The 72,089-nt window shown below is 44.3% G+C and overlaps 1 protein-coding gene and 2 long non-coding RNA genes across 39 annotated transcripts; 1 reads left to right on the top strand and 2 right to left on the bottom strand.

Annotated features, from left to right (window-relative positions):
- Positions 1-7,142: 7,142 nt before the first annotated feature.
- On the bottom strand, positions 7,143-23,731 carry LOC123092139 (uncharacterized). Of its 9 annotated transcripts, XR_006444305.1 has the most exons (5): positions 23,337-23,731; positions 22,373-23,253; positions 21,576-21,656; positions 21,321-21,476; positions 20,822-21,193 (listed from the first exon to the last, which is right to left on the bottom strand). It is a non-coding gene; the product is annotated as an uncharacterized lncRNA (long non-coding RNA). The 9 variants fall into 9 exon arrangements; XR_006444302.1 differs by having other exon boundaries at positions 20,816-21,193; positions 21,576-23,253; XR_006444303.1 differs by having other exon boundaries at positions 20,818-21,476.
- A 400-nt stretch (positions 23,732-24,131) lies between these two features.
- LOC123092142 (uncharacterized) lies at positions 24,132-39,788 on the top strand. Of its 21 annotated transcripts, none has more exons than XR_006444310.1 (10): positions 24,132-24,779; positions 25,350-27,037; positions 27,224-27,404; positions 27,471-28,594; positions 29,054-29,241; positions 29,964-31,218; positions 31,330-31,576; positions 38,065-38,329; positions 38,448-39,344; positions 39,615-39,788. It is a non-coding gene; the product is annotated as an uncharacterized lncRNA (long non-coding RNA). The 21 variants fall into 21 exon arrangements; XR_006444320.1 differs by having other exon boundaries at positions 27,471-27,886; positions 28,517-28,594; positions 38,448-39,788; XR_006444324.1 differs by having other exon boundaries at positions 27,471-27,635; positions 27,740-28,594; positions 38,448-39,788.
- LOC123092141 (uncharacterized) lies at positions 32,060-37,540 on the bottom strand. 9 transcript variants are annotated; one of them, XM_044513837.1, is made up of 13 exons: positions 37,327-37,540; positions 35,274-35,408; positions 35,110-35,169; positions 34,967-35,017; positions 33,950-34,603; positions 33,690-33,863; positions 33,479-33,589; positions 33,197-33,386; positions 32,875-33,077; positions 32,700-32,781; positions 32,527-32,589; positions 32,319-32,432; positions 32,060-32,180 (listed from the first exon to the last, which is right to left on the bottom strand). In XM_044513837.1, exons 2-13 carry the CDS (start codon positions 35,400-35,402, stop codon positions 32,146-32,148), a joined length of 1,866 nt encoding a protein of 621 aa, XP_044369772.1. In that variant the 5' UTR covers positions 35,403-35,408; positions 37,327-37,540; the 3' UTR covers positions 32,060-32,145. The 9 variants fall into 9 exon arrangements, with proteins under 9 accessions (XP_044369772.1, XP_044369773.1, XP_044369766.1 ...); XM_044513838.1 differs by lacking the exon at positions 32,527-32,589; XM_044513831.1 differs by having other exon boundaries at positions 32,060-32,432; positions 33,479-33,586; positions 37,327-37,538.
- Positions 39,789-72,089: the final 32,301 nt, after the last annotated feature.

A 72,089-nucleotide genomic window follows, 5' to 3' on the forward strand; every position in this document is an offset into this window, starting at 1 on the left:
TATTTCGGCTGGTTTGTTGGAGAGCGAGAAGGAGAGAATCACGTGCCAATCTTTTTCATTGCCACCTTGTAATATTTCTCTTCCCGTAAATCTTTGGGCGATGCTAGGCGCCGATGCGCCGGCCGAACAGTTTCGGCCGGTCCAGCCCTAGCCGTTGGATGCGCGCGCTTAGGAGCCGTCCGATTCCCCCGCGTTGACATCCCCTCTCTTTCTTCCTCTCCTCTCCCAGCCGCCGGCCGTCACCCCGTCACCTGGACCTTTCTCTCCGCCGCCCCCGCTACTGGATGCCGCGCTCGCCACCTGTCGCCGCGCTCGCCGCCGGTCGCCGCGCTCGCCGCCGGTCGCCGCGCTCGCCGCCGGTCTCCGCCATCTTCTCTCATGTTTCTCGCCGGGATCTACATGCAGCAAAAACTTCGCCCGTGGGTTGCAGCTCCCCTCGCTGGTGATGGTCGCGGCTCCGGCAACACCAGTCGCCGGTTGCAGCTCCGGCAGCTTGCAGTCGCGCGCCCCGCCGCTCGCAGTCCAGCGCCCCCGCCGGACCCCCTGATTAAAGGTTGTAGCAAAATTCAACAACGGTGGCAGCAAAAAACACCGCCAGTTGAAGCTTTTTTTCCAACTGTTGATTCCGGTTGTAGCAAAACTTGACGCCAATGGTAGCACGGCAAAATGCAGGTTGTAGCAAAACTGGACGCCGGTTGCAGCTCCTGGTCGTAGGTTGCAGCTATCTGCTGTCGCCGGCCACAAGTTTGCCGTCGTTGGTTGCAACACGTCAGTCCAATAGTTGTAGCTTTTTTGTTGCCGGTCGTAGCTTTTCGCAGCGTGGGTTGCAACTTTCCTCATCTCCGGGTTGCAGCTGTTTGTTGTCATGGGCCACAAAACTACACGCCGAAGATTGTAGCAAATAGCGACACCGGTTGTAGCAAAAAAATGATCTAGTTGTAGCAAAAATCAGCTGTGTTTCCAACTCGCTTATTGGTTGCAGCAAAAAACAACAGTGGTTCCAACTCTAGATTTGGCCGGTTGAAGCAAAACAAAATGCTAGTTCCAGCATCGTTGTCGCTCGCTGGCATCGCAATCTTCACCAATGGTCATCCATGGAGACTCGTCGGCACGGCTTGGCACGGCGCCCCTGGCACGGTCCCAGCATCTCCGTCGCGGCGCCTCCGACATGGTCCAAGCACCTTCGTTGCGGGAGAGTTTGTGCATCGTGGTGAGGAGATTGAAAAAAAATCACGCGGTGGAGCCACTTGCAGGAGCGCTTCTGGAGGTAGGAGACGATGCACTGTAGCAAATGAGTGGACCACGTTTGTTTTCGGAGGAGATAAGATAGGAGGGGTGGTGGGCCTAAAAAATCCCCAAATCGCGTCTCCCTGGTCGTTCGATCCAGCTGGATCGCGTGGCCCGCGCGCGACCGGCGGAAGACTCGGCCGGTGCGCCGGGTGTAAACACTTCCCTAAATCTTTTCCTAATAATAAAGCACAGATTGACTTCTTGGATCATAGTATTAAACTCGCGGTTTCACGTACTGAAAGTTTTGTCGGTCGGGCCGTCCATGCACAGTTGGGGTGCACACAGCTCATGAAGAGCAGCAAAAAATAATTTGATTAAAGCGGTTCCACGACTTTTTTGAGACATTTTGCTAAAAATCCTTAGAAGCACCTTCTTGAGAGTCTTTTTCAAAAAGTCCTAGGGACTAGAAAAAGTCCTAGGGACTAGAAAAAGTCCTAAGACTAGAAAACCAAACACCATCTTAGGTAAGAAAAAAAAACAATGTTTCTTGTAATATTTCTCTTTCCCTAATCTTTTCCTAATAATAAAGCACGGATTGACTCCTTGGGTCATAGTATCGAACTCGCGGTTTCACGTACTGAAAGTTTTGTCGGTCGGGACGTCCATGCACAGTTGGGGTGCACACAACTCATGAAGAGAAGCAAAAAATAATTTGATTAAAGCAAGGTTCAAACTCACGACCTACACAATCTTTCCCTACTAATAAACCAGCGATCGCTTCTGGTCGTACGTCGCTGGTCGTTTTGCAAAAAAGTCCCCCTGTTTCTTAGAAATTAACCCGCGCTCCTACTTAAATTTGGATAACGTTTCGTCTTTTTGCATAAAACACCCTGCCTCCACTGAATCGTCGTGCACGCCCCGCCGCTCGCTGCCGGCGCTGACTCCGCAGAGGCCAAGGCAGGGGATGCGTCGCGGCGGGCGTATGCGCCGCCCGGGCCGAGGAATGGGGCGCTGCCGGCGCTGACTCCGCAGAGGCCAAGGCAGGAGAATAGGGTTTCTGGTTGTCCGTCGTAGGGAGGCGGATCCGGAGGCGGGGTCGCCGGTGACGACGGGCAAGGCCGGAGCACGGCTTGTCGGGCAGTCGCGGCTCATGGGCAGAAAGAAGGCAAGGAGGTGAGGGAGAAAACAAGGGAGAAAGGAGGGGCGGGGCCGGCGACAGGAGGTCGAACGAGGCGGCGGCTTGCTGTAGCAGACAGCAGCGCGGTGCAGAGTGCATCCGCGTCGGTTGTGGCCACGAGCGTCATGGGGACGGAGGCGAGCGGCTCGGCCATGGACTTCTATACATTGGAGGCCTCGCTGCATCAAGTCAACATGCAAAGGATGGGACAGAACAAAGAAATTAATCCTGCAAGTGAAAAGAGGGATTCAAGGAACAAATAAATCCAATAATAGGAGATTACAATCCGAATCATCAGATGCTTGCATGAAAAATCCCAATTTACAATTGAGTCAGGTGGCAAAACTTGCGAATACAAAATAAAGGGGAGGACGGGCGCCAGCGGCCGACGAACTCGGAGGCGGCGGTGACGCGAGGACGCCCGGCTGTGGTAGCGGCCGCCAGGCTCCCTGCGTGCTCCCTGCCAAGGAAAAGAAAGAACTGAGAGGAAGAAGGAGAGAGCAGGGCAACGTGCGCGAGGACGAGGAAGGGGTGGATCGGGCGCTGAGAGCGCGCGTGGAGGACGGAGGAGGGGAGGCGGCTCGGTGGTGGCCTCGATCCCGATCTGGATCGAGCTGCGGGGGGCCTTAGAAACAGCGGCAGATGTTGAGGGAGTGTGCTGCGTGGGAGTAGTTCTCTGCTTGACAGAGAGATGGGGGAGAAAAAGATAGGAAGATATGGGGTGAGCGACTGAGACGAGGAGGAGGATGAGAAAACAGGAGGAGGATGAGAACAGCGGTGCGTGGGGCCAGATGACAGAGGCCGCCCGCTCGAGACGGCTGGTTTGTCTACAGCTGGATATGGTTTGCCTTACGAGGGACACCCAAGCGGGCTGCAGTAGACACAAGACACTGGTAGGATCCGATATTTGGTATTTAATATAAATAACTCAAGAGGATACGCTCCTTTGTCATCAAATCGTTTGATTCTTGCCGTGCATGCATTTGATTGTTTCTCTGTATCTACATACACATGCCGGGTTTGCTTTTAATTTTTCTTCTTCTTGAAGGAAGATTTGCATCTGTTTGTGGGTTTGACTCACTAAATACGTCAGGACACACGCGGCGAAAACACATATGCATGGACGCCCAATGAAGTAAATACATAAATTATCTTTGGGCGCTGCTGATTTCAGTTTAGCGCAAAACGTATGCATTTACATGTCATGGCCACAAAGTCTTTAATTGTTGTTAATAAAGTTGTTCTTTCAGATCAAGAAGAACATGTCATGCTTGATATTCGTGGAGAAGTTGTTTTCTTGAGAGAAGTCCCTGAAGATGATTATGTTGAAGATGGTACGAAGGAACGAGACAACCACTTATTTTGCCCAAACATTGATGCTATGAAGAAACAAGAGCAATTGCATCCAGAGAAAATTACTTTGGAAGTGTTGCATATACGACAATTTTTTATTTTGTGAAGTCAGTGCAATGGTTAATCTATCCGTGTGGTATGCTTTGTCAATAGGTATCGACAGAATGATCTACAATGTCATATTGAAGTCGGACGAAAAACATGGTGAATCAATGCTCTTACTTTAATATTATTTTTCTGCTTTCTAAATTGCTTCAAGGAAAAACATGATACTCTAGCATGCAAACAACACATATATTCTCATGCTTATGTCCAGGTGTAATTAGATTTATTTATATGTAGCTACATATGCTCTATTTATGATGCAAATTTTATATTCGTTATTTAATCAACAACAACTTCATATAGTATACAAAACTCTCATGTACTCAAGCAATTTGGATGGCAATCTCGAGTCATGGATGCCAAGGAACAAAGAGGGGGGAAAAGACAGGGATCCGTATTTATGAATGACCAGTGAAGAACAACGGAAAAAACTGATTCTAAATGACCAGTGAAGAACAATAGAAAAAACTGATGCTAAATGACCAGTGAAGAACAACAGAAAAAACTGAAAAAGCATCATGAAGCCTATCAACCAACAAAAGAATAAAAGATTCAGCCCAAGAAGAAGGGAAGAAGAAATATGCAAACATGGAGCCGACACGGAAGATAAAAAAAGTGCGCATGAGAAAGGCATAAATACACAAATATGCAATCACAACAAAAGAAAGCTAGAATAGAGCAGCTTACAAATATCCGTGAGCTGGGGCACAACACATTAAACAAAGATTCAATTACGGTGAAGAATCCTCACCAAAAGGACTTGATGGTAGCACACACACAACATTCTTAGACGCTAGGCGAAGTATACGGCATTTTTTATGTGATATTAGTAACTCAACATGATTTTTTATATATGGACAGTCTAATGTACAATATGGTATCGAAATCAGACAAAAAACATCATGTGCACTCTTACTTTAAAAATTCTTTGAATTAATAACTGAACTCTTGGAGAATTTGCTTCAAAGTTGAGGAAAAAAATGCACTCGACCAAAGTCCTCCATGCACCCCTCTCTCTCCAACCATCGCCCCTTTACCCCGTAGCAACGCACGGGCACGTTCCCTAGTTGTTTCTAAAGGCACAACCGACTCACTTAGCTTCTCCTTTTATTAGATTCCTGAGCGCTATGTGTGGTATGTCACGAAGTCTCATTGGGCCTCGACTGGGCTCACTTAGCTTCTCCTTTTATTAGATTCCTGAGCGCTATGTGTATGTCACGAAGTCTCATTGGGCCTTGGCTGGGCTTGCTCATGAAGAGAAGCAAAAAATAATTTGATTAAAGCGAGGTTCAAACTCACGACCTACACAATTGTTTCTAAAGGCACAACCGACTCACTTAGCTTCTCCTTTTATTAGATTCCTGAGCGCTATGTGTGGTATGTCACGAAGTCTCATTGGGCCTCGACTGGGCTCACTTAGCTTCTCCTTTTATTAGATTCCTGAGCGCTATGTGTATGTCACGAAGTCTCATTGAGCCTTGGCTGGGCTTGCTACACATCTAAAAATAAAATTTCCTTTCTGTTAATTGCTAACAGGAGGGTTCGCTCCTGATTGTGTGTAAAACGAGGATTCGCTTTGTTATTAAATAGTACCAGATCGCTCCTTTACAACCTACTAGTTGATTGCCCGTGCGTTGCCACGGGATATCGAATTTACATATAAATATTAATTAAAGCATCGTTACAATTAATACACCATTGTAATCCTAAAAACATAAAGGCATGGACCAAAAGTTTGACACCTCAATTAGAGAAACTACGTCAGTGTTTAACATTGTCACCAGATCATTCTTATCCTGATGTCAGCTTCGTTATGGCTCACCCTTTGATGGGACTGGCAGTCAGCCTGTAGGTTTGAACTCGGTCTTGTCACTCAGGTATCTCACGGTTCCACCCCAAAAACGTAACAACCGTTGCAGCATAACTCCAAAAATGTAGTGATCTTGATTCTGCATCATGCCCTAGAGCTTTATTCATAAAAAGCGTTCGGTGGGCAATCGGCCAACAGGCTGCTGACAAGAAAACTTGGGAGTCTCGGTAAACCAGCTCTCGATGACGGTCACAGTGCAAGCACGCTTAGCACACAAGTGAGCTGGATCGGTTGCTGACCCTATTATATAGGGATTACAGAATATCTAAAGGTTTGAGTTAGCTCTTCAATTTCAAATAAAATAGGTGCCACAATGGAGCGACCATTGCGGTGAGTACTCCAGAGATTCACAATCTCCAGACAGTCAGTCTCCAACACCACTTCAGGGAAGCCACGAAGATTTGCAAAGCTGGCTCCATCACGTAGGGCTAGAGCTTCAACGCTCATTGGATAGGTGACCGCCAGACAGGGTTTGCACCACACACCCAATAAAGAAGAACGAGAGCGGGGCACTTCATTGGCTACGCTTCTTTGCTGAGAATCAAGTATATTTTCATACTCAGGTGGCTTTCATATGTATAATAAGAAACCATAACATATATCCTAATCTCAATTTCCTCCCAATACTGGCATTTCATCATCATTCCGATATGAGAAATACTTTGCCTTTTGACAAAGAAGCAAAAAATTACAAAATTCTTGCAATGTTCTTTGCTTTAAAAAGAAGAATAAAAATGTAAGACATACGGTGCACCGGTGTCCATGCTAAAATTCACAGCATGGTACCAATGACAGGAAAATATGGGAAGCCAAAATAAAACAACCGGCCATCAAATGCCTGAGGATCTGCTAAAATTCATAAAAATCGGGGAAGTGCAAAAAAAGAACGAGATGGACATGAGTACATGTCACCCATTCCAGAATTTTACCATTAATGCTGACACGGGGATTCCTCAATTTAGTATGTGCTGTAGTGGTATTCCTCAATCAGCGGAGAGCAATGAACCATCTGATGATCGTCCAAACAGAACTTACAAGAAAAATATCCAACATGATCAAAAACATATTTTATTTTTTATCAGACAACATCCAATACAGAATCATTGGTTGTTTCCTCAACTAAAAAAAATGTGTTGCATGCATAAGTCAGTCGGGTGCCATTCATCTCTGACATAAAATTCAGAGTGCAGAGCCAGTAAGTAATCACCGTTATGGACAACCACACTCCAAATTAGAAAAAAGAGAGGGAAATGTAGCATCAATGTTAGTTAACGGAGTAGACCCACAAATCAAAATTGGAGAGAAGTGATGCAAATTTTCCTCAAACACAGTATTACATCACCCATGCAGTGGTGAAAAAAGAGAGTATAAATCACATGAGAAAAAACACAACCATACATCGTCTACGGGAACCATCTCTAGCCTTAACTCTTAATCAGACTAACCCAGCAGGAGCATACCTGCAACCAAAGGGGAAGGTCGGAAGAATAGCATTCCCCAGGCTTATTCATCGCCCCAGCCCAGGTGCAGCCTCGACCTCGTCGTTAGTAGCAGGACGGAGGCACAGGTCCATCCAGCATGGTCATCTCCTCCATACAACATACTGGATGACTCCGTCCAGCTGAAGTCGATGCCTCACCAATTAACCGCGATCTCCATGTGGCTCCTTCTCATTGTACTTGGCCCTAGTTCATCATGGACTAACACACATTATAGAATTCATAACAAATTCTAACCGAAATTCACATCTGGTGCATAGTATCTAATTCCTTACTCATATAAATAATTGAAAATGTCATTCGTCATGAATCAACATCGTTTGCCGAAAAAGGGTTTCCCCCCGCTTTATAAATAAAGCACCAACACTTACATCCAAGTAACCGATACAAACGCACGCCACACAACCCAAGGCAAGAAACAAGAATGCCAGGTACCGACACACAACTTCAACGACTACCACAAGATGAGAGATCGTCCGGGAAGAAGTGCAACGGACCACGCCGGACCGAGGGTTCCAAGACGATGCCTCCAAGAAGGGCACGACCACGGACCGTCGCCATCGTCCGATCCAAAGATCAGGTTTTCACCCGGAACACGACGGGAGGAGTGAGAGCACCACGACGGAGCCTACAGGGAGGAACACGACATCCGCGGACGCCGCCACTGTCGACCCGTGTACGGACAGGTAAGTGATGAACCCCGGTGCTCCACCCTACCGCTGCATCCCCGGTCGGCCAACCACCTGCAACCATGCCACCCAAGCGGCCGTGGTTGCACGCCCGCATCCGAGTCGCGCAGTCCGCCTACAACCGACGCGACTCCCACCGCCAGGGCCGCCGCCCCGCCACCGGACCACCCCGAGAAGCCCCAAAGGTCACGTCTTGGACAAGATCCATGAGCCCAACCACCTCAGAACCGCCGGCGACCACAGCCTCAAGGGGAACCGAGCCCAGATGGCCGGGGGAAGGGGGAGGAGGAGGAGGAGCCCCCGAGGCCGAATGCCCAGATCCGCAAGAGAGCGCCGGCCACCGCCCGCTGCCGAGGAGGAGGGCGCACGGAACCGCCGAGCTGCATCCATGAGAGGCCACCGGGGAGGCCTTCCCGCGCCGAGCGCCGCCGTCCAGCCGCAGGGGCCCGGCTGGACAAGGGCCGCCTGTGACGCCCGGGTAATTAAGCTACAGTGCTCCTCTGCTAATGATGCCACGTCACCTCAATTATAGTTGCTAATCTCGAGTTAGTTCGAAACCGATTCAAATTCAAGTTCAAAATCAGGCAAACAATAAAAGTCTTCAAATTTTAAAACTAAAATGTTCGGAGTGAACAAAATAATGCACAGGTAATTATTGTGGGGAAACCACAATTTTATAATATGTTAAAGGCTCTAGAGTAATTAAAACAGCAGCTGTGACAATTAATTAAATGCCTTTTATAATTAATAATAATGCAAACTATTTTTATTAGGTGTCAAACTTTTTGGGGCAGTAGAATAAATTATAACATTAATTTAGGAGTTGTATTTATATTTTATAAAACAGAAGTTAAAAGAATAAAATAGAAAAGAAAATAGATAAAGAAAAGAAAACAGAAAACAAAGCAAAAAAAAACATAAAAATAGAAACACCCCCCCCCCCACGCTGGGCCGAGCGGCCCAGCTGGCCTCCGCACCGGCCGGCCCACCAGGCCCAGCCGGCCCTCCTCTCTGGCCTACAAGGCCACCTCCCCGAACCCTATCCCCCACCCAAACCCTATCCACTCGCCCCAGCACCCCTCACGTCGTCCCCCCCCCTCCCGATCCGATCCAGATCGGGGCGAGACCCCCGTCGCCCCCCCCACCTCGCCGACGGCCCCCGCCGCCCCACTGCCGCCCGGACCCCCCCCCTCATCCTCCTCTCCACCGTCCGGGGTCCCCTCCTCCCCTCCGTCGCCCCCAAGCACGAGCAACCGCCGCTGCGGGTCGATCCCGACCCCCTCCGCCTCCCCGACGCCGGCGAGCTCGCCCCCGCCCGCCTCCTCGCCGGTCGTCACCGCCCATGCCGAGCGCCGCCCCGCCGCACCTCACCGGCGCCCCGATGCCCGCTGTCGTCGCCGGACCTCCTGCGCCTCTCCCTCACGGGATCGACCGCGCCGCTTGAGCCCCCCTGCGAACCATCGCCGGACGCCATCGCCGCAGTCCTCTCCGTCACCGGCGCTCCCCATCCCCCTCGCCGATGCCGCCTCGTCGGACCTCCCCGACTCTTCCTCGCGCCCGCTGTCATTGCCCTACGGCCCCAGTGAGCCCCGCCTCTCTTTCCCCTGCTCACCGCGCACTTACATCGCTCGCGCCCGTGGTCACTGCGTCCGCGGCTGTGCTCCGGCCGACGCCCGCTGCTGCGGACTCGCTGGGCCGCACGCTCGCCGCCGCCCCCGTTGCTCCCGTTGTCGACCCGCGCGCCTCGGCGCTCACTCGCCAGCGCCTCTGGCCGCGCCCGGCTACGCCCGCCGCGGCTCCCGCCCCGCTCCGGCCGGCCGGCCTAGCCACTGGCGGACCACCCATGTTGCTGCGCCGGGTCATGGGTTCCGCCCTCTAACGGGCGCCCCGCAGCCCCGCAGCCCCCGCGCGCCCATGCGCCCGCTAACCCGCATCAGCCCCTCTGGGCCAATGACAAACGGGGCCCGCGCCCCAGAACAAAAAAAAGGATAATAATAAATATAATTAAATACTAAATAATCAATTAATTAAGTAAATAACTAACTTAATTAATTCTGTTAAACTAATTAATTAAATTAGTTAACCTAATTAAATGTAGTTAATAAACCTAATCATTTTAGTTAGACTAACTAACCTGATTAGTTAGTCTTTGACAATGTCAACCGGGACCCGCTGGTCAGGTTGACCAGTCAACCATTGTTGACTGCTAATGTCAGCATGACATCATGCTGACGTCGTAAATCTATTTTCGAATTAAATTAAATAATTAATTAAATTCCAGAAATTAATAAAATCTTTAAAAAATCATATCTTTTAATCAGTAACTCGGATTAAAATATTTTCAACATGAAAGTTGCTCAGAACGACGAGACGAATCCGGATACGCGGTCCGTTCGTCCGCCACACACCCCTAACCTATCGAACCCGCAACTTACCCCTCCGGCTCCTCTGCCCGAAAACACGAAACACCGGGAATACTTTTCCGGATGTTTTCCCCCCTTCACCGGTATCACCTACTACCGCGTTAGGGCACACCGAACATCGCGTATTGCCTTGTTATATTTTGTGATGCTTTGTTTGCTCTGTATTCATTATTTCTTCCCCCTCTTCTCTTCGGTAGACTACGAGACCGACGCTGCTGTTGACCAGTTCGACTACGGAGTTGACGACTCCTCTCTCTTGCCAGAGCAACCAGGCAAGCCCCCCCCCCTTGATCACCAGATATCGCCTACTCTTCTCTATACTGCTTGCATTAGAGTAGTGTAGCATGTTACTGCTTTCCGTTAATCCTATTCTGATGCATAGCCTGTCATTGTTGCTACAGTCATTGATACCTTACCCGCAATCCTAAATGCTTAGTATAGGATGCTAGTTCATCATCAGTGACCCTACACTCTTGTCCGTCTGCTATGCTATACTACTGGGTTGTGATCACTTCGGGAGGTGATCACGGGCATATACTTTATACTTTACACTGTTACATTACTGGTGATACTGTTTGGAGATGGGGGCTGAAGGGGCAGGTGGCTCCATCCAGGTAGTGGTGGGCCTGAGTTCCCGACGGCCCCCGACGGTTACTTTGTGGCGGAGCGACAGGGCAGGTTGAGACCACCTAGGAGACAGGTGGGCCTGGCCCTGTTCGGCGTTCGCGGATACTTAACACGCTTAACGAGATCTTGGTATTTGATCTGAGTCGGCTACGAGCCTATACGCACTAACCATCTACGCGGGAGTAGTTATGGGTATCCCGACGTCGTGGTATCAGCCGAAGCACTTCAGACGTCAGCGACGGAGCGGCGCGCGCCGGATTGGACTGGAACGCCTACTAGGCTAGGTCTGCTTCCGGCCGCCCTCGCAACGTGCAGGTGTGCTCAGGGCGATGGGCCCAGACCCCTGCGCGCTTAGGTTTAGACCGGCGTGCTGGCCTCTCTGTTGTGCCTAGGTGGGGCTGCGACGTGTTGATCTTCCGAGGCCGGGCATGACCCAGGAAAGTGTGTCCGGCCAAATGGGATCGAGCGTGTTGGGCTATGTGGTGCACCCCTGCAGGGAAGTTAATCTATTCGAATAGCCGTGATCTTCGGTAATAGGACGACTTGGAGTTGTACCTTGACCTTATGACAACTAGAACCGGATACTTAATAAAACACACCCTTCCAAGTTCCACAGATAACCCGGTGATCGCTTTTCCGCAGGGCGACGAGGAGAGGATCGCCGGGTAGGATTATGCTATGCGATGCTACTTGGAGATGCTACTTGGAGATGCTACTTGGAGGACTTCAACCTACTCTCTTCTACATGCTGCAAGACGGAGGCTGCTAGAAGCGTAGTCTTCGATAAGACTAGCTACCCCCCTTTTATTCTGGCATTCTGCAGTTCAGTCCACCGATATGGCCTCCTTACACATATACCCATGCATATGTAGTGTAGTTCCTTGCTTGCGAGTACTTTGGATGAGTACTCACGGTTGCTTTCTCCCCCCTTTTTCCCCTTTCCTTTCTTTCTGGTTGTCGCAACCAGATGCTGGAGTCCCGGAGCCAGACGCCACCGTCGACGACGACCCCTACTACACCGGAGGTGCCTACTACTACGTGCAGCCCGCTGACGACGTCCAGGAGTAGTTAGGAGGATCCCAGGCAGGAGGCCTGCGCCTCTTTCGATCTGTATCCAGTTTGTGCTAGCCTTCTTAAGGCAAACTTGTTTAACTTATGTCTGTACTCAGATATTGTTGCTTCCGCTGACTCGTCTATGATCGAGCACTTGTATTCGAGCCCTCGAGGCCCCTGGCTTGTATTATGATGCTTGTATGACTTATTTATGTTTTAGAGTTGTGTTGTGATATCTTCCCGTGAGTCCCTGATCTTGATCGTACACATTTGCGTGCATGATTAGTGTATGATTGAATCGGGGGCGTCACAAGTTGGTATCAGAGCCGACTGCCTGTAGGAATCCCCCTTTCCAACTCCTTGGCCGAAGTCGAGTCTAGTCGTTGAAAAACTTTTACTAACATGGCTGTGTGGCCCATGGGCCCACGTCGCCGTCGGGAGGTATTAGGATCTTTTATTCCTCGACCTTTACTCTGGGATTCTGAACTCTCTTCTATTCGGGTTAAACGATTTTTACAAAAATCTAACATTAGGTTCTCGAAAATACTTTCTCCCGGAGAGGCCCTTCAGTCCAGATGATCACCGACTGCACCAGAAGATTTCGAAGATACTCTTCGATTTTCTCTTGAGACCTTGTGCCCGTTGCCTTTGCAATTCCCTACCACTGAAATATCCCTATGGATAAATACTTACACCTGTCGTGCTTACTTTTATTCTCAGTCGATCTTGTTATTACAGGATACCCTGAGAACATTTTGTGCCTACTGCCTTGCAGTTCTTTGCCACCTGAATACCCCTAAGAATAACTTCTCGCACCTTCCGAGTATCCCCTCATCCCAGTTGTTCAGGTGTTTCACAAAAGTCCTTGAAATACTATTCAATCCTCCGAAATCCTTAGCAGCTTTATTGCTCTGCAAATACTTGTCTACTAGCATTATGGGTGCTTCCCATATATCTGGCAATATTCACTAGTATCTTTTGACACCGTCATTTTGATCCTATTGATTCAACATGTGTGCGAATGCACACAATCATCTATCAACCCTTCTAACTTATCTTTCCGACTGTGACATCATTTTTGAACATGAGCTGGTTCTCGACCAAACTATTTGTTGCCAATTGTGCCTCTGGTTTATCCAACTTATCCATCCTTGGTCAGAGCGACTGCTTCTGATCTTTTGTTTTGGAAATCATAATTCCTTTGTTATCTAAGCATCAAATTATTCCGATGTTCTATAATATGATGCCCGTGCATTCTTTCTGGAATACCGTTACTCACCTCAACTCCGTTGTGGATCGCCCGATCCATTGTTGGATTGCTATCCGACAGTGTCCTTCATATTCAATCACCTTGTGAGTTCTTCCCCTGATACATAGTGCCTTTGGTAGATTGTATCATCTGCTTGGCCAACCATGCTCTGCTTTCGAGTTGGTGGTATTTACTATTGAAGTTTGTGGTATATGTTCCTAAGATGCCCTGATGGGTTGAACCTACGCCTTCCCTAATCCGTGTGAACCCGAAAGATTACACGGGTCATATTTATCTGGTATTGCACCAGGTAAAAAAACACTTTCAACAACTAATGTCATTTTCGAAATACGAGAGGTGAATGAAAGGTTATGCATTGAAGAAGTGGGAGTCGACCTTGAACTTTGCGTTCATGCCCATGGACACGATGTACATCTTCTCATCGAAGCTTCTTTTAAAATCAATTATTCCCTTGGTATAAGTTCATCTTATATCTGAGATCTGGCCTTTTTGCAATCGTGGTTCTGACCATGTTCTCCTTTAAATATCATGTCCTGTGCAAGTTTAAGCACTTGTCTTCTATAGAGCAATACCCCAGTTCAACTTCTAGTTTGATCTGTCGTCGAGTATTACCACCTGGTATCTCGAGATTATCTTGGAACTGCATAATTTCTTATGAGTTCTTCATCAAGTACTACATACTCACCGATTCCAATTTTTCGCGGGCTCTGAGTTATTGAACACTCAAAGACCCCGATAACTGAACCGAGTCCGCTCTACGGTTCAACAACTCTTCAGTAAGCTTCTATAAGTACGAGTTTGTACCCGATCACGCCATTCCTAGCCTGTTTGGCTATATCATTGTCGTGACAATTCTAACTGTGCTACCTGGTCCTTATTCTCGGAGCACCAATTTTCGACGATGAACTAACCTTACGTCGATCTTCCTTGTCTTATCGTCTCACCTCAAACAACAAACTTGATTTCAAATTTGTGACGTACCCATGGTTCCAATAACCTTTCGCTTCATCATTCGTTTGACTTGATGTCATCGCCGACCGATTACATCTCCATGAAACCTCTCGACAGGAATTGTCATGATCATCGTCAACATTTCGAGCTCCTTAAGGATATCAATTGAATTCCTGATGAGAAATACCATCCTTGCCCTCGATGATTTGTGTTATCATCGACCACTTGATTGCCTTCTGTTCAACACAAACTTGTTCGTGTTTTGTGTTATACCTTGAGATCCTTGCTATCCAGCATTGTTCTCCCTTACCTTGGAGTATTGCCATCTTTTATGTCAAGAATGTTGTGAGAATTTCACCACCTCTCAAGAATTCTTGGTATCGTGATACTTCTCACCATCACCATTCTTTCTTGGTCCTCGTGTTGATTCCAACCGGGGTACCAACAAGTGAACGGTGTTGTTTGGATTCTGCACTTCTAGCAACCCTATTGCTTTGAAGTTAATGGTCGGTCGTTCGTTCTTAAACTATTGATTATTGAATCACCATTCTAACATTGGTCGTGCAACCCAGCCCATATTTCGGGTGCACCTTTCAACCAATGTTTAATTGTGTATGTTTTCCTCGAGCATACATCATTATACCATTTGAGCTGACAAATGTCATCTTCTTGTTCACATTATCGTGGAAATCCATCCGTTTGGAATTCTCGATGAATTGTCGCTGAGCCCATCAGCCACCTTCTCATCCCCTCCTTGGTTTAATGATGAATTATTGCTTCAGAAACCCGCTCCCATAGTTCATTTCCCCGAGAATCTTACAATGTCATCTCGTCAATTTGCGTTGCACCTTTTCTTCTCAGGTATCCTAAGTCTGAGGTATCCTGACACCAATCATACCTGAACCTTGGTCAGATGTGATGGTTTGAACATATTCATTGGTCTTTAACCCGATAAGGTGATGTCATCCTAACACACCTGCCCGGAGGGCCTATTGTTATAGTTCTTCCTTTTAGCAGTGTTAGTCATTCTTTCGTGAGGAAATTGTAAGACTTATTCTATAAGTTATTCCTGATGAATCCTTTGTGTATCCGAAGTATGACCTTTACATGAAGACCATGTCAATGCTATCTCGAAGCATGTCAATGGTACTCCGATTTTCAACAGGAACATTTGAAGCACGATGCTAAATTTTATTTATCGTTTATCCTAACACCGTTGTATGGGTAATTTCATGAAATTTCTCTCCCCTACCTAAGGAGTTTTCTACATAATATCCTGTCATGGATATCATGCTCTGTTTGTCCTTGGGAAGGATATACCCCTAATATACGTGTTTAAGCACATTTTCCTTCCCGTTATTTTGTTCAAACTTACTTGTAAACTACTTAACCGAGCAGTGGTAATCCCCTGCTTAGGTAAACACCTCGGTGTACCTTCCTGTCTGGTGTAACCCTGTTTCTACTGTTGATAACTTCCGGTAACCGCCGATGGACGAGAACTTTGCCTATTGGTCCGCCTCGTTCAACGAGCAGGAAAATGGTTCTCTTCGTCCCTCGCCCTTGGTACCTATGTTGTTGCCGACATGACCCGTAGACTCTCCTCTGACATGCCTTGCTTACATGATTGTGCAAGACGTCACCGCATTTCCTACTTTTAACCCACATGGTGGGCCCATAACCCACAGTTCCACAGGATCAAAACCTGACTTTCCTATACACCCTATTGTCGAAGTTATTCCTCGCGCTTGGCTTCGTATTTAATTCACGGGCCACCTTCCTAATGCTCTATTCTGGTATCAGACGCAATACTTACTCTCGCTGCTCTGAAACCCTTTCTCACTCTGGTTCAGACTTCGAGCAACTATCTATCCACTTGGAACCTCTTATTGTACCTTCGTACCTTACTCTTGATGTATTCGATATGTTCGACTCAAGAGATAATCTTATGCTCATTCATGGGTTAACCCCCAGATTGTTTCCCTCATAAGCATTCTGTCGTAGCCGAGTTGCCCCCTTACCTATTCGTAAGTACGTTGGAGTTCCCGAGAAAAGAACGACATCACCATGATGACCTGAAGCAGAGAAGTGAAGACAACCATGTAATGGATCGACCTCCTCGAGAAGAGTAGCCAAGACCAACAAGACCCGTTAGAATTTCGCAACCTAATCCCTTCCCCGCACTTCCCCTCTTAAATCTCGGGACGAGATTTCTTGTAGTGGAGGAGAATTGTGACGCCCGGGTAATTAAGCTACAGTGCTCCTCTGCTAATGATGCCACGTCACCTCAATTATAGTTGCTAATCTCGAGTTAGTTCGAAACCGATTCAAATTCAAGTTCAAAATCAGGCAAACAATAAAAGTCTTCAAATTTTAAAACTAAAATGTTCGGAGTGAACAAAATAATGCACAGGTAATTATTGTGGGGAAACCACAATTTTATAATATGTTAAAGGCTCTAGAGTAATTAAAACAGCAGCTGTGACAATTAATTAAATGCCTTTTATAATTAATAATAATGCAAACTATTTTTATTAGGTGTCAAACTTTTTGGGGCAGTAGAATAAATTATAACATTAATTTAGGAGTTGTATTTATATTTTATAAAACAGAAGTTAAAAGAATAAAATAGAAAAGAAAATAGATAAAGAAAAGAAAACAGAAAAAAAGCAAAAAAAAAACATAAAAATAGAAACACCCCCCCCCACGCTGGGCCGAGCGGCCCAGCTGGCCTCCGCACCGGCCGGCCCACCAGGCCCAGCCGGCCCTCCTCTCTGGCCTACAAGGCCACCTCCCCGAACCCTATCCCCCACCCAAACCCTATCCACTCGCCCCAGCACCCCCCACGTCGTTCCCCCCTCCCGATCCGATCCAGATCGGGGCGAGACCCCCGTCGCCCCCCCCCACCTCGCCGACGGCCCCCGCCGCCCCACTGCCGCCCGGACCCCCCCCCCTCATCCTCCTCTCCACCGTCCGGGGTCCCCTCCTCCCCTCCGTTGCCCCCAAGCACGAGCAACCGCCGCCGCGGGTCGATCCCGACCCCCTCCGCCTCCCCGACGCCGGTGAGCTCGCCCCCGCCCGCCTCCTCGCCGGTCGTCACCGCCCATGCCGAGCACCGCCCCGCCGCACCTCACCGGCGCCCCGATGCCCGCTGTCGTCGCCGGACCTCCTGCGCCTCTCCCTCACGGGATCGACCGCGCCGCTTGAGCCCCCCTGCGAACCATCGCCGGACGCCATCGCCGCGGTCCTCTCCGTCACCGGCGCTCCCCATCCCCCTCGCCGATGCCGCCTCGTCGGACCTCCCCGACTCTTCCTCGCGCCCGCTGTCATTGCGCTACGGCCCCAGTGAGCCCCGCCTCTCTTTCCCCTGCTCACCGCGCACTTACATCGCTCGCGCCCGTGGTCACTGCGTCCGCGGCTGTGCTCCGGCCGACGCCCGCTACTGCGGACTCGCTGGGCCGCACGCTCGCCGCCGCCCCCGTTGCTCCCGTTGTCGACCCGCGCGCCTCGGCGCTCACTCGCCAGCGCCTCTGGCCGCGCCCGGCTACGCCCGCCGCGGCTCCCGCCCCGCTCCGGCCGGCCGGCCTAGCCACTGGCGGACCACCCATGTTGCTGCGCCGGGTCATGGGTTCCGCCCGCTAACGGGCGCCCCGCAGCCCCGCAGCCCCCGCGCGCCCATGCGCCCGCTAACCCGCATCAGCCCCTCTGGGCCAATGACAAACGGGGCCCGCGCCCCAGAACAAAAAAAAGGATAATAATAAATATAATTAAATACTAAATAATCAATTAATTAAGTAAATAACTAACTTAATTAATTCTGTTAAACTAATTAATTAAATTAGTTAACCTAATTAAATGTAGTTAATAAACCTAATCATTTTAGTTAGACTAACTAACCTGATTAGTTAGTCTTTGACTATGTCAACCGGGACCCGTTGGTCAGGTTGACCAGTCAACCATTGTTGACTGCTGATGTCAGCATGACATCATGCTGACGTCGTAAATCTATTTTCGAATTAAATTAAATAATTAATTAAATTCCAGAAATTAATAAAATCTTTAAAAAATCATATCTTTTAATCAGTAACTCGGATTAAAATATTTTCAACATGAAAGTTGCTCAGAACGACGAGACGAATCCGGATACGCGGTCCGTTCGTCCGCCACACACCCCTAACCTATCGAACCCGCAACTTACCCCTCCGGCTCCTCTGCCCGAAAACACGAAACACCGGGAATACTTTTCCGGATGTTTTCCCCCCTTCACCGGTATCACCTACTACCGCGTTAGGGCACACCGAACATCGCGTATTGCCTTGTTATATTTTGTGATGCTTTGTTTGCTCTGTATTCATTATTTCTTCCCCCTCTTCTCTTCGGTAGACTACGAGACCGACGCTGCTGTTGACCAGTTCGACTACGGAGTTGACGACTCCTCTCTCTTGCCAGAGCAACCAGGCAAGCCCCCCCCCCCTTGATCACCAGATATCGCCTACTCTTCTCTATACTGCTTGCATTAGAGTAGTGTAGCATGTTACTGCTTTCCGTTAATCCTATTCTGATGCATAGCCTGTCATTGTTGCTACAGTCATTGATACCTTACCCGCAATCCTAAATGCTTAGTATAGGATGCTAGTTTATCATCAGTGACCCTACACTCTTGTCCGTCTGCTATGCTATACTACTGGGTTGTGATCACTTCGGGAGGTGATCACGGGCATATACTTTATACTTTACACTGTTACATTACTGGTGATACTGTTTGGAGATGGGGGCTGAAGGGGCAGGTGGCTCCATCCAGGTAGTGGTGGGCCTGAGTTCCCGACGGCCCCCGACGGTTACTTTGTGGCGGAGCGACAGGGCAGGTTGAGACCACCTAGGAGACAGGTGGGCCTGGCCCTGTTCGGCGTTTGCGGATACTTAACACGCTTAACGAGATCTTGGTATTTGATCTGAGTCGGCTACGAGCCTATACGCACTAACCATCTACGCGGGAGTAGTTATGGGTATCCCGACGTCGTGGTATCAGCCGAAGCACTTCAGACGTCAGCGACGGAGCGGCGCGCGCCGGATTGGACTGGAATGCCTACTAGGCTAGGTCTGCTTCCGGCCGCCCTCGCAACGTGCAGGTGTGCTCAGGGCGATGGGCCCAGACCCCTGTGCGCTTAGGTTTAGACCGGCGTGCTGGCCTCTCTGTTGTGCCTAGGTGGGGCTGCGACGTGTTGATCTTCCGAGGCCGGGCATGACCCAGGAAAGTGTGTCCGGCCAAATGGGATCGAGCGTGTTGGGCTATGTGGTGCACCCCTGCAGGGAAGTTAATCTATTCGAATAGCCGTGATCTTCGGTAACAGGACGACTTGGAGTTGTACCTTGACCTTATGACAACTAGAACCGGATACTTAATAAAACACACCCTTCCAAGTTCCACAGATAACCCGGTGATCGCTTTTCCGCAGGGCGACGAGGAGAGGATCGCCGGGTAGGATTAGGCTATGCGATGCTACTGGAGATGCTACTTGGAGATGCTACTTGGAGGACTTCAACCTACTCTCTTCTACATGCTGCAAGACGGAGGCTGCTAGAAGCGTAGTCTTCGATAAGACTAGCTACCCCCCTTTTATTCTGGCATTCTGCAGTTCAGTCCACCGATATGGCCTCCTTACACATATACCCATGCATATGTAGTGTAGTTCCTTGCTTGCGAGTACTTTGGATGAGTACTCACGGTTGCTTTCTCCCCCCTTTTTTCCCCTTTCCTTTCTTTCTGGTTGTCGCAACCAGATGCTGGAGTCCCGGAGCCAGACGCCACCGTCGACGACGACCCCTACTACACCGGAGGTGCCTACTACTACGTGCAGCCCGCTGACGACGTCCAGGAGTAGTTAGGAGGATCCCAGGCAGGAGGCCTGCGCCTCTTTCGATCTGTATCCAGTTTGTGCTAGCCTTCTTAAGGCAAACTTGTTTAACTTATGTCTGTACTCAGATATTGTTGCTTCCGCTGACTCGTCTATGATCGAGCACTTGTATTCGAGCCCTCGAGGCCCCTAGCTTGTATTATGATGCTTGTATGACTTATTTATGTTTTAGAGTTGTGTTGTGATATCTTCCCGTGAGTCCCTGATCTTGATCGTACACATTTGCATGCATGATTAGTGTACGATTGAATCGGGGGCGTCACACCGCCCACCTCCACCGCTGCCGTGCCGCCCCGCCACCTGAGATCCACGGCGAGAAGGGCCGCCCGCGACCCGGTCGCCCGCGACCCGCAGCGCCAGACGAGGCGCCGAGGCGCTGCTGCGAGGCAGCCGCCGCCGCCACCACCCGCCGGCCTGCACCACCACCATGTCGCCTGTCGCCCGACGCCACGCCGCCGTCGCTGGCCTACTCCAGAGCGCCGCCGCACCGCTACGCCCGGCACAAGTGCAACATCCCCACCGGCGAGATCCGGCCCGCGCCGCACCCCCCCGCGCAAGGAGACGAGATGGCCCCGCCGCCGCCGGCGACGACCGGGCTTCGCCCGCTCGTGCCCCTTGGCGGCGGCGAGGGAGGAGAGAGAGAAGGGGAGGGTGGCGGCGGCGGCGCTAGGGTTGCCCCCCGGACGCCCGCGGGAGCGTTGCGAGAGGGAGGGGGGGGGGGAATCCGGGCCGTTTCCATCAACATCGTTTACACTAACACATATTACATAAATCATTAAAAAAAACTAACCTAATTTCACATCAAGTGCATAGTATCTAATTCCTTACTTGTACAAATGATTGAAAATATCTTCATGAATCAGCATGCCACTCGAATACAGATATCATGCATCTTTATATATATTGCATCACTTATATAATCTCCAGTCTAAAATCACACTCCAATGTATAGTTCCCTGAAAGATTCTCCATAATGGCATGTAGATGAATTCTAGCATATGAACAAAGTGCAGCCTTGTTGCCCTTCTCATGTTCTGCGAAATCGGAAGTTTGGAATCATTTCCTAAGCATAGAATGTAAATGCAGCCCTGTTGACCCTTCTCACTGTAGTATAATGTAGGTAGATAGGTGGTTGTTTGGTAGTAGCAAGAGAAAACTCACAGATCACGACTTTGTTACTTAAGAAACCATTTCAAGTCTGAGCTATAATCCTTTCACACTCGATCACCTCGTGTTAAATCCAAATTCTGAAACCACATTATCATTTCCACCAAAGAAATTCATAACCCTGATGGCCATTAGGATTCTTCAAATGGACTGGCCCAACAGAAAACAAAAATAATATGTAGGCATGAGAGTCTGACACATATTGCATTTCAGATCTAGCTAGTGAAATGAAGAGTTGGAAACACGGACAGTGTATAGTGTAAGGAGATGCAGTGTGTGTCCAGCTCACAGTGTTGACCTTTGTATATGTATAGTATAAGTATCTTAGCACTTTTTCCCGTGGAGACATGCAAACGGACAAATTAGATAGTAAGCTAAAAGGAAACAGTGCCTTTGCACATGATAATATTATACATGAATGAATTCTTAAGCATATAACATGATCGTGCTTAATACATAGACAGTATTCCAACTCAAGCCAACACATCAATATTCAGTAACAGAAACTTAGAAGTTCCCTTTTACTCTAACCTGTTTTAAGAAGATCACTTTCTATCAGATAACCCTTCTCTTTTATTATATTGTTTGCCTGCATATACTCCCTCCTTTCCGGTTTATAGGGCTCAATTCAAAAATCTCACCAACCAAGGTAGATGGTGAGTGGTGGAATACCTTTTGTAATTTGCAAAAGCACCCAATTAATGCTCTTGTTTTCCTCAAAAATTTATGTTTACCAATGCATTAATTGCAATGCATGCATGCATAAAGAATATGCATTGGTCAATTTTCTCTTAACACTTACATGCAATGATTTAATGCACCCTGGAATCTGAACATGTGATGAGGAATAACCAAATTGAGCCTTATAAAATGGGAAAACTAAAATTTTGAGATAAGCCCTATAAACCGGAAAGGAGGGAGTACTTCTCTTCAAGGACTGCTAGGGCGCATTCAGTTTCATGTATCTTTTTCAGGAAAAGAATTAAAAAAGAGTACAAACGATCATTCAGTCATTCGACAAGCGTATGACAAGAAAACATGTGTACCTGCAATGTCTGAAGCTTTTCGCTTAAGTCTGCACTTAACACTTTCTGAGAATTGTACGGTCCTCAGAGCTCTTCCAATTGCTATTACAATTATAAATCATAATTTTAGTTCTCAAATCAGTAAGAATTCCAAATCGACGCCGCCACCTTGTATTTTGACTGCAAATCAAGCCTGACATAGCCTGAAATGTTTATCCAGCATACTCAAGCCTAATATTTACAGCCTAGTATATAAGTATAAATAACACAAAGAGCATAGAACCTTCTTTTCAACTTCATCGGCTAGGTACACAAAGAGCATAGAGCCTTCTTTTCAACTTCATCGACCAGGTATTGTTACCATGGAATATAGGTACACAACGAGCATACAGTTCTGCTATAGATAAACAACCTGAATAACTATAGTGACTTAAAGTATATGGCTTTTGAAACGGCCTATGCTCAAGGTGAAGCAAATGATTGCAGAAAAAATAGCTTATTTCCAAGAAAGATCCGGAATCAAGCAAAAATAAGTTTTTATGATTCCTGTTGTGATCAAGTTACTGGAATTGGAACCTTGCAAAAAAATAAAAAAAATTAGTTCCACAACGTGGACGTTCAAGATAATTAAATCGCTGGACGTTACCTCCTTAAAGATAATTTACAAGACATGACTCTGGATTCCTCCAAGGCAATAGATATCGCATAACAGAGATTGTTAAATTTGACAGGATCATCAAGCTTAACCGTGAAGCACACAAGGCTGCACTTAGTAGCGAGCAATGTTCAGCCCCATCACCACCACACGATCATACATCAGGAATAATCCAAAGCTACAAGGCAATGCAAAATCACAAAATCCATGGGGCATTATCCAGCCGCAGCACCGCAACACGATCAAGCTGGAACAAAATTGCAAAATCGCGAATCAATCAGCCAGCAGAGAGTTGAGGAGGACAAATTTAGCATCAGGCGACAACAGAACCTTGCTGACTCCGCGAAGGGGGAACCCTAGGGGGCGGGGGGGGGGGTGGAGGATGGGAGCGAGGTTCGGTGATGTGGCCATGTGGGCGACGACCGCTGGCTCCACTTCGTCCAAGGGCGAGCACGGGGTAGGCAGTGTACCGTGTGAGGCGGCGCGGCGGCGCAGACCGTTGAAGTGGCGTTGGATGAAGAGGGGAACATCGACGAGATGGATGCAGCGGCCGCACGGGCTACATGGCGGCGGATCGAAAGATCTATGCCAACGAGTTGGTGCGCGAGTCTGTGGTGTGGGCTGGGCGGCGAGACCTTTCACGCGAGAAAGATGAGATCGGGAGCGCATGGGTGGGGAGACCGGGCGGGGCGTGGGACGTGCGTTCGTGGGCGATCGCACGAGGTGGAACCATCCAAGGAGGTCGAACCATCACGACGTTCGATCCTCCTTTAATAGTAGAGATTCCATAAATTTATATATATCCATGATCTAAAATCAGCAAACCGCCTTGAGAATAAGGGAAAGAATTAAGGAAAAAGAGAAAATCGATATATCAGGGTAAGATACATACCGGGAGCACCCAGCCTCCTCAGAGATTAGCGATTCCTGGTCGTCGGATGCTTTGTTTGATGCGTTTTAGGCCGTTCGATCACGAGATGGAGGGATCTGGAACGTTGGATCGAAAAGAGACACTGTAGATCGAAACAGTGTAAAAATCTTGTGCCACCGCCTGCTATTCCTGTGTCCCGCCGAGGGCTTTTTTGGTGTTTCGCCTGGTTGGAAAAGTGACCGATAGCACTAGGGGTGAGACCGTGAGAGGCTGAGAGCGAGTTGGGTCGTCCCCTTCCCCTCGAGCCCACTCTCCTCTCCGGCGCCGCCAGCCATCCTCCCCGTCCCGCGCCTTCTCCTCCCCACCGTCCGCTCCCTCCCAAAGAAGCAGCAGCCCCCGCCCGTCGCCCAAGAGCCGAAGCCCGCCACCAAGCAATCGCTCCCTCTCTTCTTCCTCCTGCCTCACCTCTCTCTCTCCCCCTCCAAACCCTAGCCCCGCACCAGCCTCCCTGCCCCGCCGCCGTCATCTCCTTCGCCCGGTCGGCCGCCGCCGCACCGCACGAGGTGGGATGCGAGGAGGCAGGCGAGCAGGGGCAGGGGACCAGCGGAGACGCGCGGGTGAGCAGGATAGCTACGCGACGGAGCTGAACGGGACCTCGGACGGAACTGCGTGCCTGTGCCGGGAGCACGGGCAGACAATTGGAGACGACGAGGAGGGCTTCTACGGCGTACTCCAGCTCCGGCGAGGCTCCGGTAAGTCCCTCCACTCATCCACATCCCATCCTCTCTTCCTCACCCCGTCCTATCTCCCTCCCAGATCTACCACGCAGCTATGTAGTTCGCTCAGTCGCCCGGACGCCGACGCCATGGAGGACGCCCCTCCACCCCTGCTCTAGCCTGAAGGTACTCCACCCCTGCTCCATCCCAGTTTTGGTCAAAACTGAATGTTGAATGCTCCTGCTGCATCAAGCTGTTGTTTCACAATTTAAAACTGAGTTTTTAAAATTCTGTTCTGTACTATGGTCTCTCTATTTTGTCAATCTGTTGTAAGCATTTATGTTATGGAGTAAGTTTTAAACAAATTCATTAGAGTTCCAAACCATTAAGTTTTGAACCATTGCAGTAAGTTTTAAACAAATTCTGAAGAGTTTTAAACAAATTACTAGATCATTAAGTTCTGAACCATTGCAAATTCTGAATTTTTTCATCGACAACAATGGCTCCTCCTCTTCCAAGTCTAGCCCATCGACGATGATGGCTCTGAAATGAACATGTAACAAAATGAACATGTATGCACAAGTGTCCCTCCTCCTCCAAGTTTGCAGTGTAATACATTACAAGTCTGCAAGTGCTCTGCAATTCTGTTTTTATACCTTGTATGGTGCCTAAGTTACAGTAAGTCAGTGGTTAACTGAACTACTGAAGATTGTACTGAAGATGCATGAGTAACAATAATCTTTTTTTGTTTTGGAGGTGTTGATTGCCATTGTGCAATTTGATTCAGTTTTAAAATAATGCACGTCTTGGTTTGGTTCAGTTTGAACGTATGTGCAATCAATTGATTTGAAGTAGAGCTGGATTCATGGTGAGAAATGGATTTAAAAATAGAGTTGGATCCATTGTTGTGACTTTCTTGTGCAGCAGAGTTGGATCTTTTTACTCACAACATTTCTTTTGCTCCGATTCAGGTTCATTCTTGTGTATTATTCTTTACTATCAAGTCTGAAGTTAGTGGTTCTTGAGTGAGCTGCGTAAGCTACTACCGTCTGTTATCTGCTCCATCTGTGTGCTGGTGAACAAGTTAATTAAGATCTAAATGTGTTGTCCCAGATCCAGATGGGTTGGTTTTGAGTTATTGTTTGGGTTAGAAAATTTTCAAACCATGCATCTGTTAACATTTAGAGAAAACTACATGTGTTTATTTTGGGTTGTAGTTTAGAGAGCACTTCCATGTTGCCGTGAATGCTGGGTGCTGCTCTGCCATGCTTATTTGTCTCATTTTGCTTTGTTCTTTTTTGCTTATATGGTGATCTCCTTTTTCCTTATGTTAGCAGTGAGTTATTTCTGTTTTTCTGGTTTTCCATTGCTCCTAAAATGTACATCGAAATCAGTGTGGCTGTATTCAGAGAGATGAGCTACTATGTAGACATTATTTGTTTTTGTTATGTACTTGGTTACTTAATAATCATTCTTGATATTGAAAAGGGACAGAAATAAGCTGAGTATTGGACCTGACTGAGTAGTGTTTGCTGGTTAACACATCTATGTTACTGGACCTGTTCTTTTTTCTTCCCACAGTTTGTCATCTAAAATGAATTAACCTCGGAAGAGGATTACTCTTCCTCGTTCTGGGCTAGGAATTCGTTGCTATGTGATGCATCGTTTGGTCCTACTCCAGTGTTGTTTTGCCTTCTTTTACTCAGCTCATGTTGCGTTTGGCTTGGAGACTACTGAAATGAAAATGTGTTGGAGCGATTATGTGTTGTAGGTAAAGAAACAAATTTTCATTTCTTTTGGCTTGCTATTAATTGTCACTTGCGTACACATGATTAGGTTGGTCACGGATTTGTGCAGATAGCTAGCATTGCTAATATTGTGTGTTGCTCCAGAAATAGATCAAGTGATACTTTAATTTTTGTTTGTCTAATGATTTTTTTGTTACTTCCTTTTGAATGCTTAGCCATGTCGTGTTTCACTCATGTGGAACTCAAGATTCGATAGTAGCGCATAACTCATGATTTGACAAGCAGTTAAATTCCTATATTTTAGTATATCTTATTATCTTTCTTATTTCTGTTCCTGAACTGAACTTCGCCATTTTCTACAAAATTATAAGAGCAATGATGGTTTGGACAAATGATTATGGTTGCTTATTTATTTTCTTGGTGCTAGATTACTAATGTAGAGAAATATAATTATATGATTTTACCATTATTATCAGATGAGGAAGTGATAGGTTCGTAAAATGACAATAGTTACCTATCTCTCATCTCTACTGTATTCATGTAAATGCCCATGTCTTTTTCCATTATTTTCAGTTGATATGTTCTTCACTGGACACAAATCATTCTTACTATACTATCAGATATTAATAGCACATGCTCTTTTGAGGGAAATGGGGATGTCACTATCTTTTGGTCTTCTGCCCAGAAATCTTTAGAGTACGTTATCTTTCATCTTCCTAATTATAAATTGTTGGAATTTCTTATGCTTTCAGTGATGCAACTTGATGTTTTATTGTTGTCTTTTGAGGGAAATGGGGATGGCACTATCTTTCGGTCTTCCTAATTAGATATAAGCAACTGCTTACCCACACCGTATAACTTCGGTTTGCTCCCTCACTGCAGCATTACTCTGTTCCATACACTAAGAAGTTTGAAGTGTGCTGGTTGCCACTCGCGCTGCTGCTCTGCTTGGAGGCGTCGTCGTCGACTGGAGGAGCGCCAAATCGTTGTCCTCGAGTTCGTGCACTTCAGGAAGAAGACGGCTCGAGGTGAAACGTCACGCATCCGTCGTGCGGAGGTAGAGGTGAGCGCCTCTCCACTTCCCCCATTTCCTCCGTCTCTGTCTGGTCTGATCCTTTTTATTTTGCAGCTTGACATATAGGTTAGTGTGTGTGCAGCAGCTCTAGAGGGACCAAGGTCGAGGTAGCCACTGCTCCTGTCGAGGCTAGCCTGCCGTAGGGACGAATCAGGTCCCTAGACCCTTATGAGCCCTAATTTTCATGGAGCAAGGTGCATCTTGCCGCTTTTGCTTTTGGTAAAAAGGAATCCCTATTGTTATGTTGGTAGCCTCTTTGCAAGTTTATTCTGCCTTTTTGACATTTTTTGTTCTATCTTGCTATGCATTGCATCATATTACAGCTGTGTGCTCAAACCAACTGAGCTTAATTCACATATATAGATATTTAAGAATGTGGGGATGATGCCCAATTGGCAAGGTTTGCAATATTGTAGGAACCATTTGGAGATGAGTTGTAGATATTAAGCTATGTAGGAGATGATTTTGAGGTAACAAGCCTTCAGCTTGCTTTCTGTTAACCTTTTTATGCATGGGTTCAGTTTGATGCAATCTAGGCATTGTTTGTTGTCGAATGGATTATTTTTTCCTACTAGGTAACATCTGATGCTTGGAATGCATTATTTCTGATGGCCCAGAAAAAAACTCTTTGTACATATTGTTTTGTTTAGATGCATACAAGATGCATGTTTATGCCTCATACCTGCTGATTTATATGACTGAGGAACTCTCTTTCTTCCTAGATGTGCCCATATGCTCTTCATTGATATAGCATCTTCTTACTTGTATATTATTCACATATAGCATCTCATTTCTTGGTTGATTGCTTATATATATTCAACTTCTCTTTCCTGGCATTCACATATTACAAGCTAAATAAAGTTTGTCATTCCTTCTGGCCACTTATAGATGTAACTAGAAGCATGGATGATCTGTGATGCTGGCAATTTTCAGATTGCACCCATTTAATTATAGCACACTATATCACATTTGTGGTAAATTTAGAAAAGCTTGTGCGTACCCTTTTAGTAGTCAATATGGTTCAGATGCAGTATTTTTTATTTCCTTTTTTTGCTTTCAGCACACACATATGGCATTGAAGTTCTTTATCATGTATGTAGGCAGATTAGTTGTGTCACTTACTGATGCTCTTATGGTACACAGTACACTATTAGGGTGTTGGGCCCAGAAAAAGGAAGGTAATCCTCTTCCAAGGTTAATTTTGTGCCTACTTTATGTACATAACTCATGATTTGACAAATAGTTAAGTTTCCTATATTTTAGTATTTCTTTCTCTTTCTCTTTCCTATTTATGGTTCTGGAACAAAACTTCCATCCTTTTCTACAAAATTAGAAGAGAAAAAAAATGTTGACAGATGATTATGATTGCTTATTTATTTTCTTGGTGTTAGATTACTAATGTTGAGAACTATAATTTTTATTGATGGTCGCTCGATGGCGCTGAGCACCATGTGAGGTCATTATAATTCATATATGAGTCAACATATTCTTCCGCTGCTAATTAGCAGTGTTTGGTCTATTTAATTTCAAACATATCTATTATTCGCCAAGGCTCCTGCCTACTTCCATAATGATGCTATCCCATAATTAGATTGGTGTCTAAAACTGAGCCCCCTCTTAACTCCATTTCTGTGCAGTAAATGAAGCCCATAGGTGGAGGAATTTGGATGATCTGTAGTCAAAGGATACCATCAAGCAAGCGGACGCACAAGGAGGGTCGCCCCGGAGTAGAGGTAGAGGACGTTGCCAGCTGCATCTCTCTCTGACCTGAAGCCCACCTTGGCATGGATGTGATCAGCGTTGATCCCCAACATTGGCAAGCATTGTAAGTTCCCTCTTCTTATGTTTCTGGTACAAATATACCACATATATGTTCATATGCAGAAGATTAAGATAGACTATTATCGACGGTTATTTTACTTAGTTGTAGATACTGAATAGTTTGTTTACATTATGATAGTTTAAAAGAAGTATTATGGTGTAGTGCAGTAATAATTTTAATTTAAAATTGCTGACCTTGCATCATATTTTTGTTGTGTATGTGGGCACTGTGTTCAAGTTGATCTGGAACAATTTGAAGGGTTTCCTCGACACAAAATCTTAAGCCAAGGTTTACTTAAGCACCTCGAATTAAATGTATAGAAGTTTAAAATTGTAATGTTTCAGGTTCTTTGCCACATTATGTATGTTTCGTTATTTTTTTTAATAATTGGACCTATTTGCTATGTGGAACATGTAGCATTTACTTGATCATAATCTAATTCAATTTTTGACCACCGTCTTTTTGGCTCTTGGTTTCAACATATGCAGTATCAGTTAGTCATTGTCTTGACACGACATTTTAGGCAACGGCTCCAACTTCTTGAGCCATTCTCTATATATGAATGAGCCTCACCGTTAAATAAACGAACAATGTTTCCTCCATATATGAATGACACAATGACACTATGGATTTTTCCAGTCAACTGATCATCCTAAACCTCATCCTGTATTCAATACATTTATGTTCCATTGCTAACCTACGTTCATTTGTGATGTCTTCCTCAGGATGGAAATGTTCCTCGACACAATGACGAACATCAACCTAGGAACAACCTTTTTATTTTATTTTTTGTTGCCTCTACTGTATTGTTACTGCCACAAAGATTTACCTGGACATGGAGCCATCATGATGTGTTTAAAAATGGTTACATTATCCTTTTTCTAACCTGATGGTGTTAGAAACATCTTAGCATTCAAGCAGGTTTAGTTCATTGTTTATTAATTCCAATTATGTAAAAAATCACTGATCATCGCTTGACAGAAAATATTTTGATATGCCATCATGTGCATGGGCGAAGAACCTGGATGTTATTTACATGTTTTGGATAATTGATGATTCTTTTGAATGAAAAAAATATCAGATAAAAGAAAGCATGTCATAATGCTTATAGATTGAAACTTTGGTTCCTTTTAAGAGGCCCACTTGGATCCTGCCTTTCCAGTCTGCATGAATCTTCCTAATTCGGCAAAGCCTTGAAACGTCGATGCTTTTGTGTGACCTAAATGATAACTTTTGCAACACCCCAAACTGTATGCTGCCTTATAGTTTCATGACGATGTTGAACTACATGTGAATGTTTCTTCCTTTTATTTTGTTATATCATGTTTGAATAGGTACGCTAAACTTGATCCTACTAAATTGAGCATTCACTACTTGGCCATAGCGTTGTGACCGGCACCCTTGCGCCAAGGCGCGTTTCCGATCTAGTTAATAGTAAAGAAGGGAAAAGGGTGCGCTGAGGAAGGATGAGATGAGGCTAATTACGTAAGAAATAAAAAGAAAAAACGAGAAGCAATGTCACAGCAACAAGGAAGGAAAGGGATGGAAAGAGAAAGGAAAGAGGAGGCCTTCTATATGTATATGCGCCCTTGTAAATAAGGAAGTAGAAGAGGACGTGGAGTTTCTGTGCACGAGCACATATGAGCCCGTTATCCACAGCGTCGTGTAGCACATGGGGATCTGTGCGAGGTCGTTTTCCGTGGGAATACGGGAGCGTTGAAATTCCATTTTTTGTAGTGTGTACGTATGTGGTCGGCCTGGTATGTGGGCCAGGCAAGCGATCTCCGTCGTTTGTGTCCGTCGGCCGTCACCGGGATTTTCCTGATCCGTGGATCAGGACGCTCGATGTGGTCTTGGTCCATAGACCAGGAAATTTGCTTTTCCTCCTCAGGCCGGTACGCTGTTTCTGGAGGCGAGTTCGTGCCCAGGGGAAGGGCTCAATTTCTCGGCGATGAAGTTTCTCATGCAGCCAATTAGCAGGTGAGAGAGCCTTTGATTTGCGTGGTTCGGGAGGATTTGCCCCTAGGTCATTCCTTTGCGTTTTGACTAAATCTCTCTGTGATTCTTCTGTTCGTATGTGACGGGATCCAGAATCTCCTTGATTGAGGAGGTTGACGAGAGCACTACACCCATGGATCTGGTGGCGTGCGGCACAGGAGGTGTAGTTCCACTTGCCGCGGACGTCTCCGTGCCTGTCATGAACGCGGACGCCAGATCCGTGAGGGAGAAGCGGCTGGTGAGATCAGGCCTGAAGCGTCATCGCAGGCATCCGAGCTCTCCACCGGCAAGATGAGCCCGCAGACCCCTGGTTGGACTAAAAGGTGTGCGCCGCAATCAAGTAAGCTTTTTCTGTGCGTAAAATGCACAGTCAAAATGTATTTGCTAGGAAAATATGTACTGTGTTGATTTCGGAAATTTTGCTATGAAATATGGATTTGCTAGTAAACATACGACCCTCTTAATGTGCAATGTGCAGTGGAAAATTTCTGCTTTCTGTTGATGCTGAATATGTTCGAAACGAAAATGATTTGTTTGCAATCATCGGGCCTGTTAGTCTGTGGTCTGTACATGAAATTTTCTAGTTTGGAATGACCAAACCTTGGGAGTCGGTAGTCTGTAGCGAAATTCGATACTATTCTGATGATGGCTAATGTGTTTGAACTAGGGTGCATCGCTATAAATCATTACAGATGTAAGACTAGCAAGTACAGGCACATGCCATATATAACTGGGAACAGAAAAGCTATGGGATATTAGCTATCAGGGGAGGTAACAGAAAGTTAAAACAAGGGACTGTCTAATTGACATCTGACTGTTTTTCAATTCAAAAACAGTCAAATTTTCTGTCCAATCAACAGATTACACCTGTACTAGCAGGAAAATCACCAGAAAGCAAAAAACGAACCTCTAAACGGGTCGGGTAAACATCTTGCCCGTTCGACCTGGACAAACAAACCCCCTCGTCATCAGGGACCGCAAACAACTTGCAACCGCATTATGGAAACGCTGCGACAAGCGAATAGGAACCAGAGGGGACGGTTCTCCAAAAGAATTATCGACCTCTTTAACATTGGGCTCACCATTGGTAACATCGCCATTAGATTGAACACCAAGAGTGCGATTTAACTGAGCAAAAGTGGGTCTTTGAAAACCATTATCATCGGCCTTGGGTTCGCATTTCTTAATAAGACCAGCTACACAAAACACAAAACAAGAGGGTGAGTTACAGAAATTGTTTCAAAACAATATCAAACTATACCAAGAAAAATAAATAAACACACAAAGGACCTGAGGGCTCCAAAGTAGAACCAACAACAGGAATTGCACACCGCGTCGTTGAAGGGGATATACCTACAAAAAGAGAAGATACAAGCACAGGTGAAGAAAAAAATAAACAAGACACAATAAAAAGGAAAATGAAGAATACAAGAATTTAAATAAGAGAAAAGAAAAGCTCGGACCTATAGAATGAGAAGGACTTTTTATAGAAGATAAATCCGCCACTGGAATTGCAGCTTCAACATTTGCCTCATTTACCACGCCCCGCAAAAGAAAATAAAAAAAGATAAAAATACTAAATCATCAAGCGAATATAAGACAAAAAAGAAGAAGCACTAAATACGAAGTGTATAATACCTCATCACACACTTTAGGAGCTGGAGATGAACTAGATAAAACTACTGGGTTGTGAAAACCCCCAACACTAACAACACCAGAAACAAAAGGAGAAGCTTCATTCAAATTGGGGATTTGCTGCTGGACTTCAGGAGATGATTTCTCAACAACAGTCTCACACTTCCTCTCATCAATGAAAGATTGAATAGAGACAGACTTGGCGCCTGCAAAAAGGATAAAGAAACAACATGCGAAAGGACAAAAAAGTAAGATCATACAAGCAAGAAATATATAAATCAGAAAATAATAACAAAACAGGAAAGAACTTCAAAAAGGAACTAACCAAAAGAGAACTTGTTGAAAGAATGACCCTCACTTGAATAAACTTTAGGTGTCGGGACAGATTTGGCATTTAGAGTAGAGAGTGATAAGCATTCTAGAACGTCAATTACAAGGGACTGTGACCATTGTACAAATAGCTTGGGCTTGTCTTTGTTCCTAGATTGAACAAGGTTTATGACTACTTGAGCAGCCTGAAAAAAGTTCAATAAAACAACACAATTAAAACAGCCAAAGCAACAAAGTGGAAAAAGAGCAGAAAGTACAAACCCAAAACTACACTAACCTCAAACCCAAAACGAGCACCGAAGGATTTCTGCACATTCATTTCAAAAAGCATGTCACTGCAAAGGGGAACATCACCATCTTTGCTTGCTGAAGATTTCTCGATAGACTTCTAGAACGAGAAGGAGTAATTCCATATGAGAACATACTGAAAACATAAACAAGCAAAAAAATAATTATAAATTTAAAACAAAAGAACAAAAATAACAAACCTGCGGATTAACTGGAGCAAACAACCGCTTTAGAGGCCTCTTGCCATAAGAGCGGCTATTGTTTCTGTCAAGCTCTGAAAATTGCTTAACTTTGTTACCTCTCCATGCTAGAATCCGGGGCTTGACATCAGGGACAGAATGGAGACCGAAATTAAGTTGGTCAAGGTAACAAACCTATAAACAACCACGCAAGAAAGAGATTAAAGGAAATAACATAAAAAAAACTTAAAATAAAAGTAAAGAACAAGAACAAGACTTACAGCAAAAGCATAGTGACAACCACCAGACGTCACTGATCTTTTAGAAGCAACTTTAGTGGAATTCTTGAACTTTTTGATGCTGCTCAACAACCACTCATAAACATATCCGGACAGATCATAGTTGCACACAGAAGAACAATCCCTGAAAATATGCAGGTACTTCGGGCTAGGACTGAGGCTAGAGTTGGGACAAAGGAATGAGGACAACGCAACAATCATGAAGCAAATGGAAATGTCTTCATCAGACAACTCGACTTCGGTGGATTTAAGCTTGCTGGCGAAGAAATAGACAGGAGGAATACTAGAAACATTGAAGTGAGACAGGATAAAATCACGTCCAGACTCAGGATCAGACACAAGTGGCTCACCATCTACTGGGAGGTCAAGGATATCATGGATATCATACTTGGTCATTGGGATAAATTTCCTTTCGAACTGGAATTCAGATGAAGGGACATCAAACCTACTAGCAAGCCACTTCACTAGCCTAAGGGGAACCTCGGTCCTAACAAAGTTTAAGAGACAGCCCATGCCGTATGTCTGGATGACATTCTGATACCTAGGACACATTCCAGCAACAACACCAGAGAACAACTTCCCAGAATATCTAGTGAAAGTGGCACAAGTGGGGAAATCAGTAGATCGTTTCTGCCTCTACAAAACAACAAAAGGAGAGACACAAATGAAAAACATAGGATAGAACCGAAACAATAAAACTAAGAAAATACACAAGGAAGAAAACATTAATACATTCAGATTACAACAGTACTTAAATAAAGTACACAACTAACGCATAAACAACACAACTACGGTTGAAAACTCTGAAAACCAAACTTCTGTGGTTACCTTTGTATTACAGAAGAACAACAAAACTACGCAGGACAGAAAACATTACATGCTACCAAGGTAAATTACATATAAAATATACTACATGAAGCTATCATCTGGAAAAGCAAAAACTAACATTATATGAGAGCACGAAAATACAGGACATTTATACAGATATGGGGAACTAACCACATTCCTCCTAGAAGCAGATGATAGTTTCCTCTTTAAGCATTTTACTTTCTGAAAATGACAAAAAACACAAATGTCACCAAAAAGAAAAAAGCCAAATTAACAAAAGAAAGAAAGAACTAAAAAGAAAAGAAAGAACATACTTGATTGAGATAGAACTTCAAAAGAGCCTTGTCGAACTCTCCTTCATCTCGAGATAGATCCTGCAAACAAAGAAGAAATAAAACAGACCAAAATAATAATTAAATCAAAGCTAAAAGATAAAGAAATTAAACAACAAAGAAAAGAAACATAAATAAGTAACTACCGGAGACACAGTATGAGAACCATCTTCTGCAAAATCATTAGGCACAAAAGCTTCATCCAGTGAATCTGCACTCTCTAAAGATGATACTAATGGAACATCCTGATGAGACACTTTCCGTAGCCTACCCATTTAAACCTGTAAATGGAACATAAAATTACACTGAGACTACAATCAAATTACATTGAAAAATCCACTCAAATTACCTGGAATTAAAATGGGTACACTGCACTGTAAAGTTAAATAAATTACACTGAAACTACAATCAATTACACTAAAAAATCCACTGGAATTAAATGGGTACACTGCACTGTAAAGTTAGAATAAATTACGCTGAAACTACAATCAAATTACACTGAAAAATCGACTTAATTACACTGGAATTAAAATGGGTACACTGCACTGTAAAGTTAAAATAAATTACATTGAAACTACAAATCAAATTACACTGTAAAATCCACTAAAATTACACTGGAATTAAATGGGTACACTGCACTGTAAAGTTAAAATAAATTACATTGAAACTACAAATCAAATTACACTGTAAAATCCACTAAAATTACACTGGAATTAAATGGGTACACTGCACTGTAAAGTTAGAATAAGTTACACTGAAACTACAATCAAATTACACTGGAAAATCCACTAAAATTACAGTGGAATTAAAATGGGTACACTGCACTGTAAAGTTAAAATAAATTACATTGAAACTACAAATCAAATTACACTGTAAAATCCACTAAAATTACACTGGAATTAAATGGGTACACTGCACTGTAAAGTTAGAATAAGTTACACTGAACTACAAACAAATTACACTGGAAAATCCACTAAAATTACACTGGAATTAAATGGGTACAATGCACTGTAAAGTTAGGATGAACTACACTGTAAAATCCACCAAAATTACACTGGAATTAAATAAGTAAATTACACTTAAAAGTACGAAATGCTGGGATGAACTACACTGTGAGAAAATCCACTCAAATTACACATAAAATCTGGGACAGGTTATGCTGCAAGACTGAGACAAATTACATTACAATGCAACAAATGAGATAAAATCACAGTGGAATTAAACGGCTAAAATACACTTAAAGTCTGTAAATCTGAGATGAATTACACAGTAAAACTGACATAAAGTTACCATGAAAATCTGGGAAAATTACACATAAAACTACACTGCAATTACAATAAAAAATCACCCTAGAAATTCAGGGTTAATTACACTATACAAACTGGGAGAAATTACCCCTGTAAGACTACAAAACTGATATTACACTGGAAGTCTGTGACGACACTGAAAAAGTCTGATCAAACAATTGACAACACTGAAAAGGGCCGAGCCAAAAGTACACAGAAATTAAACTTAAAATTCATTCCTGCTAGAAGAAAAACAAACACGGTACAAAGGAGAACTACACCTCCAACAACAAATCAGGAGCCTAATTCATTTGAATACAAAAAAAGAGCTTGACACAAGCACCTAGCATCTACCAGTACATGAGCAAGGGCAAGAGCAGGAAAACACGCAGAAGCATCAGGGAGCATCCCGACACGAGCAGGAACGAGCTAGACATCTACCAGTACATCTACAACATCCCGCATGCTACAACTACAGACATCCGCCAAGCTACATCTACAGAATCCCCATCAGCTACAGGAACATGAGCAGCTACAAGTACATGAGCACCTACAGATCGCCCTCTCACCTACAGGAACATGAGCACCTACAGGAACATCTACAGAAACATCTACAGAATCCCTCGCGCCTACAGGAACACGAGTACCTACAGGAACATCTACAGATCGCCCTCTCATCTACATGAACAGCTACATCTCCACAGACAAAAGGGGGACAAAGCCGCTGCATCTACAAACTACAACAGTACAAACAGCAGCGCGCGCGGGACGACCACAACAACCAGAAGCCTAGCAATCTAGCGGCTGCACCACATGCGCGAGAGGGCGACATGAACTGACCTAGATCTGGGACGAACAAGAGCAGAACAACACAAGCGCGCGACGGGGAGAGAGAGAGAGAGGAACAACCAACCGCGACACCGGGGAGCGAAGGGGAAGGGGAGAGAAATCAAGCTCGAGTGGGGGAAGGTCTCGAAATCGCCATGGACGGGGAGAATCGCCTCCTGCTCCGCCGCTCGAGCTCCCCCTCAGCCTTATCCAAACAGAGAGGACGAAATGAAAAGGGAGGAAAGGCACGCTACCCCAAATTCAAACGAGACAAAAATCAGAGCCGGCCGGGCGCGGCGATAACGGGCACAGAGAAAACCGCACAACACAAAAAAACCGGACCCGGCAACAAGACCAGCACGAATCTCCGCGCAAGAACGGACGGACAACGACTTGAATGTTGGCGAATTGCAAAACAGTCAGCTGTAAAATAGCAAAACCGTAAAACAAAGATATCAATCTAATTTAGAAAGGAAGGAATACACTTGATACTGAATAGAAATCTAACTCACAATAGAAATCTATTTAAAATCAGAGTAGTTATCAGGTAAGCAATACATAAGGTGGAGCTGTGGGCTGATATAGGAAGGAATATACTTGAGACCGAATAATTTAGAAACAGAGTAGTTATTGGGTAAGCAGTACAGAAGTGAGCTGTGGGCTAATTTGGTACGAGGCGAATACAGGAGGGGTAGTGAATTAGGAAAGTTCATAGGTAGTAGACAGCAGCATGGTTTCATTTGCTGGTGAACACAAAAAATACAAGGTCTGCCGCTGCTTTTTTTATGGGTACCTGCTGGAGCTAATGGCAGAAATGTTGCAGGGTGAGGATTGGAGCAGCGGCGTCTTGCTGGACATCGTGCCCCTCGCGTGTGACTGCGTTCGAGAAATCAGTAAGAGGTTTTGTAGAGAACCCTACAGAAAATATCATTGTGCCGGCCATTGGGACAAGTTTTGATTCGCTCTGGGAGGCGTATGACTTCTACAACCTATATTCATGAGAGAAAGGGTTTGGGATAAGATAGGGCAAGAGCAGGTTTAATGTTGAGAGGACTAAATGCATGCAGGAGATTGTCCGTGGGTGTTTGGTAAGCACGAACCTTATATAGATACTAGATAGTTCATCAGTTCCTGTTTGTTTTTACTACTGTTGATAGTGTTGCTGAAGTCTTGGCTGTTCTGAGATTTAGTGTGACCACTGTGCAGGGTAAAGCAGGAGTCGAGAACATCAGGTCATGTCGCTGCAAGTGTCTCGTGCTCATAAGACGAGGACAATTGATGGTACATTGCAGAGCACAGGGAGAGCCGCAAGCGCAACCACTTGTTGTCGCCACATTTCGGAGAGACGATTCACTGGCCATCCCATAAGCACATTGATGTTTACAGTCAGACACAAAACTTGCATCACAAAACATACGGAGGAAGAGCGTACGGAAAAATGGTGTGGTTTATCATACGAGGTGACAATGTTGGACGGCTGTGAAGTGTTTGAGTGAGAAGGCGGTCAGTTTGCACACGTGGGGCTGCATGTCTTGAAGGTAAAGATGATATGCAGAATTTATTCCTTTTGGATCTGTGTTGTCGGCGGGAGCTTCATTCAGGCCACTAGTCAAGCAACAAGCACCGGGAGGACTACAGTGATGTGATGAAGGACTGGGAGGGCTTGGTCATATTCTCTGCATGTGCTAACTTGAAGTGGTGCGAGGAGGTTTTGAAGAAGCCAAATCGTGTGCTGTTCTAAGTCGAATTACCTTACTTGCTGATCGCTATACTGGGTCTTTGCTGCATGAAACTGATTTTTCTATAATATGGCAGTCAAATCAGAGACATCAAGGACATCATGCCTGACACAATAATGAAGTAGCCCATGAAGTTGCTAGCTGTGCAAAGGAGTCGAGGAGATATGTATCTCCAAGCAGGGCTTGCCAGAGAGGAGAACATGTCAGGTGATACCGTCTTTCTGGTGATACAATGCTCGGATGCATCCTGGACTGCTGGACCACTAGATTGTGTTCGAATGGATGTGATGAATGCACACTTGATGAACAGTTCCTCCACCATGAAATATACAGAACACACCCTGGATCATGTTCTTCATTGAGAGTGAGGCCCTTTCCTACTACTAGTATAACCAGCGTCAAGTTTCATTGGTTGTCAAAAATAAGGGCTCTGTTTCACTTTGTGAAGACACTCAAACCAAATATTCCTCTTGCTATTTTTCCATCTCCATATGAAACTATGAACATATTTTATTTTTCCTAGTGCTAAAGTTTGAACAAGATAAATCCACTATTTTTTTGGTACTTTGTACTTGGATACTAACAAACTGTTTGGTATGTTAATTCCATAAACTAATTTTAGAAATATTATCAGGGTGTTTTTGTTATATTTCGCATTGGAGGAGCTCCAGTCACGTGTGCCTTCATTATGATCTTGGAGCATTGTATCATCAGAGAGGTCGTATCACCTGATATGTTCTCAAGAGGAGAGTTATGCAGACCCATTGTAATGATTGTAACCCGCCCCTTGATAATATTTAAGTTCTCATTTTTTTCTGAAAAATGGAATGAACATTGTGCTTTGCTCCTTGATTCAGTAGCTTGCATCGGTGTATGTTTTGGGTGCAAATTGCCCAGTATTATTTTCGTAATCTTTCTGGTCCTGATGTGTGAGGGTTATACTTTGTGACAATTTGGATTAAGTTTGACAATTTAAACTAAGGGAGGAACTTTAGGCTTGTGCAGCGAAGAGGAAACCTTGTAAAGGAAGAAGGATGGCTGGGGTTGGAAATCAGTGGTCTGGCATTAATGAAATGGCTCACCACGTTCTGAAAAACGGTCCAGTGTGTGACAGGATTATGGACCGGACATTACCTAACGGGAACAGCTGCATTAAATGCCTGACGAAAGTGGGCCATGTGACAGAAAGTGGATCAGAATACAATTCAATATATCGAGTGGAAGACGAGTAAATTGCGGAAGGTAGGACACATTTCATTCACTCAATCTACGCAAACTAAAACGGTCTACACATTGGTCAATGAATGGAAATCACAATGACCAGCCTGGTCCACGTACGCAGACTTCATGTGGCCTATTGACATTTTTTTGCCGCTTTGTTTTAAGAAATGAAGTAGAGAAAAAGCGCTCTGTCTATTCATGGCTATGCGCTTTTTATTTTTTTCCACTTTCCTAACGCCCTCTTCAAGTCATCATCGTTGGTATGGGTTCCATTATCGGTTGTGTTGACCAGCTGCTTGCCTGCACCAATTTCCAACAAACATATTTATTCGCGGGATAAATGTAATAGTGTTACAGTGCGTTAATACAAATTTAGATATACAAATTTAGATATACGGGTTCAAACCGATGCAACCAACTAGCGGTGCTACCTACCAATTAATATTAGCTAGATTACGAGCAAATTTATTTTTATTACGCTCAATTTTCAATGAAACAAACCCATGCAGATCGAGGAACTTCTTCATCTTCACAATAAGATGTCCACTACGGAACAAAGTTATGTTGCCTCGCCGTAATTGCTCTTTTGCTTGTGAGCTTTTTGAGGCTCCCTGCCATATGGATATACATGATCAAGAAGAGTTCAGAAAAGCCATCTCAGTTTTTCCAGAAAATTAAAAGTATTTTTTGCCATTTGAAATGTGGTTAGGGCTGGTACAATGCGGCGCTAGGAATAAAATCCTGGCAGTTTTTGCATCGTGTCGGCTACTTTCCTGGCATCGACACGTAGCCTAGAGTCTGACATTGAAAAAAGTATACACAATGTAACTGCTAGGGTCATATGATTGTGCATGTTAATTTGCTCAGGATTTTAAACCTCTTGTTGGTGTCGGCCTTAGAGTGATGTTTTTAACCTTTTCATCTGTTGGTCATTAGCTACAAACCCGGGCATGGGCAGCCCGGCCCGAAAAACACGGCCCGGGCCGGGCTCGGGCTTTGTTTTGCAGCCCGAAAGATAGTTCGGGCCGGGCTCGGGCTTTGTTTTGCAGCCCGAAAGATAGTTCGGGCCGGGCTCGGGCTTCATTTTTTCTATATTTCGGGCCGGGCTTGCACGTGCGCGTACAAAAAAACAACATTCGGGCTTCGGGCTTTCGGGCTTCGGGCTTGATTTCGGACCGAGCTCGGGCTTGAAAATATGGAGTATTTCGGGCTTCGGGCCGGGCTCGGGCTTGAGAAATGAAGGTCGGGCTTTTACAAGCCCGGCCCGAAACCCGGCCCGGCCCGACGTTTGCCCAGGTTTAATTAGCTATTAACAATATCCATTTATGAAAAGTAATTCCACATGAGTTTGTCGGCTAATGCTAACCTACATAGGTAGTGTGTTATGTGGTGGATCAACGCATCATGTCGGGATTGATCACATTTGAGTGCATTGTGATCACGTAGATATCATAACTATCGTGGACAAGGGTAGAGAGAGGATAAGCTACGAAACGGCAAGGGCGTCTGATATTGATTTTCACCCGTTGCAACATACGGGCTTTTTTGCTAGCAATAATAAAGCACGGATTGACTCCGTGGGTTCATCATCACAATACGCTTCTTTTCGTGAATTTACGTTTTCAGTTTTTTGGGCAAAAGAAACAATCAGCCCCAATCGGAAAATAAATTCCCACGCAGCCTTTTCCCGTCCTTACTTCGACATGAACTCTGCTCAAGCAAGCCCCGTGGTTTCCGACATGGACTCTTTACCCGTTCCACAAGCCGAAGGTACATACAGAAAGGACACGGGTCCCTCAATGGAATCCCCAAATCAGATCGGATCCAACAGTCCTTCGCACGGGACCTGCTCCGTTCTGTGCGATGTCGCCTGCCGGGTTCGACGGCGTGGGCTGGGGCGCTGCGCTTCTGCAGATCATCTTTCCAATTGTGCGTCTGATTTGCCGCCTCCCATCAATGTCCACGGCTCTGTGATCTTCCTTGTTCTCTCCTGGCGCACACTGTGGGTCTACCCTGCTATCTACCGGCTCCTCATACAACAGCGATGGAGAATCTAAGAGCCTTTGTGGAGACAATCGCATCAGCTCAGCTACGGCCAACGTTTCTCCTCTCTATGTTTCTTTGCACGCCTCATCTAGCGATCCTGACTCGGGCGGCATTTGCTCTCACCGGTAGCGCGGGGCGCTCTCGATGGCGTTGCAAGTGTTGGAATTGACGCCCTTGTGACTGCCAGTTTCTGGTCGCGATGCACGAGTATCTGTACATGCTGGGCGGGATCAACGAGGAGCCAGACCGCCCCATCCATGCTACCGCCAGGGCCGACGTGCGGCTTCAAGTGCCCATTGAAATTTGATCTTGGCAGATTCCTTCTAGAGTTGTGATCCTGGAGGCCAGCGGAGTGCATGGGACGAACATGGAGTGACCAGCAGCGACACTTTGATTGGGCAGATGGATTCCGCTGCGGCGGAGTTAGAGGTAAGTACCCTTGCTGGATTCATCTTCATGGTACATGCATGCGGCGATAGATGTGTCGATCTGACTCTCTCCGTGCCATGCTATGCTAATTAAATCATTGATTGTTACATTGTTCTGCTATGATTTGCATGGCTACATGATGGAATAGATACGAATGGGAGAATACGTAGCTATGATGACTCAACAAGATCGTGGCATGGGGCAATGGATGGTCGCAGTCAAAGTCCAACGAACTCCTCCTGTACGATGTGAGACATCGGTTGCATCCGCGCCGAATCTTCCAATCTCGCTGATCCATTGAGTTTCGGAAACACCATGCATACGTGCTCCATCCAAGGTACACCATCGTCCAGTTCTATCCATCAGTTTTGCACTTTAAACTAATGACATCGTGGTGCAAGGAAGATACGTACAATACAATATCAATGATGCAAACATATAGGATTGATCGCAAAGGATTGCGTTAAGAACAGAGAAACTATCCATTATAATGATGGATGGCTATCAGGGAAAGAAACAGCAATTTTTTCTTCAGTGTAGTTGCATAGCTAGCATAATACGATAGTTATTTAGTTTTTTTTACAATGTGGTTCATTCGACTCATGTTGAATTTGTGGTAGTGTAGATTAAATTTGCCTCATTATTTATTTGATTTCATAAGCTTTTTAACATTTGCATATCGTGGGACGAATACTGGGGATAATATGTTTTTAATTATCAGTTTGGCTCTTAATGTGCTATACTAGCACATGGAGTATGTTTGTGCGTTGCAACGGGGATTTTTTTTTGATGTGACCACTAATGCATGCATCAGTGTTAATTTATCCTCTAATGTGTGCATCAAGCATGGCATGACAACATCCGCAAAAGCAGGAAGGCACATGGCCAGCTAGAACTAAATATCATGATTTAATCTTCATTAAATGCGATGCATGCATGCATGACCACCAATTAAGTAGAAATGGTTACATGTATTGGAGAATTTCCTTTGAACCTTTGCATGCAACAAATTTATGCAGCTCGAAATCCAAATAGGTGAGGAAGAGAAATGAAAATAGGACTAACAAACCAAATATATATATATAATGAGACAAGCCCAACAAACAGAAAAGGGTGGGTGTGTGTGTGTGTGTGGGGGGGGGGGGGGGGACAAATACTCCATAGTTATGGTATATTGCCCCCCCTAAGTTATATAAGCCCAACAAACCGAAAAGGAAGATTAAGTACTACATTATACTCCGTCGTGTGCATTCTATCTCAAGCATCGGCGGCAAGAAGCATTTATGTTACTTTGTCAAAAAAAAGCATTTATGTTATACATCCTCAGTTTATATATCTTAGAAAATCAATGATGTGTTCGGTGTATATATTTTAGAAAAATGATGGAGTACGTATTCCACGAAATTCATGTTAAATACTCTAATGCGCTTTCATGTATAGTACACACTCTACCATGCAGAGCCCATAGTCTTTTTAAATTGGAGTCATTCGGGCTGAGGCACGTGCACTACACTGGAAAAAAAATTGATGTATCCATTTTATTGTTCACCAACGCGGTATGACTACCTCCCTTGGATAGAGAGGCGCATGGCGGGTCAAGTTAAAATGCATATCATGCTTAACCTCCATTAAGTACGATGCTTGCACATTGATCACTAACATCACAATCCACATCCAATTGTGCAGTTTAAAAATTTAATTTTTTGCTTAATTAGAACATCTACAGTCGGACCTCTCAAATCTGACTCATACGCTTGGGCAGGCCGCTCGGTCACTTACCGGTCACGAAATTTTGACCCAGGCGAACGCCTCAAACGACCCTCAAACGCACGGGCTGACAGGCATCCCTTATATCCAGCCCAAATATGGGGCGGATCTAGGCGCGCCCGGGCACGTCAGACTGACGGAGCGGTCCCATACGGAAACGCCCGAAAACCTGACGGTCCGAAGCTCGTCTCCTCCGTTGGACCAGAGCCATCGCGTGGCGCCGCTTCGACGGGCAGCGTAGTGCCTAGTAAGGTTATATAAGTCGATTGGCGGCACCGAAACCCTAGCATACACATTTTCCTCCGCCTGTCCGCCCCGCCGCGACTTTCCACTTCCCCATGGCCCCACGCCACCGGGAGAGGCCACCCATTTCTAACGCTGGAGCACCCCTCGAGCTCCTTGAGCAGATCGGGCAAGGCACGAAGCCCGGATCGCCGCGGGGTATGATACGTCCATTTTGCATCATGCTTTTATGTCAATATTTATTGCATTATGGGCTATTATTTCACTTTATGTCACAATATTTATGGCTATTCTCTCTTATTTTACAAGGTTTACATAAAAAGGGAGAATGCCGGCAGCTGGAATTCTAGGCTGGAAAAGGAGCAAATATTGAAGGACTATTCTGCGCAACTCCAAAAGTCCTGAAACTCCACGGAATACCTTCAAATAAATAAATAAAAATCGTCGCCAAAGATGAAGGCCAGGGGCCCCACACCCTGCTCATGAGGGTGGGGGCGCCCCCCTGGGTGCGACCCCTACCTCGTGGGCCCCCTGGTGGCTCTCCGACGTCCATCTTCTCCTATATAAAGTCTTTCGATGAGAAAAAAAAAGAAGGCAACCTTTCGGGACGAGACTCCGCCGCCACGAGGCGGAACCTTGGTGGAACCAATCTAGGGCTCCGGCAGAGCTGTTCTGTCGGGGACACTTCCCACCTGGAGGGGGAAATCATCACCATCGTCATCACCAACGCTCTTCTCATCGGGAAAGGGCAATATCCATCAACATCTTCACCAGCACCATCTCATCTACAAAACCTAGTTCATCTCTTGTATTCAATTCTTGTCTCCAAGTCCGGGATTGGTGCTAGTAGGTTGCTAGTAGTGTTGATTACTCTTTGTAGTTGATGCTAGTTGGTTTATTTGGTGGAAGATCATATGTTCAGATCCTTTATGCACATTATTACCCCTATGATTATGAACATGAATATGCTTTGTGAGTAACTACGTTTGTTCCTGAGGACAAGGGAGAAGTCTTGCTATTAGTAGTCATGTGAATTTGGTATTCGTTCGATATTTTGATAAGATGTATGTTGTCTAACCTCTAGTGGTGTTATGTGAACATCGACTACATAACACTTCACCATTATTTGGGCCTAGAGGAAGACATTGGGAAGTAATAAGTAGATGATGGGTTGCTAGAGTGACAGAAGCTTAAACCCAGTTTATGCGTTGCTTCATAAGGGGCTGATTTGGATCCATATGTTTCATGTTATGGTTAGGTTTACCTTAATACTTTTGTTATAGTTGCGGATGCTTGCAATAGAGTTAATCATAAGTGGGATGCTTGTTCAAGTAAGAACAACACCCAAGCACCGGTCCACCCACATATCAAATTATCAAAATACCGAACGCGAATCATATGAGCGTGATGAAAACTAGCTTGACGATATTCCCATGTGTCCTCGGGAGCGCTTTTCCTATTATAAGAGTTTGTCCAGGCTTGTCCTTTGCTACAAAAAGGATTGGGCCACCTTGCTGCATTTTATTTACTTTTGTTACTTGTTGCTCGTTACAATTTATCTTATCACAAAACTATCTGTTACCACTTATTTCAGTACTTGCAGAGAATACCTTGCTGAAAACCGCTTATCATTTCCTTCTGCTCCTCGTTGGGTTCGACACTCTTACTTATCGAAAGGACTATGATAGATCCCCTATACTTGTGGGTCATCAAGACTCTTTTCTGGCGCCGTTGCCGGGGAGTGAAGCGCCTTTGGTAGGTGGAATTTGGTAAGGAAAAATTTATATAGTGTGCTGAAATTTTCTGTCACTTGTTACCATGAAAAGTAATTGTTTGAGGGGCTTGTTCGGGGTATCTTCATCCCGTCCAGTTGAGCCAAGAGTTGCTCCTCAACCTACTGAACCTACTGAAAATGAAACTCCTTTTCAGATTCCTTCGAGTATGATGGAAAAACTACTAGCTAACACTTTTGCAGGAGATGGAACAAAGCATTCTGACGAACATCTACGCTTTGTGGATGATATTTGTGGACTATTTAAGCTTGCAGGTATACCTGATGATGTTGTTAATAAGAAGGCTTTCCCTTTATCTTTGGAGGGAGACGCATTGAAATGGTATATGCTATGTGATGACATGAGATCATGGAACTATAAAAGATTGAAATTGGAATTTCATCAAAAGTATTACCCTATGCATCTTGTTCATCGTGATTGCAATTATATATATAATTTTTGGCCTCGCGAACGAGAAAGCATCGCTCAAGCTTGGGGGAGGCTTAAATCAATGTTATATTCATGCCCCAATCATGAGCTCGCAAAAGAAGTGATTATGCAAAGTTTTTATGCTCGGCTTTCTGGTAACAATTGCACCATGCTCGATACTTCTTGTGTTGGCTCTTTTATGATGAAGCCTATTGAATTTAGATGGAATTTATTGGATAGAATTAAATGCAACTCTGAAGATTGGGACCTCGACGAAGGTAAGGAGTCAGGTATGACACCTACGTTTGATTGTGTTAAATCTTTTATGGATATCGATATTTTCTTTAAGTTTACCACTAAATATGGACTTGACTCTGAGATAGTAGCTTCTTTCTGTGAATCTTTTGCTACTTATGTTGATCTCCCCAAGGAGAAGTGGTTTAAATATCATCCTCCCATAGAAGTAAAAGTAGTTGCACCTATTAAAGTTGAAGAGAAGACTGTCACTTACAATGATCCTATTGTTCCTACTTCTTATGTTGAGAAACCACCTTTTCCTGTTAGAATGAAGGATCATGCTAAAGCTTCAACTGTTGTTCGTAAAAGCAGTACTAGAACTTATACACCTCCTGAGCAAGTCAAAGTAGAACCTAATATTGCTATTGTTAAATATCTCTTGTCTGATAATATTGATGGGCATTTTATTCAATTCTCTGGTGAAACTGATAGAATTGCTAAACCCTGTGATAGAGATAAACATAGACCTATGGTAGGCGTGCCTGTTATTTCTGTTAAAATAGGAGATCATTGTTATCATGGCTTATGTGATATGGGTGCTAGTGCTAGTGTTATACCCATTGACTTATACAAAGAAATTATGCATGAGATTGCACCTGCTAAGTTAGAAGAAATTGATGTCACAATTAAACTTGCCAATAGAGATACTATTTCACCAGTGGGAATTGTTAGAGATGTTGAAGTCTTGTGTGGGAAAACCAAATATCCCGTTGATTTTCTTCTTCTTGGCTCTCCACAAGATAGCTTTTGTCCCATTATATTTGGTACACCCTTCTTGAATACTGTTAATGCTAAAATAAACTGCGAAAAGAATGTTGTTACTGTTGGCTTGGATGATATGGTTCATGAGTTTAATTTCTCTAAATTTAGTAAACACCATCGTGAGAAAAAGAATTTCCTAGTAAGGATGAAATTATTGGTCTTGCTTCTATTGCTGTACCTCCTAGTGATCCTTTAGAACACTATTTGCTAGACCATGAAAATGATATGTTCATGAACGAAAGAAGGGAAATAGACGAAGTATTCTTCAAACAGGAACCTATTCTGCAACACAATTTGCCTGTTGAAATCCTAGGGGATCCTCCTCCACCCAAGGGTGATCCCGTGTTTGAGCTTAAACAGTTGCCTGATAATCTTAAATATGCTTATCTTGATGAAAAGAAAATATATCCTGTCATTATTAGTACTAACCTTTCAGAGCATGAAGAAGAAAGATTATTGAAAATTCTGAAAAAGCACCGTGCTGCTATTGGCTATACTCTGGATGATCTTAAGGGCATCAGTCCCACTCTATGTCAACATAAAATAAATTTGGAAGCTGATGCCAAACCAGTTTGTGATCCTCAACGACGTTTGAATCCTAAAATGAAAGAAGTGGTAAGAAAGGAAATACTCAAGCTTCTGGAGGCAGGTATAATTTATCCCGTTGCTGATAGTTAGTGGGTAAGTCATGTCCATTTTGTCCCTAAGAAGGGAGGTATTACTGTTATCCCTAATGATAAAGATGAATTGATTCCGTAAAGAATTATCACAGGGTATAGGATGGTAATTGATTTCCGCAAATTAAATAAGGCTACTAACAAAGATCATTACCCCTTACCTTTTATTGATCAAATGCTAGAAAGATTATGCAAACATACACACTATTGCTTTCTAGATGGTTATTCTGGTTTTTCTCAAATACCTGTGTCGGCTAAAGATCAATCAAAGACTACTTTTACATGCCATTTTGGTACTTTTGCTTATAGATGTATGCCTTTCGGTTATGTAATGCACCTGCTACCTTTCAAAGATGCATGATGGCTATATTCTCTGACTTTTGCGAAAAGATTTGTGAGGTTTTCATGGATGACTTTTCCGTCTATGGTTTCTCTTTTGATGATTGCTTGAGCAATCTTGCTCGAGTTTTGCAGAGATGTGAAAAAACTAATCTTGTCTTGAATTGAGAAAAGTGCCACTTTATGGTTAATGAAGGTATTGTCTTAGGGCACAAAGTTTCTGAAAGAGGTATTGAAGTTGATAAAGCCAAGGTTGATGCTATTGAAAAGATGCCATGTCCCAAGGACATCAAACGTATAAGAAGTTTCCTTGGTCACGCTGGATTTTATAGGAGGTTCATTAAGGACTTCTCAAAAATCTCTCGGCCTCTGACCAATTTATTACAAAAAGATGTACCATTTGTCTTTGATGATGATTGTGTAGAAGCATTTGAAATACTTAAGAACGCATTAGTCTCTGCACCTGTTGTTCAGCCACCTGATTGGAATTTACCCTTTAAAATTATGTGTGATGCTAGTGATTATGTTGTAGGTGTTGTTCTAGGGCAAAGAGTTGATAAGAAATTGAATGCTATCCATTATGCTAGTAAGACTCTAGACAATGCTCAAAAAAATTATGCTACTACCGAAAAGGAACTTTTAGCAGTTGTATTTGCTTGTGATAAATTTAGACCCTATATTGTTGATTCTGAAGTAACTATTCACACAGATCATGCTGCTATTAAATATCTTATGGAAAAGAAAGATGCAAAACCTAGACTCATTAGATGGGTTCTCTTACTGCAAGAATTTGATTTACATATCATTGATAGAAAAGGAGCTGAGAACCCCGTTGCAGACAACTTATCTAGGTTAGAGAATGTTCTTGATGACCCACTACCTATTGATGATAGCTTTCCTGATGAACAATTAAATGTCATAAGTACTTCTCGTAGCACTCCGTGGTATGCTGATTATGCTAATTATATTGTTGCCAAATTTATACCACCTAGCTTCACATACCAACAAAAGAAAAAGTTTTTCTATGACTTGCGACATTACTTTTGGATGACCCACACCTTTATAAAGAAGGAGTATATGGTGTTATTAGACGTTGTGTACCTGAGCATGAACAGGAACAGATCCTACTCAAGTGTCACTCCAAAGAATATGGAGGACACCACGCTGGAGATAGGACTACACATAAGGTATTGCAATCCGGTTTTTATTGGCCTACTCTCTTCAAGGATGCCCGTAAGTTTGTTTTATCTTGCGATGAATGTCAAAGAATTGGTAATATTAGTAGACGTCAAGAAATGCCTATGAATTATTCACTTGTTATTGAACCATTTGATGTCTGGAGCTTTGATTATATGGGACCTTTCCCTGCCTCTAATGGATACACACATATTTTAGTTGCTGTTGATTACATTACTAAGTGGGTGGAAGCTATTCCAACTAGTAGTGCTGATCATAATACTTCTATTAAAATGCTTAAGGAAGTTATTTTTCCGAGGTTTGGAGTCCCTAGATACTTAATGACTGATGGTGGTTCACACTTTATTCATGGTGCTTTCCGTAAGATGCTTGCTAAATATGACGTTAATCATAGAATTGTATCTCCATATCACCCGCAGTCTAGTGGTTAGGTAGAATTGAGCAATAGCGAGCTCAAATTAATTTTGCAAAAGACTGTCAATAGGTCTAGGAAGAATTGGTCCAAAAAACTTGATGATGCATTATGGGCATATAGAACTGCATACAAAAATTCTATGGGTATGTCTCCATATAAAATGGTTTATGGAAAAGCATGTCATTTACCTCTCGAACTGGGACATAAGGCATATTGCGCTATTAAAGAGCTCAACTATGATTTCAAACTTGCCGGTGAGAAGAGGTTATTTGATATTAGCTCACTTGATGAATGGAGAACCCAAGCTTATGAAAATGCCAAGTTGTTTAAAGAAAAAGTTAAGAGGTGGCATGAAAAAAAGATACAAAAGCGTGAGTTTAATGTAGGTGATTATGTATTGCTATACAACTCTCGTTTAACATTTTTTGCAGGAAAACTTCTCTCTAAATGGGAAGGTCCTTACGTTATCGAGGAGGTCTATCATTTCGGTGCCATAAAAATCAACAACTTCAAAGGCACAAATCCGAAGGTGGTAAACGGTCAAAGGATCAAACACTATATCTCAGGTAATCCTATAAATGCTGAAACTAATATTATTGAAACCATAACCCCGGAGGAATACATAAAGGACACTTTCCAGAATGTTCCAGACTCCGAAAAGGAATAGGTATGAGGTACGGTAAGTAAACCGACTCCAAAACAATTTTTAAGGCAATATTTCTCCGTTTTGGAATATTTAAAAAAATAGAAAAATAAGTAGCAGTCCGGGGAGGAAACGACGCCTCCATGAGGGTGGAGGGCGCGCCCTACCCCCTGGGCGCGCCCCCTACCTCGTGAGCACCTCGTGTGCCCTCCGGACTCCGTTTCCTTGCATGATACGTATTTTGGTCGATAAAAATTCATTATATATACTCCTGAAGGTTTGGACTCTCGTATAACGCAAATATCCTCTGTTTTTGTTTCGAGCTGTTGCTGCTGCAGACTAGAGCAAGATGTCTTCCCAAGATTCAGAGGGAGAGCTACATGGCTGATTATATTGCAAGTCCAAAAGTATATGGGGATGTGGAGCATTATGGCTGTACCACGGAGGAAGAAGAAGACTATGATCCAGAGGGGAAGGAGGAAACGAGTTCCGACAAAGAGGACTATCCCCTACCTCAACCTGGTGATATGCATGTGGAGTTCAAGAAGTCAAGCCTCCCTAAGGTCCAATCTATCCCATCTCGTTTTTCGCAGGACAACAAGGCAGCACTATGCAAAAAGATAACGATGAGCTCGAGAATGAGGATCTAAGGGAGGAAAATTTTAGCCTCAGATGCAAGCTGGAGAAGAAAAATGCAACACCTCCATCACCTCTGAGAAAATAATCACCCGGGTATGGGCACTCCCCTTGGCAACTGCCAAGCTTGGGGGAGTTACCCTGGTATCGTATCACCATCACAACTCCTATCTTTATCGTTTTTCTTAGTTCGATCCTATTAGTAGTATCTTGATTTAGTAGAATAAAGTCATGGCATGATCTAGTTTTGAGTTTTGCTTTATGATCCTTCTTTGTAATCGAGTCCGTGAGTTATATAATAAGGATTAGTGTTGAGCCAAGGGCTTGAGTATTTTGCCATGATCTAGGGTGATTAGAAGAAAAGAATAAAAAGAATAAAAGAGTTCATATTGATCTTATTGAAAGTAATGACTTCACATAGAAAGAGTATGATGATTTAAAGTTGTTGGGAGTTGTCAAATATAGCTTTGGTCATCGTTGCAATTAATATGAAGTAATAAGGAAAGAGAGGTTTCACATATAGATATATTATCATTGACATCTTTTATGATTGGGAGCACTCATTAAAATATGACATGCTAAAGAGTTGATGTTGGACAAGGAAGACAACATAATGAGTTATGTTTTCTTATATCTGAGATAAAGTATGTTGTCATGGATCCTCTATCGTGTTGAGCTTGCCTTTCCCCCTCATGCTAGCCAAATTCTCAGCACTAAGTAGAAATACTACTTGTGCTTCCAAATACCCTTAAACCAGTTTTGCCATGCGAGTCCACCATATCTACCTATGGATTGAGCAAGATCCTTCAAGTAAGTTGTAATTGGTGCAAGCAATAAAAATTGCTCTTTAAATATGCATGACTTATTAGTGTAGAGAAATAAGCTTTGTACGAACTTGTTGTGGACGCAATTAAAGCGACGGACTGCATAATAAAGGTCCACATGCAAGGGGCAATATAAAGTGACGTTCTTTTGCATTAAGATTTTGTGCATCAACCCTAAACGCGCATGACAACCTCTGCTTCCCTCTGCGAAGGGCCTATCTTTTATTATTATCCTCCACTTTATGCAAGAGTCACGGTGATCTTCACCTTTCCCTTTTTATTTTATCCTTTGGCAAGCTCAGCATGATGGAAAGAACATGATATATATATATATATATATATATATATAATTGGATGCGGGGGAGCATGAATTATTATTGTTGACGTTACCCTTGAGGTAAAAAGTTGTGGGGCAAAACTATAAGCCCCTATCTTTCTCTGTGTCCGATTAAAACTCCATAACCACAAGTATTGCGTGAGTGTTAACAATTATGAAGGACTAAGTGATAGTTGAGTATGTGGACTTGCTTTTAAGCTCTGACATATACTCTCTCCGATGTTATGATAAATTGCAATTGCTTCAATGCCTGAGGGTATAATTTGTTGGTGCTCAATAAGGTTTCTGATTCATACTTTAGCTTTGTGAGAAGATCATCACTTGAATATGAGTAATCATATGACAAAATCTATTTATGTTGCTGTTATGAAATAATCATGATGCCTTCATGTCCGTATTTTATTTTCATCGACGCCTCTACCTCTAAACATGAGGACATATTTATTGTTATCGGCTTTTCACTTGAGGACAAGCGAGGTCTAAGCTTGGGGGAGTTGATACGTCCATTTTGCATCATGCTTTTATGTCAATATTTATTGCATTATGGGCTGTTATTTCACCTTATGTCACAATACTGATGGCTATTCTCTCTTATTTTACAAGGTTTACATGAAGAGGGAGAATGCTGGCAGCTGGAATTCTGGGCTGGAAAAGGAGCAAATATTGAAGGACTATTCTGCGCAACTCCAAAAGTCCTGAAACTCCACGGAATATCTTAAAATAAATAAAGAAAAATTATCGCCAAAGATGAAGGCCAGGGGGCCCACACCCTGCTCACGAGGGTGGGGGTGCCCCCTGGGCGCGCCCCCTACCTCATGGCCCCCCTGGTGGCTCTCCGACGTCCATCTTCTCCTGTATGAAGTCTTTAGATGAGAAAAAATAGAAGGCAACCTTTCAGGACGAGACTCCGCCGCTACGAGACGGAACCTTGGCGGAACCAATCTAGGGCTCCGTCAGAGCTGTTCTGCCGGGGACACTTCCCTCCGGGAGGAGGAAATCATCACCATCGTCATCACCAACGCTCCTCTCATCGGGAGAGGACAATCTCCATCAACATGTTCACCAGCACCATCTCATCTCCAAATCCTAGTTCATCTCTTGTATCCAATTCTTGTCTCCAAGTCCAGGATTGGTGCTAGTAGGTTGCTAGTAGTGTTGATTACTCCTTGTAGTTGATGCTAGTTGGTTTATTTGGTGGAAGATCATATGTTCAGATCCTTTATGCACATTATTACCCCTCTGATTGTGAACATGAATATGCTTTGTGAGTAATTACGTTTGTTCCTGAGGACAAGGGAGAAGTCTTGCTATTAGTAGTCATGTGAATTTGGTATTCGTTCGATATTTTGATAAGATGTATGTTGTCTAACCTCTAGTGGTGTTATGTGAACGTCGACTACATAACACTTCACCATTATTTAGGCCTAGAGAAAGGCATTGAGAAGTAATAAGTAGATGATGGGTTGCCAGAGTGACAGAAGCTTAAACCCTAGTTTATGCGTTACTTCATAAGGGGCTGATTTGGATCCATATGTTTCATGCTATGGTTAGGTTTACCTTAATACTTTTGTTGTAGTTGCGGATGCTTGCAATAGAGGTTAATCATAAGTGGGATGCTTGTTCAAGTAAGAACAACACCCAAGCACCGGTCCACCCACATATCAAATTATCAAAGTACAGAATGCAAATCATATGAGCGTGATGAAAATTAGCTTGATGATATTCCCATGTGTCCTCGGGAGCGCTTTTCCTATTATAAGAGTTTGTCTAGGCTTGTCCTTTGCTACAAAAAGGATTGGGCCACCTTGCTGCATTTTATTTACTTTTGTTATTTGTTGCTCATTACAATTTATCTTATCACAAAATTATCTGTTACCACTTATTTCAGTACTTGCAGAGAATACCTTGCTCAAAACCGCTTATCATTTTCTTCTGCTCCTCGTTAGGTTCGACACTCTTACTTATCGAAAGGACTACGATAGATCCCCTATACTTGTGAGTTATCAGGGTACCTCCGGATGCACTCGATTTGGAGGAGTTCGAGGAGGAGGAGGATGATGTCGGGGACACTGACGATGTGGATCTGCAGGCGGAGCAGCATGCCATACTCGATTTCCTCCGCTCGGAGTTGACTGTAGAGGCCAGCCGCCATCGCCGGCATGAGATGGAGGCCGCGGAGGAGGCGCAAATGCTCGCCTACATGGATGAGGTCGAGCAGGAGGAGATGAGATAGAGCCCTCCTACTTGCCCATCCAGCCGGTGCTCGGCATCGTCGTCGTGCAGATCTCCGATGATGAAGATTAGGTAGGGTACTACGTAGTATGTAGTACGTAGTTTTTTTGCATGCTTTGTATGGATCTAGGAGTTGAAATATGAGAGATTTGGATGAAAAGTGCCTAATTTAAGATGTGGCCGATCACTGTCTGCGGATACGTCTGGTCACATCCGCGGGGGTTTGAAGGACCGGATTTGCAAAATCTGACTGTAGATTATCTTATAGACCACGCAAGTAAAAAAAATCTGGCCATATAAACAGCCAAACATCGTTGGGTCATGCGGCTGCCACGTAACAGCCACCGCTCCATCTAGCATGCCGCTTTCGACAAAGCTTTATACTGTCACCGCTCTATCTCTCTCTGATAAGCCATATCGCTTCTGCGACCCGACGTTGCCGGTTTTTGTGCGCGGCCGGATTTGGTGCAGGGAAAGAGATCCATATTCCAGGAGCGGCCGTAACGCTCACACGGTGTGGGTTGGCAAATCTTAGTTGCTCTTTGCGTTTTCCTTTCTGAATTTTCAGGACTGCTTTCCCCCGCCGGAGTGTGCACGGTCGGCCTGTCCTCTCCTCGACGTTGCCGGCCACTTCTTCACCTCGCGTGCGCGGAATGTCGCCGCCACCGCCTTCCCTGCTCCTATGAATATGAAGAGTAGTTAATTCCTTTGTTCCCTTCTTGATTCGTTTCCTTCCTGATTTTCGTGGCCGCTCGTTGATTCTTCGGGGTGTCGTATATGAACTGGTGAGATCAGATGCAAAGAAGCGAGGTGGGATTATAATAATAAAACACGGATTGACTCTGCGCGCTCTCAGCCATTCGCCACATGTCACGCTCTGGGCGCTCCTTTCTGATTTTATTTTTTAATTTTTCCGCACGCGTTTTCGGTTTTTTAAACGGGTTTTCCGGTTTTTCTTGACGTTTTGGTTTTCTACCGGTCTTCCCTAGCTTTTCGATCAATTTTTTTTTCGAAAAATTATTTTTTTTGCGCAAAAAACGCATTTTTTTCGCGAGAGTGACGGTTTTGTTTTTGCGAGAGGCACGGCCGTGCCTCTCGAAAACGGAAAAAACGTGTTTTCTGTTTTTTTTTTCTTTCGCGAGAGTCACGGTTTTGCTTTCGCGAGAGGCATGGTTGTGCTTTCGCGAGAGGCACGGGCGTACCTCTTTTGGAAAGGAAAAAACGCGTTTTTTTTCTTCCGAGAGAGACACGGTTTTGCTTTCGCGAGAGGCACGGTTGTGCTTTCGCGAGAGGCACGGGCGTGCCTCTTTCGGAAAGGAAAAAAAACACGTTTTCTGTTTTTTTCTTTCGCGAGAGGCACGGTTTTGCTTCCGCGAGAGGCACGGTTGTGCTTTCGCGAGAGGCACGGGCGTGCCTCTTTCGGAAAGGAAAAAACGTGTTTTTTTATTTTTTTTCTTTCGCGAGAGGCACGGTTTTGCTTCCGCGAGAGGCATGGTTGTGATTTCGTCAGATGCTCGGGCGTGCCTCTTTCGAAAAGGAAAAAAAAACCGTATTTCTGGTTCGGTTGTTTCGTCGGTTTTTTTCGTCAGGTTTTTTCGTGAAAAAAAGTTCGTTAAAACCTATCAACATGAGATCTAGTTTTGAAGATCTCGACGCGAGAAATCCAACGGCGAAAGCGGTTCAAGATTTGAATGCACGAATTGAGAGATAAAACGTTTTGAATAAACGAATTTAGAAAAAAAGAATAGACTCTCAGATTGCGCAACCTGAAAAAGTTGGAGTCATCTCCGCAAGAAGTACTCCTTAATTAATGAATAAAAAAGGTCTCTGCTCCATCGCGCTCCCGTGGGCCTACTACACATCCTTTCTTTTTTGTGCACTGAAGGGCAGCGACCAGCATTTAAATTAATGCTACCCAAAATTAATAGAGCTCATACGAGATTCGAACTCTCAACCTTCCCTTACATAGTGACGGAGCACAACCAGCTGGGAAAGCATACAACTTTTGTTGAAACTAGGGTTTGTTGTCAAATAGTTTCACCTTGATTCTTTTCATCAAATTCTACTGATTTATATACGTTCATGCGTTGCCTATCAACAAGCCTCGAGAACCAAAAAATAAGGCAGCGAAGAAATCAACTCCAGAAATCAAGTGATCGACGCACGTGCCAATCAAATGAAAAAAATAATTTAAACTCGATAAATGAGGACTGGCGCTCCTAATTTGGATGCGACGGGAACGAACATGGCTAATGGATTCTATGAAGAAGGACATGCACGACTAGGCTGATTTGGCTAATAGGCTGGCTAATTAAATGAGATCTTAAGGAATTAAGTCAACGTTGCATGCAAGATCAACGGGAAAAAAAGAACAAATGCACCGGCCGTGTATGCATTCGCGCGAGTGCAATTTCGCTCACCAAATTATATTGTTGGTAATTGAACCCGCATTAAATTATCGTGGCACAGCCGCACGACCTATTATTCTCAGTTGGGGCAAAGCGGCTGCTCGAGTTGGCTGACATGCCTTTGCTGCCTTCTTCCTGGCTCACAAGGATCGTGCCAAATTCTGCTGTGAGCACCAATTTGATGGAGTGCCCCAGAAAGGATCGTTTTGTATCGAAGTTGCTTGAGACACTCACTGCTCTTTGGTTGTACTTGGGCATGGACAGTCAATAAGATCAATGTCAAAGCCGGCGGCCATGGTGCATTGGAAGGGCCTCAGGCTGTCGAATGCCTCAAAGCAGAGGCATATGAGCGGTGAGGTTTGTGAATTACATGGCCACTGCAGGTCATTCTTGCTCTCACCGCCCGGTCGGGAACCCGGGATGGCCGGTGTTGACGCCGCCATAGAACATCGTGACACTCAAAACGTCCTCCTCCCGACTCGCTAACTAGCAACTGGAGTATCTGCAACCCAATGGAATTGTGTAAATTGCTACTCGTGTTCAACATTTTTTTTGAAAGGGAAAACCGTAGAACAGAACGTTCTACGGTATTTTTATATTAATAAATAAATATTTACAGCGGAGAAAAATTACAAAGTGAGTTGACAAACTCAACCAATTCCCAGTTTAGGTATCATTGAAAATTATGTCAAAAACTGTTCAGACCATTCCTTGAGTTGCTATGTTATTCCTGCTCTTGCACGAATCTCTGTTGCTTTCAAACTTTCTTGTAGATAGTATTGCCATCCCCCGACGTGAGCTGGTGCTTGACGGAAAATTTTATCATTTCGAACTAGCCAGATGCTCCAACTAGCTGTGACAATGATATCAAAAGCTATGTCTTTGGGGAAAATTTCAGCCAGGAAGCAACATTCATCGAAACTAGAGATGCCTCTCTTTCTTTGTGGGGCTATTTTGTTCCAACATTGCCGGACAAAATTGCAATCCCAAAAGAGGTGGGATAGAGTTTCCTCCGTGTTCTTAGCACAAAGAGCACAATTATAGGACTGAAGGGTCATCTTTTTCCTTTTCAGGAGGTTTCTGGTGTTGACTCTATCATGAAGTAGAAGCCAGAAGAAGATTTTGTGAGTAAGCCTGTTTGAACTCTTCCACAGCAGCTTAAAGAGGTGGTGGCTTGTAGATGGGCCTATGATGGCCTTGTAAGTTTGAATGGCAGAGAACTTGGGAGTGTTTGCTTTCAATGACCATTTGTCAGGCTGATCTGGCATTTGGGGCTCATCAAGAATGATTTGCAGTTGGTTGAACTGATCATATGCTTGCCTAGACAAAGGCCTGTAGAACAACTCTTCAAGTGAGTGAAGTGCCATCACCTGCTGAAGGGAGGTGTTAGCTTGATTGGTGTATGAAAATAACTCCGGGAATGTATGCTTTAGTTCGGTTTGCCTCCATCGATCATGCCAAAAAAGTACTGTATCTCCAATTCCAGCCTAGCAATGATAAAGTTGCTTGTACTTGGGTAACAGTTTTAGGATGTCCTTCCACCAGAAAGAGCCTATCATTCTTTCCCCCGGCCGACTGTTGCTATAGTATGATTCCCAAACAATCTTGACCCATGGAATGTTTTCCTTATTAAGGAATTTATGAAGAAATTTCATCAGAAGAGCCTGATTGTGTGTATGAATCTCCAGCACACCTAAGCCTCCATGGTTTTTGGGCTGACACACCTTTTCCCAAGAGATTAGCGCAGGTCCCTGTTCAGCACTTCCATATTTGATCCATAGACAGTTTCGGAGGAGTTTGGAGATGTGTGTAAGCACCGTTTTTGGAATTGACAGTGAACTCATGAAGTAGATGGGCATGCTAGCAAAAACTGACTTCACCAAAACCAATTTATCTCCAAATGAAGGGAGAGTGGAGCAGCCCAGAAGTCTCTTCTCAATTCTAAAAAGCATGGGTGTGAAATCTTCCACCCTTGGCTTAGAAGTACTTAAAGGCAAACCCAAATATGTGAGTGGCAAAGAGCCCACTTGGCAGCCCATCAAGTTGGACAACCTGATCATTTTCTCCTCAGAAGTGTTTATGGCAATCATGGTGGATTTGGAATAGTTCACTCTGAGTCCTGTGAAACCAGCAAAATGCAGCAGCAGATTTTTAATGTGCATAACTTGTCTCTCTTCTGCAGGGATGACTAAGATGGTATCATCAGCATACTGAATAACTGGAAAGTTAGTGCAGGAGTGATGTTCAATAGGAGCCTCTATCATGCCAGCCTGTAGAGCTTCATTTAACATAGATTGCAGAATATCAGCAGCCAAAATAAATATCAGAGGAGAGAGGGGATCTCCTTGTCTAACTCCCTTTTTGCACAAAAACTGTTTGCCTGGGACTCCATTAAGGATAACTGACGAGTAACCAGAGGTATAAATCATATTAATCCACTTAATCCATTTCTGCCCAAATCCTTTAGCTTGCAGAATCTTGAAGATGGTTTCATGACTTAACATATCAAATGCTTTCTCAAAATCCAACTTAAGAAGAATAATTTCTTTTCTAGAGTGGTGGCACTGATGGAGGTATTCAAAAGCCCAAGCTAGGCAGTCCTGAATGCTTCTATCATTAGGGAAACCATATTGATTCTCATGCACCAAAGAGAGGATAACCTTCTGGAGTCTATTTGCCAGCAGCTTTGTGATAATATTTAGTGTGCAGTTCAGCAGAGAAATGGGTCTAAAATCACTTGGAACAGCAGCAGAGTCATGTTTGGGGATGAGTGTGATGAAAGAGTAGTTGATGCTCTGCATGTTGATGTTACCCTCATAGAAATCAGCAATCAGCTTATAGAAATCAGGAGCAATAATATCCCAACAAGATTTCAGAAAAGCAGCATTGAACCCATCTGGTCCTGGTGATTTGTCACCAGGCATCTGAGAGATCACTTTATCAATTGCATCTTGTGAGAATGGGTCTTCTAAAGACTGTAAATCCACCTGAGCATTAATCAGAGATTCCAGCAAAAGAGGATTATCAGTGGTTTGTAAGGTCCCAATCCTTTCATTAAAGGCTTTAAAGAGGATGGCTTCTTTAGTGTAATGATCATGATGTTCAATTCCATTCTCATCCTTCAGCATGGCAATGTGGTTGCATCTATGCTTAATAGTAGCCTTGGCCTGAAAAAATTTAGTATTAGCTTCACCAAACTTGATATTTCTGATAGTGGCTCTCTGTTTCCAATATATCTTTTGCATCTGAAGAAGAGATTCCAGGTGCTTGGTAAGAATAAATCTGCCATTGTGTTCTTCCACCGAGAGCTGTCTCCATTCTTCAATATGATCATACATAAGAATAACCTCATTACAGTTTGAAATGGATAGCTTAAGGTTTGAGCAGCTTTTAGACCGAATTTTCAGCCCCTTTCTCAGTCTCTTGAATTTAGCAGAAATAGCCTTGGCACTGTCAATTTCAAGCACTGGCTGTTCCCAGATATTCTTAACTACCTCTTTGAATTGTGGGTGTTGAAGCCAGTAGTTTTCAAATCTGAAGATCTTAGATTTGGGAATGGAAGTACCAATTTGAATGATAATAGGAACATGGTCAGAAGTTGTTTTAGCCAGTGGAAGAGCCATGGTATTAGGGTATGATAAAGTCCAGAGCTCAGAGGTGAAACACCAGTCAAGTCTCTCAAGAAGGGGAGCATCTTGCATATTACTCCATGTAAAGTCTTTGCCTTTGAGTGGAATTTCAATCAGGGCAAGTTTATTAATGGCTTCATTGAAAGAGTACATATCCTGTATGTTGCCTCCATTTCTGTTCCTGTTGTGAGGGTATCTAACATAATTGAAATCCCCCACCACAAGCCAATTAACATCATCATCAATTTGCAAATCTTGAAACCAACTGAGAAAAACAGTTCTGGCTGGATTTTGACATGGCCCATAGATATTAGTGAGAAGGATATGTTCCCCAGAGTGCTTGGAGGTGAAATCGATAGAGATCGAGAAATCATTTTTGTGAACAGTAAGGCCCTCAAACACTTGCTCATTCCAGACTACCAAAAGGCCACCTGAGGCACCTACTGAAGGAACGAAATCAAATTTATTCAACTTTTTATGGCAAAACTTTTTGAGGAAATGACTGTCAATCTGATCTTTCTTGGTTTCTTGAAGGCACAAAATATCACAGGCAGAGCAATTTTATTTGACAGAGCTAACCATTTCTTACTGTCATTAAGACCTCTAATATTCCAATTCAAAACATTCCAGGATTTGGCCATAGCAGCAATAGAATCTTGGGTACTGTATCCAGAACTAGTCTATTACAAATAGCACTAGGGGTAACTTGGTCCACAACTATAATCTTCCACTTACAAGGCATAGTTTGAATCATCATTACAAAAGGTTTACTGCTCAATCTAGAACAGGGAGGAGTAAAGCTAAACTGCCTCCTTGGCCTGACTGTCCTTAGAGCCAGCCTTCTTTGCATTGGTCTTGAGCTTCTTTCCCCCATTGCTGATTTTCTCTTCAATAGTGGCTTGCATGTTGACCTTACAAAAAGAAGAGTTGAGATTTTTAACAACTCTAGCTGGGATAGGAGGTGGCAAAGCAGTACAGGGCAGACAATTTTTATCCTTGCAGACTGATTTTTTAAAACCCTTATTTAGCTCCTGTAATCTAAAGCTTCTTCTTACCTCTGTTTCCACCAGAGGTAGATTGTCTTTCCTCTTTCTGTTCTTGTGAATGGCCGAAGTCGAAGAGGCAGAAGGACCAAAATTGCCCATCTTTCTGAGGGGAAGGGGTGCTCACATTTTCCTGATCAACCTCCTGAGAATTATCAGATGAAGTAGCACATAGATCAAATGATGTGGAAATATAATGTTCAGGAATAGCAAATGATTTGCAGTGTTGGGGTTCAGATCCTTGGAGAATATAATTCCAGACTTGAGAAGTAATAAATTTCTTTGCCCAATCAAACTTGTCCCGAGAGAGAAGTGCCACAGCAAGGAAATTAACCCACTCATAGGGAACTTGAATTACCTGTGTGCTGTCAGGTTTGGGGGCAAAGTGAGCTTTCCAGATGTGAGCCCCTTCCTTTCCCAGGATAGCATCATCTGAGACTGCCTCTTTCTGAATAGCTGGGGGAAGTACCCCTTTTTCCATGATTACAGGGTCTGCATTATATGGCAGGTGGACAAAGCCCATCAATGAATTCTGATCGTGCTCCTTGTAAATCGGATCAGGGAAACCAGGAGGAGCGGAGCAGACAAATTGGAGAAGGAGGACTCACCAATTTCCTTGGCAGGTGACATAGGTGGAGCATCTATAGCGAGTTGCACTGGAGCATTGGAATTTTCAAGATGAACTTTGTTTATCTGTAGGTCAACAGAATGAACAGCTTCAGTAACGGGATCCTGCAGGACCTGGGATTGCTGTAGCAGAGGAGACATGTTGGGCTCCTGTGAGGGGCATGGAGCGGGTGATCTAGCAAGTGCCATGAATTCCTGAAACATAGGGTCCTCATACTGCTGATTATCATGAGTGTTGTGTTGCACCAGAATAGCATCCAAGTTACTGTCAGAGAAATGAGCCTGGAACAGAGCAGGTTGAGGAACCCCTGGTTGCTGTGCTGGCAAGATCTGCTCCAACTGCGGTGCAAGCGGGGGTAACTGATGAACATGTTGTGCCATATTCAGATCAGGCAAGAGTGGGGCCTGGGCGGCAGCTAGCCCATTGGCAGATTCAGCAGAAGGAACATAATTATGGGAGCCAACCAGAGACAGGGTAAGCTCACTGTTATTGACCATATGTGGCATTGGCATCTGATCAATCTCCTGCATCGGTTCCATCAAATCATGCAGTTCCATAAATTCTCCTGGGTGTAGCTCTTGATCAACAAGAGGATTAGGCTGTGGCAGTGCCCAGTGACCCCACCCTGGCATCTCTTGATCCTCTTCCTCTTGATCCCAATCAACATTTGCAGGCTGCTGTAAAGCTAATTCCAAGTTGTGGTGCTCTGCATCTTGATTCAGGTCTGGTAGATGAACATCATCATGTTCATGATGTTGCAAAGGGCCCAGGAAATGATTATGCTGGTTGGCATGGAAATGAGGCTGTTGGGGCATTGGGTGAGGATTACCGTTTGGAGGAATTGGGTCCTCATCAGGTGGTTCCGCACCGAGAATTTGTTGTTGCAGAATAACCACCGGGATAGTATGTGAACCAGACTGAAAATCACCCCCCTTCTCCAATCACAATGCTAGAAGGAATGTGTCTCAGTTCCTCCACTCTCACTTTGACTAGCAGATTTGCTCTAGTACTTCTATTCCTATCCCATTCAATCAATCTGCCAAAGCCTCTAATAGCATTAGCCACCTCATGCATGCATTTTCGGTTAAAAGGAAAACCACATAGCAACAGCCAGACCTCTCTGTTCATAACCAGTCTCCTCCAGTTGAGGCCCTCATTGTGTTTTTGAAAGATAACATGGACATCCGTGAAGGCATGCAGACTATTGTGAACTAAATCATCTCGATCAAATATACTGTCCAATCTAACATATGCTTGCCCAAAAGGACAAGGGCTGATTTCAGAGAAACCCATATGCTTAACCCTAGTGAGAAAATCTGCAAGCACCTCGCGGATAGTGTTGAAAGTCACCTGAAGATCTGGCATCGGGATGATTGTCGCAATCGCCCAATTTTCATGGGTAGGAGCTGCAGCACCTGCCACCACTTGAACCCTAGCAGGTCTCCCTTCCACATCAATGTGCTGGTGGTTTGGTGGGATGAACAGAGTCGGGTCGAACGGGAAGGTTGCCATCGGCAGAGGAGTAGGTGTGGACGCCGGAGAGGTCAGGGAAGGCAGTGAACTGCGAGATGGAGAGGGAAGCAAGATGGAGAGGGAAGCAGGGGAGGAGAGCAGAGCAGGGGAACATTGGAAGGCGGAACGGCAACGCTAAGGCAAGTACCAATCCTGGCCGGGGCGATATTGGGAAGGGGCGTGTGATTTGACTGCAAATGTGCACTGATATTTTGATGCCTAAAATGCGTGGGGGAAATATGGGGAGCCATCGTGGGCTGAGCCGGGGAAACCAGAGTGGGCTGTCCAGATAGTTCAGAGCTCAACTGGGCCGGACGATGGACCAACTGGTTGTTGGTAGGCTGCTGATCCGAGGAGAAACAATCTTTAGCAATGTGGCCCGGCCTTTTACATTTGTGACAAATGATTTTATTAGAACAAGCAGGTCGTAAATGGCCAGGATCAAGGCAACGGACACAATAATGCTTGGTCTTGCCGAGAGAATTAGCGGACCCTGATTGAGTCTGTCTGGCTGCCATTGGTGATGGTAAATGCACCTCATTATAACCTCCTATAGCATTAATGGACACAACATGAGTGAGACGATTACGCACCGAAGTAAATGCTCCATTTGAATCTCGAGTTCGCAATTCCGATGAACGTGCCTCAGCATGAGTGAGACGATTACTCGTGTTCAACATTGACAGGTAACACTTAGCATATTCAGATGTACGCCAATATAAGCTACTTAATGCATGTGAACTTGAGCATAGCAGTCAATAAAATTTAGACAGAAACATGGTATTATGCATTTTATGTTCTTTCTACCCCACATGGAACAACAAGTACAGATTTGATCAGTTTCTTTGCTGCTGCACATGGAAGATAATACTTCCTCCATCAGGAAATACTTGTCAGAGGAATGGATGTATCTAGACGTATTTTAGTTCTAGATACATCCATTTTTAAGCATTTTTGCGACAAGTATTTCCGGACGGGACGAAGGGAGTATATATCACTCCTTTGGACTTTTTATGCCATGGTTTATCCAATTGCCGCCACTGCTGAATTTTTCCGTCCATGAATCATGCGATTCAAGGTTATTTGAGGTCAGACTTTCTTCTGATTTCATAAATGTATTGAACTCTCAACACTGAAATTAGATCTGACAAGTAGATTTCTCACACATAGTTGAGTTGTTCATTCATGTAACATGTGGACTCATTTGTTGCTTGTTCACTGTACCGTATAGGACAGTCCACCTTATCAGTTTTGCATCTTTTTTTTAAAGACCTAGCTTGGAGAGCTGGTGTTTTCATGTTGATCATAGCATGGAGCATTGCGGGAAAAACAGGAACATGGTGCTGATCCACAGATCATAAAGAGATCATAAAGAGAAAAACAAGAGAAAGGAAACCGAAACTACGGGCCTACTAGAGGGAAAAAGAGCAGCGGCCTGTCGATCAGCCTATCCCTTCTGGAGGCATGGAGAATGGGTGCATTAGGCAGGATGCACCAGCTTGACGCCAGAGATCAATACCTCTCCTGATCGCCTGCATGATCACCGTCACGGAGGGCTCCTTTTCTCTGAAGGTGCAGCTGTTGCGGTGCAACCAGATCTCCCAGAGCGTCAGCATCGCCAGCGATTTGATGCCTTTTCTGAACTCTGGCCTTGAGCGCCCCACAAACCACAACACCCGATCCGCTGCCGTTGTGTTGCCGTCTTCAGGCTGCGTCCTCAGGGCCTCACAGCCGTGCCATGTCGATAAACTGTTCCAGAGCGAGGTAGTGAACGGGCATGTCCAGGAAACGTGCTCAGCAGTCTCAAGGTTGCGCACATAGAATTAGCAAAATATGAGTTTGGCCATCCTCGTCGCTGCAATCGGTCGTTACACCACAACCTATCCAGCATCATCAGCCAGCAGAACACCTTCAGTTTCCCGGGCGCCCATGTCTTCCAAATGAGCTGTGGGAAAACCGAGTCGTGGTTGGTCTGGAATTGTGCTCGATATGCTGACGATGCCGAGTAGCAGCCACTGGCCTCTAGGTTCCATCTGATTTCATCTGCGCAGTCCAGGTTGAGGGAAATGGATGCAGTTCGCAGCAGCCGTGCCAAACGTACGCAGCCTTGCACCACAAGCTCGGTCTGTCCATGCGCTAGGTCCTGGATCCAGCGATCCTCATGCAGGGCATCGGCCACACTCCTGTTCTTTCGCTTCGAGTGCTGGTATAGGGCGGGAAACAACACCCTGAGCGTGCACATTGGTAGCCAGGAGCATGTCCAGAAGTTAGCGGTTCAGTTGTTTCCAATTGTGACAGACGTAGTCATGCTGAAGAAAGCCTTATCTGCTTCCGAGCACAGCACTTCCATGCCCACCCACGGCCTTTCTGGGTGCTTCCAAGTTAACCAGAGCCACCTTTGCCGTAGATCTCTGCCGAAACGCTCGAGATTGATGATCCCCAGCCCTCCCTTGTCCACTGGAGAGCAAACCTTGGACCAGTTGACCTTACATTTGCCATCGGAGAGCTCCTCCTCCTGTGCCCAGAGGAAACGCCGCCGCACCTTGTCAATCCCTTTGAAAAACTTCTTCGGTATGCGAAGCATAGTGAGAGCAAAAGTAGTAATTGCGCTTAGAACTGCTCTGACTAGAACCCGCCTGCCGGCGATGGACATGAGCTTTCCTTTCCACCCGGCCAGCCTTGCCCTAATCCGATCAAGGACGAACTGGAGGTGCACGATCCTGGTTCTAGTGAGGGTGAGCGGCAGCCCTAGGTATTTCATTGGGAACATGGCCACGGTGCCCCCAAAACTCTGCAACACCTGGTGGATGTCAACTTCTTCACAACGGATCGGGGTTGCAGTTGATTTCTGACGATTTATCTTCAGACATGTGGCTTCTCCAAACATGTGCAGAATCTCGACTAAAGCATCCATCTCGGCCTTGTCCGGGTTCATGAAGATCACGGCATCATCTGCGTAGAGGCTGACCCTGAGCTTGAGCTCTCTCCTAAGTAACGGCTTGATCATCTGCTGCATGACCGCCTCATCGATCAGGTGCTACAACGGGTCGATTGCAAGGATAAAAAGCAGTGGTGACAGCGGATCTCCCTGACGGAGCCCTTTCCGGTGTCTGATCCTGCTCCCTGCCGTTCCGTTTAGGAGGAACTGAGAGCTCGACGTTGAAAGCAACCATGCCACCCAATCCCTCCATCGAGCGCTGAAACCCATCTCTTGCAGCAGCTCCAGCAGGTAATCCCAGGAAACACTATCAAACGCCTTCGAGATATCCAGCTTCAACAGCAGCGACGGTGTTCTGCTTCTGTGCAACGCTCGTACTCCATTTTGCATGTACAGGAAGCTATCCTGGATGCACCTCTCCTTCATGAAGGCTGCTACCTCTTGAGCACTGCGTTGGATTTCCCCGAAGAGGAGAGGATGATGTAGCAAAGTAGCGTAAGCATTTCCCTCAGTTTTTGAGAACCAAGGTATCAATCCAGTAGGAGACCACGCACAAGTCCCTCATACCTACACAAAACGATAGCTCCTCGCAACCAACGCGATTAGGGGTTGTCAATCCCTTCACGGTCACTTACGAGAGTGAGATCTGATAGAGATGATAAATAATATTTTTGGTATTTTTGGTATATAGATGCAAAGTGAAAAGTAAAAGGCAAAGTAAACACAAAGCAAGTAATAAAGTAAATGAAGATTGATATGATGAGAATAGACCCGGGGGCCATAGGTTTCACTAGTGGCTTCTCTCAAGAGCATAGATTTTCTACGGTGGGTGAACAAATTACTGTTGAGCAATTGACAGAATTGAGCATAGTTATGAGTATATCTAGGTATGATCATGTATATAGGCATCACATCCGAGACAAGTAGATCGAAACGATTCTGCATCTACTACTATTACTCCACTCATCGACCACTATCCAGCACGCATCTAGAGTATTAAGTTTAAACAGAGTAATGCCTTAAGCAAGATGACATGATGTAGAGGGATAAATTCATGCAATATGATAAAAAACCCATCTTGTTATCCTCGATGGCAACAATACAATACGTGCCTTGCTGCCCCTTCTGTCACTGGGAAAGGACACCGCAAGATTGAACCCAAAGCTAAGCACTTCTCCCATTGCAAGAACTACCAATCTAGTTGGCCAAACCAAACGGATAATTCGAAGAGACTTGCAAAGATAACTCAATCATACATAAAAGAATTCAGAGAAGATTCGAATATTATTCATAGATAAGCTGGATCATAAACCCGCAATTCATCGGTCTCAACAAACACACCGCAAAAAGAAGATTACATTGAATAGATCTCCACGAGAGAGGGGGAGAACATTGTATTGAGATCCAAAAAGAGAGAAGAAGCCATCTAGCTACTAGCAATGGACCCGAAGGTCTGAAGTAAACTACTCACACTTCATTGGAGGGGCTATGGTGTTGATGTAGAAGCCCTCCATGGTGGATGCCCCCTCCGGCGGAGCTCCGGAACAGGCCCCAAGATGGGATCTCGTGGATACAGAAGGTTGCGGTGGTGGAATTAGGTTTTTGGCTCCTGTTCTGATCGTTTGGGGATACGTAGGTATATATAGGAGGAAGGAGTACGTCGGTGGAGCAACAGGGGGGCCATGAGGCAGGGGGCGCGCCCTGGGGGGGGGCGTCCCCCACCCTCGTGACCGACTCTTTTGTTCCTTGGAGCAGGGTCCAAGTCTCCTGGATCACGTTCAGTGAGAAAATCACGTTCCCGAAGGTTTCATTCCGTTTGGACTCCGTTTGATATTCCGTTTCTTCGAAACACTGAAATAGGCAAAAAACAGCAATTCTGGGCTGGGCCTCCGGTTAATAGGTTAGTCCCAAAAATAATATAAAAGTGGAAAATAAAGCCCAATATAGTCCAAAACAGTAGATAAAGTAGCATGGAGCAATCAAAAATTATAGATACGTTGGAGATGTATCAGGCATCCCCAAGCTTAATTCGCGTTCGTCCTCGAGTAGGTAAATGATAAAAAAGAATTTTTGATGCGGAGTGATACTTTGGCATAATTTCAATGTAAATCTTCTTAATTGTGGCATGAATATTCAGATCCGAAAGATTCAAGACAAAAGTTCATATTGATATAAAAATAATAATACTTCAAGCATACTAATCAAAGCAATCATGTCTTCTCAAAATAGCATGGCAAAAGAAAGTTCATCCCTACAAAATCATATAGTTAGGCTATGCTTCATTTTCATCACACAAAGATGTTCCCAACTTCTATACCCCCGATGACAAGCCAAGCAATTGTTTCATACTTAAATAATCTCAAACTTTTTCAACCTTCACGCAATACATGAGCGTGAGCCATGGATATAGCACTATGGGTGGAATAGAATATGATGATGGGGATTGTGTGGAGAAGACAAAAAAGGAGAAAGTCTCACATTGACGAGGATAATCAACGGGCTATGGAGATGCCCATTAATTGATGTCAACATGAGGAGTAGGGATTGCCATGCAACGGATGCACTAGAGCTATGAATGCTCAACAAAAGAAAACTAGTGGGTGTGCATCCAACTCGCTTGCTCATGAAGACCTAGGGCATTTGAGGAAGCCCATCGTAGGAATATACAAGCCAAGTTCTATAATGAAAAGTTCCCACTAGTATAAAAAGACAATTTATGAGACTCACTACGTGAAGAACAAGGTGCTACTTTGAAGCACAATATATGAGACTCACTATATGGAGAACAAGGTGCTACTTTGAAGCACAAGTGTGGAAAAAAGAGATAGTAGCATTGCCCTTTTTTCTTGGGCCTTTTTTTGGCCTTTCTCTTTTTTTTGTATGGGCAATGCTCTAATAATGATGATTATCACACTTCTATTGATTACAACATAAGGATTACAACTCGAAACTTAGAACAAGATATGACTCTATATGAATGCCTCCGGCGGTGTACCAGGATGGTGCAATGAATCAAGAGTGACATGTATGAAAAATAATGCATGGTGGCTTTGCCACAAATACAATGTCAACTACATGATCATGCAATGGCAATATGACAAAAGTAATGTATGTCATGATGATGATGATGGAAGTTGCATGACAGTATATCTCGGAATGGCTATGGAAATGCCATGATAGGTAGGTATGGTGGCTGTTTTGAGGAAGATATAAGGAGGTTTATGTGTGATAGAGCGTATCGTATCACGGGGTTTGGATGCACTGGCAAAGTTTGCACCAACTCTCAAGGTGAGAAAGGGCAATGCACGGTACCGAAGAGGCTAGCAAAGGCGGAAAGGTGAGAGTGCGTATAATCCATGGACTCAACATTAGTCAAAAGAACTCATATACTTATTGCAAAAATTTAGAAGTCATCAAAAATCAAGTACTACACGCATGCTCCTAGGGGGATAGATTGGTAGGAAAAGACCATCGCTCGTCCCCGACCGCCACTCATAAGGATGCACAAGCGAGGTACACTTCATGTTTCAAATTTGTTACACAACTTTAACCATACGTGCATGCTACGAGACTTGCAAACTTCAACACAAGCATTTCTCAAATTCACAATTACTCAACTAGAATGACTTTGATATTATCACCTCCATATCTCAAAACAATTATCAAGCATCAAACGTATCTTAGTATTTAATTCACTCAAAAGAAAGTTTCACATATCTTGAATACCAAGTATATTAATATTAAGCAAAGTACCATGCTATTAACGACTCTCAAAATAATCTAAGTGAAGCATGAGAGATCAATAGTTTCTTTAAAACAAATCCACCACCGTGCTCTAAAAGATCTAAGTGAAGCACTAGAGCAAAAATTATCACGCTTAGAAGATATAAGTGAAGCACTATGAGCAAAACTATCAAACTCAAAAGATATAAGTGAAGCACATAGAGTATTCTAGCAATTTCCAATTCATGTATGGCTCTCTCAAAAGGTGTGTACAGCAAGGATGATTGTTGTAAACTAACAAGTAAAGACGCAAATGATACAAGACTCTCCAAGCAAAACACATATCATGTGGTGAATAAAAATATAGCTCCAAGTAAATTACCGATGGAAGTAGACGAAAGAGGGGATGCCTTCCGGGGCATCCCCAAGCTTTGACTTTTTGGTGTCCTTGGGTTATATTGGGGGTGCCATGGGCATCCCCAAGATTAGGCTCTTTCCTCTCCTTGTTCCATAATCCATCAAAAGAATTCACCCAAAACTTGAAAACTTCACAACACAAAACTCAATAGAAATCTTGTGAGCTCCGTTAGAGAAAGAAAACAAAAGACTACTTAAAGGTACTGTAATAAACTCATTCTTTATTTATATTGGTGTTAAACCTACTGTATTCCAACTTCTCTATGGATTATAAACTATTTTAATAGCCATATATTCATCAAAATAAGCAAACAACACACGCAAAACAGAATCTGTCAAAAACAGAACAGTCTGTAGTAATCTGTAACTAACGCAAACTTATGGAACTCTAAAAATTATAAAAAAATAGGAAGTCCTGGAAAATTTGTTTATTGAACAGCAGCGAAAAGAATCAATGCAAAAGCACGTTCCTGTGATTTAACAAAATTATATTCATGCACGCAAAGTTTCTGTTTTTCAGCAGAATCAAATCAACTATCATCGTA

Source organism: Triticum aestivum, chromosome 4B (genome assembly GCF_018294505.1).
Source record: "Triticum aestivum cultivar Chinese Spring chromosome 4B, IWGSC CS RefSeq v2.1, whole genome shotgun sequence".
Classification (NCBI taxonomy): Eukaryota; Viridiplantae; Streptophyta; class Magnoliopsida; order Poales; family Poaceae; genus Triticum; species Triticum aestivum.

Excerpts from the sequence above, each read along its gene's own strand:
- LOC123092141 (XM_044513829.1), bottom strand. The coding sequence starts at position 35,402 with ATGGGTAGGCTACGGAAAGTGTCTCATCAGGATGTTCCATTAGTATCA. Across the intron at positions 33,590-33,689 it reads TTGCTCCAGTTAATCCGCAG|AAGTCTATCGAGAAATCTTC; the intron begins GTTTGTTATTTT and ends TTCTCGTTCTAG. Across the intron at positions 33,387-33,478 it reads GTGCTCGTTTTGGGTTTGAG|GCTGCTCAAGTAGTCATAAA; the intron begins GTTAGTGTAGTT and ends AACTTTTTTCAG.